General features: G+C 46.3%; 5 protein-coding genes, 3 long non-coding RNA genes and 2 pseudogenes across 8 annotated transcripts; 7 read left to right on the forward strand and 3 right to left on the reverse strand.

The window, feature by feature from the left end:
• The first annotated feature begins 5,514 nt into the window (after positions 1-5,514).
• LOC149370329 (uncharacterized) lies at positions 5,515-6,871 on the forward strand (annotated as a pseudogene).
• A 625-nt stretch (positions 6,872-7,496) lies between these two features.
• On the forward strand, positions 7,497-7,985 carry LOC149370330 (uncharacterized). Its single transcript, XR_016285709.1, has 3 exons — positions 7,497-7,626; positions 7,818-7,871; positions 7,939-7,985. It is a non-coding gene; the product is annotated as an uncharacterized LOC149370330 (long non-coding RNA).
• A 3,918-nt stretch (positions 7,986-11,903) lies between these two features.
• LOC149370331 (uncharacterized) lies at positions 11,904-23,715 on the forward strand. The gene is made up of 3 exons (XR_016285706.1): positions 11,904-13,043; positions 14,126-14,199; positions 23,568-23,715. It is a non-coding gene; the product is annotated as an uncharacterized LOC149370331 (long non-coding RNA).
• Positions 23,716-24,037: 322 nt separating this feature from the next.
• On the reverse strand, positions 24,038-37,921 carry LOC149370332 (uncharacterized; the record flags this gene model as incomplete). Its single annotated transcript, XM_089577568.1, has 7 exons — positions 37,801-37,921; positions 36,561-36,769; positions 33,047-33,121; positions 29,333-29,383; positions 28,829-28,921; positions 25,284-25,525; positions 24,038-24,238 (listed from the first exon to the last, which is right to left on the reverse strand). Coding segments are annotated over exons 2-7 (870 nt in total), but the record flags the coding sequence as incomplete, so codon positions are not given.
• Positions 37,922-38,806: 885 nt separating this feature from the next.
• Positions 38,807-41,947, forward strand: LOC149370333 (uncharacterized). Its single transcript, XM_089561264.1, has one exon. It carries the CDS (start codon positions 39,527-39,529, stop codon positions 41,861-41,863), a length of 2,337 nt encoding a protein of 778 aa, XP_089417390.1. The 5' UTR covers positions 38,807-39,526; the 3' UTR covers positions 41,864-41,947.
• An 11,670-nt stretch (positions 41,948-53,617) lies between these two features.
• Positions 53,618-54,048, forward strand: LOC149370334 (uncharacterized). Its single transcript, XR_016285710.1, has 3 exons — positions 53,618-53,676; positions 53,748-53,792; positions 53,882-54,048. It is a non-coding gene; the product is annotated as an uncharacterized LOC149370334 (long non-coding RNA).
• Positions 54,049-54,098: 50 nt separating this feature from the next.
• Positions 54,099-55,032, forward strand: LOC149370335 (uncharacterized). The gene is made up of 2 exons (XM_089577571.1): positions 54,099-54,746; positions 55,025-55,032. The coding sequence occupies exons 1-2, from the start codon at positions 54,182-54,184 to the stop codon at positions 55,030-55,032; spliced, it is 573 nt and encodes a 190-aa protein (XP_089433697.1). The 5' UTR covers positions 54,099-54,181.
• A 189-nt stretch (positions 55,033-55,221) lies between these two features.
• Positions 55,222-56,549, reverse strand: LOC149370336 (uncharacterized; annotated as a pseudogene).
• Positions 56,550-56,582: 33 nt separating this feature from the next.
• LOC149370337 (uncharacterized) lies at positions 56,583-59,289 on the reverse strand. Its single transcript, XM_089577581.1, has 5 exons — positions 59,245-59,289; positions 58,707-58,734; positions 57,132-57,562; positions 56,927-57,023; positions 56,583-56,710 (listed from the first exon to the last, which is right to left on the reverse strand). The coding sequence occupies exons 1-5, from the start codon at positions 59,287-59,289 to the stop codon at positions 56,583-56,585; spliced, it is 729 nt and encodes a 242-aa protein (XP_089433707.1).
• A 972-nt stretch (positions 59,290-60,261) lies between these two features.
• Positions 60,262-62,163, forward strand: LOC149370338 (uncharacterized). The gene is made up of 5 exons (XM_089583094.1): positions 60,262-60,385; positions 60,903-61,140; positions 61,380-61,553; positions 61,769-61,858; positions 61,932-62,163. Exons 1-5 carry the CDS (start codon positions 60,262-60,264, stop codon positions 62,161-62,163), a joined length of 858 nt encoding a protein of 285 aa, XP_089439220.1.
• Positions 62,164-70,522: the final 8,359 nt, after the last annotated feature.

The raw sequence follows: 70,522 nt of genomic DNA on the forward strand, positions 1-70,522 counted from the left end.
TGATCGGACCATGTTAGATGGCAGCATCAATGGCTGGGTATCGTAACAAGTGTGCAAGTATCCCTCTTTTGGCAAGGCTTTATTGGTAGACAAAATGTAGTTACGCTGACAGTAGAAAGTATTAGTACACTCCTATTAACTTTAGCAAAAACGCCATTCTCGAGCATGCAGACGGTTGTTCTGGAGGGTTGGAATGCTGGTATTAATTGTAGGATGGCAAAGCCCTTAGTAATCAATGAAGAGTAATCAAATGACGAAAGAAAGGTCATTAATGAACGTACAAAGAAATAAATGTCCATTTGCGTAGATAGGCCAACTACGAATAAGGTGTGCTAGGATTTTTAGTCTTCGGTCCCGGTGTTTAGATGGCAGTTCTTCGGATAGCGATAATGGGTAAGCGCAGATCTCTGGGAGTCTTCCTACCACGCCTGGCGCAGAGGTGCACGGTCAAGCAACGCGCCACTGCACTTCTCATCCGCCCACCTAACTTTCTGCTACCCCCTGCTACGCTTCCCTTCTCTTGGAATCAACTCTGTTACCCTTGAGGACCGGCGGTTGTCTTGCCTTGGCATGACATGCCCTGCCCAAGCCAATTTCTTCGTCGTGATTTCGACTAGGATGTCAGTAACCCGCGTTTGTTCTCTCACCCACTCTGCCCACTTTTGCTCTCCTAACGTTTCACCTGTCATTACACCTTAATGTTACACCTATGCATAGGTGTAGTCAGGCTGATGTTGTGTGCTATCGGCGGAGTGATACTTATACTCCGTCTCACAAGATGTTTGCAGCACTACGAAAGGTAGAGCTCTCCCGCCCAATCAGGATGGCGCGCACTACATTAGTGTGTTCCTACGCGCCTGTGGCTCGATCCACCTGATGTCCAGGTGGCTTCTTTCTACCTCTAGCAGGTGGCGCTTGATGTCTTTTTATTCTTTCTTTGGTTTGTTTTTGGACAGCCGGACGCCCGTTCCAAAGGGACTAGCCCCACTTTTTTTTTTGTCGCAACCTGTTCTGATCTATTCCTCTGTTGTCGCGAAGCCACCTGCTTCGCCTGCTTGGGGAAACAGCGCACTGTCGGTGTAGAGCACACAGGAGACACAACAGACTCGACCGACCCCATGTTGGAAAGTGGCGACGTATCACTACCTTGCAGCAGGCCTCCGCAGAGCTGTGTCCGTACGGGCTTTGTCTGGTAATATCACCAGTGATTGAAACACTCCCTGCCATTTAAATATACCTGTCCAAAGCATGTTTTTAGTTGCAATGCTTATTGTTTTGATTAATAGTCATACACTCCTCAAATATTCGAGGAACTATTTTTTGTGTTTCTGCAGTCCTGATTGGACGAGAGAGCTCTACCTTCCGTAGTGCTGCAAACACCTTGTGAGACGAACTATACATATCCGCGAAAGCAAAGAGTCCACTATTTATTCCTGTGGGCTTAATTTGGGGCTATGGTGTCTGCGGCTGCAGCTATTTATTCACGGAAACCTAAAAAAGAAAATAAAAGCGAAAGCGAAGCCACCAAGCGACTGGCGGAAAAGATCTCTACACGTTGGCTGACTCCTCCTCTTTTCGAAGGTGAGTAAAAAATAAAAAAGGCGGGAGCCAGGACGTTTAATTCGATTTAATATGGAAATCAGCCGCGTGGGATACTGATTCGACGTTTCTAAGAATGCTCGGAGAGTGTAGATCGAGTTCCCGCGGTAAAAAGATGATTTCAGTCTCCTGCTTAGTGCAGCTTTATGTGCTTGATGCTTTAAGTTTTAATGCCATTAGGGAGGTTCCACACGGATATATTTAATGACGTTAGCCTTACTGCCATTCGCGACCTACTGAAATCACCACAGCTCATTCACCGAGCAATGCATACTCTCGTTCACATTCCATACGCCGAAAAACATGCACCTTTTTTCGGTTGCAACTTCGTAACCAGTAGCATATGGTCAATGCGTTACTCTAGGTGAGATGAGGCATCTATACCGCATTTCCGATGTGAAGGGCGCCATTTTTACCAGCATTTCGGACAGATACTCTAGACTTGTGTGCCGACATGCGAGTTTGTGGCTGCTTTTAGGACTTCACGAGCATGAACAGCCACACTTGGTAAATCGTTTTAATGCGAACGCATTACTTGGCTATCTCGACGGGGTCGTTTCATAGAAACGTGTTGGCAGCGCTTGTGGCGTTCTGATAATAGGTAATATCAAACGAATGATTGCCATCGGTAGAGAATGATGTGAGGATGGGGCGCAAGAAATTTGATGTCGATAGCATGCTTAGCTATTAGAGCCAAAAATGTCAAAAAACCGTCGAAATAGCGTGGACATCGGTGCAGAGGACGGGAAAACGACCGTGGATGGAAAAATAGTGTGAAATTGGTAAATGATTGACAATAAAGTCTCCAATGGATTGAAATGTGTTTGAAGAGTGATAATTAATCGAACATTGAAGTTTGATTCACATAGATTATTTAGTTAATTAATCAGGAGCAAGAGTCGTTGGACGGTCGGTCGAATAGGCTGGACGGAGATATAGTAGGTTGACTGGAAAGCAGCAATAGCACCAAACTTGGAAAATGAAAATGCGTGATTCAGATGAAAATGGGTGTAACCAGAGTGAATGTGATTGATTACGGTGATGAAGAAAAGTGTAAAACAAAGTGATTGCAATTGATAACCGCAATCAATGAGGATGACCAATCGATTATAATTAGTATCAACTAAATAGCTAATTAATGTGCTAATGAAGGTCAATGCGATTCTAATCAAGAGCAGAGAGTATAAACGCGAGAAAGAGGGCCGTAGAGGCGTCAGTGCTTTTGCATTCTCCAAATGCAGGTTGCCGCAATTAGCTTGAAAGTCTTTTATATCAGATTTGAACAACATTGCAAAAATATTTGCTCATTTGCACTGTTTATATTCGGGAGAAACTTCTGACCGCCACGCAAGGATTATAGTCTTCGTTGCTTTGTATAATGGGCGTGTGGCACCAACTCCGAAAATAATGGCATTAACAAACTTAGGCCTTAAACATTTACTGCCATTTCTTGTGCGTCTGTGGCACGGCATAGGCCGCAGCTTCCGAAAAAAAAGCACCTCGTTTTTCAAAGGTTGCAAGGCATAGACAGAATTTAGTGCTTAGTGGCATTCCGCGATTATGCACTGCAGCATCTTCAGGCATTTGTCCGGTAACTAAAGCGAAAATCTCTGCTTGTCGCAGACACACGACGCGTGCACGCAGTATTCTGTCTCATTCGGAAAGGCAAACATCGTCGGAGGCACTGTCTCTCAAAAAAGAGCGCTCTAAAAAAAATGGGCAGTGGTTGTACTCTTCTCAATCTAGTTAGTCGCAGCGAAAGCTCCCTTACACTTGGCTAGGCTTCGTTAGACGCTTGAACCGCCTCGCAGGCGTTTCAGGCGCTGTCAGCGCTGTCAGCCGCGCTGACAGCGCCTGTCAGCAACAGCTTGACCTTTCGCAGCACCACTCCGTCCGGCGGCCCGAGTGAAGACTCGACCACTTGACGCCGCTGCCGTCGCCAGTCCTCGCCCCATCTCTGCTTCACGATGACTCATGTCTGCTGGGAATTCATCCCAGGCCCGTTTGTACACACCAGTCAGCTTGTATCAAGAGGGTACCGCATTTCAATCACTGACACCGAACGCGGAGCTTTTGTAAGCGAGAGAAAAAGAAAGTTTTTCAGAGGAATTCGGGCCTCCCAGGACCCCTGGGTCCGCGCACGACCCCACCACGCTCAAACGTTCATGCCTAAAGCCCCAACTCCAACGACACTTCTTGGGCGTACGCGATCAGCGTCGGCGCTCTTGGCGTACGCTGGAGCCCGTCTGCGCATGCGCACTAGCTCTACTGTCTTGCCGGATCCGTGGAGCTTAGTGAGGTCTCCCAGTCCTCCGATGTTTGTAGTGGCGCCGGCCCGCTTTTTGCGCATTGTACTCGCTTCGGCGAGCGCGGCTTCGGCCGCTTATCTGTTTTTTGAGCAGCGTCTACTCCGGCGGATGCAGTTGTTGCTGCGACGAGCGTCTTTTCATTCCTTTTTCTCTTTCCTCTGATCTTTTAACTCTCCTCTGTCTGCACGTGGCAGCGGTGGTGGCTCGGATCGAGCCAGTAGGCAGGCCCGTGCAATTTCCTTTCCATCCTTCTCTCAGTCACAACAGCAACACAACAGCATTGTACAGCGGTTCAGGAATGTGTGATAGGTCGGTAGTGAGAGAGCAGAGAGGGGGTAGCTATGGTCCGCGTTTGCAGACGGTGCCATAAGTGTTGTTCCCTGGTAATGAAGGAAGTCGGAGGCTGGGTATATTTGCCTTTCGGCAAAAGACCAATGGTTCGCTTGCACAAAACTTTTTAGTCCATTCTTACTGAAAATTGGTTTTGAGGAAAGGAAGTGACGCCGCTGACTCACATATCAGGGTGGACACCAGAGCCGCCCCGTAAAGGAGAGAGATAAAGGATGGAGTGAAAGAAGAAATTAAGAAGGGGGTGCCGTAGTGAACGTCTCCGGATTAATTTCGGCCACCTGCGGTTCTTTGACGTGCACTGGCATCGCGCAGCACTCGGGTGCCTTTTGCATCGAAACGCAGCCGACGCAGTCGGACTCGAACCCGGGTACTCTGGCTCAGTCGAATATTATTGGAGTATTAAGCCTGGCCCGCATGGAGCGTTTTTTACCCGCGAAATCGCGTCGCGCGCCCAACGCCCGCGCCGGCGTCGGCGAACTCACTCCCGCATTGTCAGCAGCCAAGCGGCGCGCGCTACGTGCACGTTACGGGATACGTTGACAAGATGGCGGCGCCCTGCTCGCCCGCTTCGGAATAAATACATGTCACCGCTGGATTCTTCGACGCGATAGCTCGCTCAAATGGTAGCGGGTCGCTTTTATTTAGGACACTCTCGCCCACGCGTAGAGGTATGAGCGATAACTAGCCCATGTTTTTCAGATAATTTGGCAATTTTCAACCTCTTAGGCCTAACTAAATTCAGTGTGTTTACCTCGCAAGAACGACATCTGGCGGAGCAGTTGCCTAGCTTTTAGTCAGTTGTTACATTTTCATCTATTTGCAGTTTTTCTTCTTGGAACGAAAAAAGGCTCGCAATGCACCCATCGTAGTTATCAGTAATTATGGATAAAAAATTTCTTCAACAAAGCGTTGTTGTACTTTGGTGTCTTGTCACTAGATGGCGCTACCGTTTACGCGTGCCCCTGATACCCTGAGGGACGGCGCGGCCAGCTAAAAGCGACTCCTCCGAAAGACAACACGCTGCTCGGCCGTTTCGGCCGAGAAACCCGAAGCCCAAGCCTCGGTACTATACACCATTTTACGGGGAGCAGACGGGAAAGAGAGGAACACTCTCGAACACCTACGTACGCGCGACGCCCCACTGTTGCCATCCTCCCCTGGGCTGATAATCCGGCGCGCGGAACAACGTTCTCCCGGTCGTCCGTTTGTTTACTGTGGTGAAATACGTGTTTGCTGTCTTGTGGTGAATGATGAAATGTCGTACGCAACACCAACTTCATCTGGCCAGCACTGCGCGGTCGTGGGCTGCGGCAATACGCAGCATAAACGAAGAAAAATTGCCACCAGCGTCTGCGCACAGCATGCCACGCCGAAATCTCAGTGCGGCTGCGATATGTTTATGTTACACCGTCTTCCTGCCGACCCGGACTTGAATCGACAGTGGACAGCACTGGTAAACAGGAAAAGCTTTGTGCCAACAACGAGCTCACCCGTATGCTCGGCTCACTTCGTGGATGGGAAGCGGACGGAAAGGAACCCGCTGCCTATGCTCAGCCTAGGATACGAACGAAAGGTACGCGCTAGGTTTCCACAATTGCTTTGCTATTTTCCGCGGTAAATCGACGTTGTCGGTGCTTAGACTAATGCACAAATGAGAGAGATAGTAGCATGTTAAATGTTAACCATTTCTACAACATCAAGAAGTGTCTGAGCGTGGGACTGATCGTTCACATTATCACATTACCAGCAGTTTATTTATCCTGGCGCCAACTTTGCAGAGCCTTCGTCTCGTCATCTGGCAGTATCTGCCTGACCGGCTGCAAACAGATGGCTAGGCGCGGTTCCTGCGACTCTGGCACACGCACTTCTGTGTTGTGAGGGAGGGTAGGCTCGAGATGCCGCTCGTGCTAGGCCCCTCCCGCAAATTTATCTTGGAGTGAAGTGTGTGAGACCGTGCCCTAGTTTTCAAACGGGTTCAGAGAAAACCCATCTCGCCTGTCATACCCCCGCCCCTTCATTTTGCCCCCCCCCCCCCCCCCCCAGGATTTATTTAAAGGGCCCAGAAGGATGCCTTTACTTGGTGCTAATGTTGCAGGGGAAGCACAAGTAGCCCCCCCCCCCCCCCTTGCACTGCTGTACCATTGTTGTAGATGGCTCAGCATTGTTTGGTTCTGTTTGTGTGATCCCTTAGGGGATATGTATTTTGATGGTACACAGTAAATTTTTATTTGGTTGTTATTGCGAGGGCTTTTGCACTAATGCATGCCCGTGACTGCTTGACTTTGCCAATGCCTGTTGACTGAAAGCTTGCCTTTTATGGATCGCTTATGACAATGTTTTCTTGTGTTTTTAGGTGATCCACGGACGCAGGCGTCTAATGCGCGATGATGCGCGATGATCCGCCAGCAGCGAAACGGAAGGTCAGCATATGAAGCATGTAGATGAAAACTTTGTGACTCAAATGAGTTTATTTCCATTTCAGAAACAACACATGACCAGTGATGCTCAAAATAAAGCATGCGACACAGCGCAGCAAACGCCTCCACATAATGTAAGAATTGTTTGGTTTTATGGTGTTTAGTGTTGCAAAACGGCTCAGGCTATGAGGGACGCTATAGCGGAGTTCTCTGGATAACTTCGACCACCTGTGGTTCTTTAATGTACGCCAGCATCGCACTGTACACACACCTCCAGCATTTCGCCTCCATCGAAATGCGACCTCCGAGGCCAGGATTGAACCCATCCCTTTCGGGTCAGTATCCGAGCACCATAACTACTCAGCCACTGCAACGGCCGTGTAAAGAATTGTATCTAGAGTGCAAAACATGGAGAAAAAGATAGGACAGATATCCTTGTTGCAGATTAGGCTGTGTTACCTAGATAAACATCTTGAGTTAATAAAGCTTGGTCACATAAATCACACCAAAGCCTCCCGCTCTTTGCACGCAAGCATTAACATTCTAATTTTGGTGATTTTTACATACGTGTACTGCATTCTAGCTTGCTGCCATGCTACATGCTCATAAAGCAAGCTCATTGTTCTTGCCTTTTGTAAGTTAGCAAGCTGTTCCTCTCTCCCTTCTTTCACTCCTTTCTCAGCACGGTCCAGGTGCCAACCAAGATTAAGGTAGTTACTGTGCCTATCTTTCCCTCATACCCAATTTTTATTTTCAGGAAGCTGCTGGCACTGAGCACCCGACATCTGGCGTGGCCTCCAGTAGTAATGTATGTGCAAGTGCAGGGTGTGCTTGTTGTATTCACATGCAACCATATTATGCTATCTCACTCTTGTTGCATTGCCCTTTTACAGATGTCCTCCAACAGCGAGGACACTGCAGCACATTTGCACTCAATATCTGAACAAAACGTAAGCATGCATGCTGCTCATTATCCTTGATACACTACAGTGTCTAGTCAAGCTCAAAACTGCGCTGTACGTGTTTCGGCAGGCTGAATTTTGCATGGAAGATTCTTGCAGTCCTGCTTTTATCTGCAATGGAAATGTGTGTGATCATACGCCTTTAAAAGTTTGTCAAGTTGTGTGCTATTTCTTCCCAGGTGACTGAAACACTAAGTGCCTCGAGTACTATCTGTACGAACAGTGAGCCACACGTAAGTATGCACTGATGAAAGCCTTAAGCTAAGTCCACTGTCAAGTTTTGTTTATCTTGGCTGACAGGTTGCTGCGTTATGCACTGAAAATGCCAGCCTTGGCCTGCCTGTTAGAAATGCATTGGATGTGAGTGTCCTTACAAACACTGGGCCTGCCAGCATCCCAGGCAGCACAACAACATTGGTCAAACGTCGGGCAACTGTTGGCAAAAATTGGCACGAACATCGGTCCTACACTGGCATTTGGGCCGAGCGCTACCACATCACACATTGGCCCTACTTTCATGCCAGTTTTGGGCCAACGTTCAGCCAATCAAGCGGCCAACGCAAGACCAATGTTCGTTCTGCAGCATGGGCCAGCAAAGGTCTCATACTGGTATCCAACTTTCAAACATTGGTAGCCAGCTTTCAAACATTGGTAGCCAGCTTTCGAATAATGGTTTCCAGCTTTCGAATAATGGCATCCAGCTTTCGAATGATGGTTTCCAGCTTTCGAATAATGGTTTCCAGCTTTCGAATAATGGCATCCAGCTTTCGAATAATGGTTTCCAGCTTTCGAATAATGGCATCCAGCTTTCGAATAATGGTTTCCAGCTTTCGAATAATGGCATCCAGCTTTTGAACGCTGGCGCATGCAAACCCAGCCGCTGGCTACTGACCAGCATTTTCGATCGTCTTCGAAAGTAACCAGGCTGCGTGGCTGGCTTCTTGCATGGATTAACAAACATATGTAGGGTAAGAACCCTAGGATCTCCTCACCGTCCAGAACTCATCGTTAGGGAATTAAGGATTCCCTTATACAACTGTGATGCAAACTATGCACCCTGGTTACTTTTCGAAAATATGGTACAATTCCACCTACCAACCCACAGGAAGGTAAGCAAGAAATGAGGCAACCAAAAGTATTCACAAAATAAGATCTTTATTTTTTCAACACGAAAGCTAGGCGGGCGAGTTGGTGATACATTTCAAAAATAGCAGCGCGAGAAACGGGGACGAGGGGTAGAAAAACATAGGACAAGCACTGATCAGGACAGTGCTTGCCCTGTGTTTTTCTACCCTTCATCCCCGTTTTTCGCGCTGTTATTTTTGAAAATCTTTTTGAAACGTGAGGTGCGCTAGGCAGGGAGGGCTAGGGGTTCGGAAGGGGACAGGACTTTGGATGGAGTGCCGGGCTCGTGGTGAAGTGGGGTGCCAGGCTTGCGGTAGGGTGCTGTGCAGGGTTCATGGTGGGGTGCTGGGCAGGGCTAGTGGTGGGGTACTGTGCTTGGGTGCGAGGCAGGGGTGGGGTACGTGGCAGGGCAAGGGTGCGGGGCAGGACTGGTGTGCGGGGCAGGACTGGTGTGCGGGGCAGGGCTTGGGTGGGGGCAAGGACTGGGTGGGAGGCAGGACTTTGGGTGGGATGCTCGATTTGGGGTAGGGTGCCAGGCAGGGCCTGGGGTGGGGTGCAGGGCAGGGCGAGCGAGCAGGGGGAAGAGCCAGCGCTGGGCTGGGTGGCTGCCGAGACGGCAGGTTGGAGGGGTTGCCTAAACTCCTCGGCATACCTCCTCTTCCTGCCGCCTCCTCGGTCAACTGACCCCGGCAGCCACCTTCGAATAAATCCCAGTGCTTCAGCCTGGTCAACCCCCTGCTTCTCAGTAATCGCACCTGTGTAAAACAAGTTTACATTAAATACAACATTTAGGGGCATGCAACAGTATTTTCTCAACATCAAATACAAATAGTTTAGCTAAAAACCAAACTGAAGAGGAATCAAACTAATATTCACTACTTGTTCTAATATTCGTACAAAATGAGAATCGTGCCAAATATAGCATCAGTGACGGTGCTGTGTTACAATACTAAAGGCTAACCTCCCAGCAGATAAAAGATGCAACCCTAATCTCCTCTAAGTGGCTGTAACATGAAGTCGGCATATTACATCTATAAGCATAACGTTATATGTACGGGCTATTTTTGACTAATGAGAATAAAATAGAGGCTGCACCTGTGAACAAAACATGGGTGCCTGCTACATATGAGCCATAGCCTCAGAGATCTGCCATCAAAGCATGGTTTTCCGAGCTTGCTTGAGCCCCTATGTGCCGTCCAGATTTCAAGGCCATGTACGAGTCCTGTGTATACTGCTACACAAATGGACCATGCTGTGGCACTGAACTCTTCGTCCCATGCATATGAATTGCGTCAGAATGGCTCATGGCATTGGTGTAGGCGCCGTTTTTGAAACAGCTGAAGAAAAATGCAGCAGGTCTTATTTGAACATTGTGCCAATTATTTGAAAGCATTCCAGCAGTTAACATTATGAACAATTTTGAACAAACAGATTTGATTCATTTGAATAATCCCACACATAGGAGGGTGCTCATTTCACTATTCAAACTGCTGGAATATTTGCATACTCTTGAAATATGTGGCAGCACGTAGTACTGTCTACCCTGTTGAAAATTCCAGCAAAAGTCAAGTTGGAGAAAACGGTGGGCCGAATGGAAGTGTTGGTTTCCATGTTGGAGAAAACGGTGGGCTGATTGGAAGTGTTGGTTTCCACGCTGGGTGCTGTTGGAGCGAATGGGAGAGATGTTGGATGCACTAATGGCGACTTTGGGCCACCCTGGATTGAGTGGAAATTGTGGTGGCTGCACTGGCACTTCCAGTAAACAATATTGGGCTGAATGGAAACCACGCTGGACACTTCAGTGAACACGGTGGGACGGGATAGGCTTGGTGGTATCCATCGTGATTATCTCGGTGGGCCTGGCAGGCAACACTGGACTATGTGGAAACCACGGTGGGAGCCTATGGATGTGTACAGTCGCGAGCAAAAAATATTAGCACAGATCACTGGCGATCAGAATTCGTATATCTCACCACGCGGCGCTGCGGTAGGCAGAACTGCCTAACGGGCCGTTTCCATGTTTGCAGCCTAGGGGGGGGGGGGGGGGGGGGGGGCGGCAGGAAGTAAGCTTTATCAAGCGTGCACCGCCCGAGCGTTGAAGTGCCGACCCTACGTGACTGTGCTTGCGGAATTTATTTTGGCTCGGTTATCATGAGCACAGATGGCTTCTTTTTATTACTGTTTTTTTATGTCCGCGATGGTTTGTCAAAAGGAACTCGCGGGAACAATAGATGATAGCGCTGCTTTTAGTCAGCAGTTTTGCTGTCCGTGGCAGTCCGCTAATTTGCTGTCCGTGGCAGTCCGCAGTAATTTTACTGTCCGTGGCAGACTCCCTTAATACTGTAGAATGGGAACGGCCCGGCACTCCCGTTATCAGCCTCTCCGCCACCCGCAGTGCCAGGCGTTGTCATTCCGGCGCTCTGGTGTTCCGTCATGTGTGCTAATCTTTTTTACCCACGACTGTACCTACTTGTTTGGCATGGCACAAACCATGGCTGTATTTGAATGGCCGATGCTGGGCAGCAGATACTGCATGCATGTGCCTATATGGTTGACAAAATGAAACTCATCAATGCACTAACAATCTCAGTGGGTCAAATCCATCAAACGTACAGTCTTTGTCAAAAGTAACCAGGCTGCATGGTTGTATAGTGGAGCCCTTGTGTTATTCCTAAGGATCAAAACGTGTTGGAAGGTAATAAGACCCTCAGTCCTTACCTTTAGCTACCATTCCAGCTTTAGGGAAGCTGTGAGGGATCCACTGTACGAGCTAGAAGCAAACCATGCAGCCTGGTTACTTTTGACAAAGACTGTACACTTGGCACTTTATGCTGTTAGAATAAAAACTGCAAGACAAATTTCTCTTTTTTACACGTGCATTTGTTGACTTGACAGTTTCAGAAAAATTTTTTAAAAAGTAACGACTTATATACTTGGGCTTAGATTATCATTAGCAAAATATTGGAGAAAAAGTTTAACTTCATTGTTCACAAAATAATAAATTGCAGGTTTGCAGAGCCCTGCATGCCTGAATCCGAACACTCAATTTCATTCAGAAAATTTTTTTGAGCGTGCATTTCAAGACATATACTAATTCAATTAACAACACATAGCTGGCCACAGCTTCTTTGTAGAAGGGTTACGAATACAAATATATACACAGAATATTTCGACAAGGCTGCACTCTTATACATGCACCTCGGTACACAATTACCAGTACAACACTGTTTTTCAAAATAGAAATGCAGATATATATAAACTCAATATGAGGATATAAATTACACAGCATATTTCATACTAAGAATTGATTTGGTTTTCACGTTGGATGAGAGAACTCCACTATAAAAAATGCACACCTTCACTGTAGTCTCAAGAAAGCATATACCGTGGAGGTTGTTCTCTCGACGCGCGTTTCAACGCTGCCGCCTCTCACGTCGTGCTGCCGATCAAACAGCGTCACCATGTTTTTACGACAACCTACTCTCTACGACTGCTACGTTGGGTATTTTGTTAGCCTTGCTGATCTCCCATCAATATAAAAAAAAACTTCCCCATACAAACAGAAATCGGCATGTAATTTCGTGAATGAGCAAAGCAGCAAGCCATACTGCCGTGAGAACTCAGGCATTTTTCAACCGCAGCGCAAGCAACAGGTCGTTAATTCGCGCGTTTCTACCAGTGGTAATTGCTCGCAATCGCTGCAATTTCTGTGGATGCCGATACGGCTGAATACCCAATAAAAATACCAAAAATAAAATAAAAAGTAGGATACAAGCTTTTTCACAACGAAACCGAAACAAAAACTGGTTGTCACCGCCAGGTGGCTGCCGGTAGCTGTTTTTCTGTATAACCCTCATGGCGGTTCGGGTGCTGCGTCGCGTGCATCGCGCTTCGGCGCTTGCTACAATTCGCTACTTGGATTGTGAGCCGTCGTGAACTGTGTTGTGGTTTGCGTGTGTTTCTTCTTGCTCAAGGGTGCACAATCGCGTAGTGCTGTCGACGTAGCCTATTCGAGGCAAAGTGTCATTTTTCTGGTCTCTCTAACTTTTCAGTCTGTGCGCTTCTTTGTGTAGTCCAGGATGGGTGTCCAGGCACAAAGACGCGCGGGCAGTGTCGCGGTGGAAATGTTCCAAATAAGGCCCGGAATATTTTATTCTGTGTGACTACGTGGTAGAGAGTGCCGGCTACGTAGCACTCGTGCTGAAATCTCACTGGTTGGTGTAGTGCCCGTGACACGAAGGCAAACAGCGTTCTGCACGACTACGCAATCATCTGAAAAGGTAAGCAGTACTCGTGCATTATCCGAAGCATATAATGCTGGAACGGTGACCTGTCGTACTGCTGCAGTATTCGTGTTCAATGCTATAAAAAGCGTTTAAGGCGCTTTTGTTGTCGCCGCGGTGAGTTACTCTGCCAAGAATTGTCGCTGTCGGTACTTGTTTTGGCGAAGGGGATGCGACCGTGCGTGCGCTAGCTTTGCATGATTTTGGTATGCGCATGTTTGCGCGTTTTGTTTCTTGTTGAGCACAGATTTGTCCTCGTATATGCCTCGTTCTACGCGTTTCTGCCCATGCTTGTTCACACCACCGCGCACGTTTCAAGGACGGGCACTTTGGCTGTGCATAAAATGTATGATTGTCTTTCAAGATAGCGTTAGCACTTTGAGGGGGATTGAAACACTTTTTATTCGCCGCGGTTTTTGCTTGGCCCTAGACTGTTGAACCTTAGGTCGTGGGGTCGATCCTGATGGCAGTAGCCGCATTTCGATTTAGGTGAAATGAAAAAAAGAATGCCCCTGTGCTGTGCGATGTCAGCTCACGTTAAGAAATTCTAGGTGGTCTAAATTAATCCGGAACCCTCCAATACGATCAGTGCCCATTTTCCGCATCTGAATTCAAACCCCACTATAAAGAAAGCACTGTCTCAGGTTGCAGTTACCAACGAAAGTTAATTTCCGGCCGTCAGGATCTAATTTTTAAATGAGTATGTAAAGATTTTTTTTTTATGATACCGATAGCGTTTCTGGCTACCCAGAGTATAGGATCTTGCATTTTGATCACTCTGCTGTTTGAAAATTGGTTTCTGAGGAAAACAAGTGACGCAATAATTGTCTCAGTTATTACGATGTTTATCTACGCTTTCGAACGCAGATTTGTTTTGCTCATAGCAAGATTCCTTTACTAGTGCTAGGGGAACTGATGCATTTTAAACAGGGTAGTTTTCCTTTGTATTGAGGCGTATACTTGGGCAAGTATATTTTTCCTGATCTTTTTACATTCATGTGATATTCACTGTTGGACCGAGTTCGCATGCTTGTTTTTGTACTCCTGTCATAGTGATAATGGGAAATTGGTATCCGCAGGTGGCGCATCTGTCTTCCAGTCCGAGTCAATGGCATGGATTTTGTGGCCACCAGATGAAGTCAAAAGCTGTGTTGTAAGTTGTTACTGCATTGTGCTTTGTTCTTGTGGTTGCCATGAAATGTTCTCTTACTTTCATTGCTCTTTTCCTTAATGCTACTGCTTGGAGCAGTTTGGATAGCTCTGGCCTGATATGTTTACATGTTTATATGAGTAATATTAGTTGGCTGTCAGAATGGGCCGGTTGCAGGCCATTTGAAGTTTTACATTCAATATTGCTCGTCTTTTAACCGTTGCATTCTATGCATGAAGTGCGAAATGTCTGCATGTTTTTGGCTGCATTATGTGATACTATTTGACTACGAATATTAACATTATGATGCATGTGTGTTAACTTAAATATGTGTTTTTATGCCACTCATCGCAGGTCACAGATGTAAAAGAAAAAGTGCACACATGAGAACTGGTTTCATTACTGCTGCCTTGTTTTTGCTAAGCATGGAGAGCTGAGCTAATTGGTTCTGGGTAGAATTATGAGACATCATTCCAGTGTACAAAAACACATGAACGAAGAGAGTAGACTCCATAGACCCCATACTTCAACTGAGGTTGATTCCACAACATGAGCTTTTTACATGCAAAGTGGTACTAGTGACCCCTGTGGCTGAAAAGTGTTTCCTCGACCAGGTAACAATTATTCAATGTTGCAAAAACAAAAACATAGGCGTAAGGTTAGCTTGTCACTCAAGTTGAATGCATTGGCGTGACTAAACATTGCCTACCTGGCTGACCCAACACACATTTGCGTTGAGATAATCTATTTCTTTTTCTGCCTGCCTGCTCCAGTCGCCTTACTTCGGCATTGACGCTGTCACGACTCTGTGACAGCATCAATGCGCAAGTAAGGAGACTGGAGCAGGCAGTTTTCACAGGAGAAATTGTAGCCTTAGTGGTAGAAAGCCAGGTTCGAGAGATGAAGTGTGCTGGGCAGCGCAAGCAGGAAGACAACGCACATTCGCAACAGTGACCTGTCATTGTGCCGTATTGCCATCAGGTGTCACACCGCCTCAAGAAGGCCAGTGACAAACACGATGTACATGTCGTATTTTCAGCTTGGGAAAGCTGGGATGCATATGCCACCTGATAAATGACGTTATGAAAAAGCCTGCCTACAAAACTAAGCACACCAAACCCCTCGTTAAACATGAGGTTGACATGGTGTACAGCATCCTCCTTGCCTGTGGCAAACATTACATTAGACAGACGAGGCTTGCATCAATGAACGCTTGCTTGAACATTGCAGGACAGCTGATTCATTAAGTGGCAGAGGTCATTTAGCTGAGCACATTCGCCTTTGCTCGCACAAGCGAGCATGCAAGGCGTTTTTGAAAGAAACACATGCCTTGTGCAAGTTAAGCACTTGAAAGGGCTGGGAAATTTTTTAAGCCTTTTGTATCTCTGTTGAAAAAGAGAATTACGTCAGCAGCCCTTCTGCAGCGCTCCAGAAAAAGAAATAGATTATCTGGAGGCAAATATGTTTGTTGGGTCAGCCAGGTAGGTGATGCATAGGCGTGCCGATGTGTTAATGTGAGTGGCAAGATACCTTTACCCCTATGTTTTTTTGTGTTTTGGTTTTTGCCGTCCTGAATAATTGTTATCTGGTGGCGGAAATACTTTTCAGCCCCAGGGATCACTAGTACCCCTTTGCACATAAAAAGCCTGTGTTGTGGAATAAACCTCAGTTGAAATATGGTGTCCATGGAGTCTACTCTCTTCATCCGTGTGATTTTATGTGCCGGAATGATGTCTCATAATTCTCCCTTGTTTTCAGTGAATAAGGAGGGCTTCTGGTGTCTCTTTTTTTGTATGTGATGGTTATAACAAAGTGGCTACCCATAAACTGTCGTTTTGGGCTTAATTGAAGGATCCTTGGGAATTTGTTTGACAGCATATTCCATGGGCACTTTCTTGAGAAAAATCAGTTATTTGTTACCCATTTCACTGCATTAACCATTGCTTCTCATCATGTCTCGAAAGTCATTGATAAGCACAAGCTTTCGAGTACCTGAGGGCTGTGTGAGAAGCCTTCTGACATACTTTAAACTACTGAGGATATCTGAAGACAGATTTTACCAATAATTGTTAGCCAGTCCAAACCTCTTGGTTCTATCTCTGACAACCTGAAGCTGACCTGTCAATAATTAAGGCTGGAAACCGTTCTGATCCCCAAACTGTTCTCCTATTTTATTGATGTGCATTTTGCATGAACTGTTAGAGCACGAAATGAGTCCGCATATTACTTGCCACCATAATTCAAACTAATATTTCTATACCAGTCATCACGGCTCCCATTCTCTTTACTAATGTGCAATCCAACTTTTTGAATTCACAACAGCTTTTCACCCAAATTTAGATTCTTTATTTTAGGCAAGTGTCATCGACTTGAATTTCTCCAAAGCTTTTCATGTTTGTCATTATAACCTTTTAGCTACACTCTCATGCTTGAGCCTTCATTCTTTGATATTAGTGTAGATTCATTGCTTCCTGTTCTACGGCTGGCCTTAAAAAACTATTGTACTTCTTCTCTTATGAAGCCCAGCATATCAATATGCAAAATCATAAGGCGTCCCTCATCCTGAGTCACTTTGGGATGTTAAACCCCCATAAACCAAACCAAGCACATTACTAAAGTACATTAATATTAGCCATTCAATAACAGTCTGTCTTTATGTCTCAACCTTGTCTTTATGACTGCATTATTCAGAAGGATGCCCCAACTATCTCAGCTACTCTGACTGTATTGACTTTTGCAAGACGGATGAATGGGCTTGTTTGTAATTCATCGTGTCAAAACAGCGCAAAGAAGAGAAAGATGAGGAAGGAATGCGACGGTGCGAGTGCTGACTTTCAAGAAGGTTTATTGGAAAGCACATCAAAATATATACACTGTGGCCTAAAAAAAGAGTGAAGAAAGGGCGCCTTGTAACATTCACTTTGGATCTGTCAAAAACAAAACGAAAGTTGAATATGAAGCATTTAAGAGCATGAACTCTTTCTTAGGGAGCGATAAAGAAGGTGTGTTAACACATTGATTGCGTTTTTTCTACAATTTCAGTGGCCTCGATCATCTCATGCACAAACTTTTCTGTGTCTGTCTAGCACAATGCAGCACAAGAAATTACGCCTCACAGCATAAAGGATGTGGCAAACGATCGCAGTCGCGACAATGAAACATCAGATTCCCCCTGCTAGCTTTGTTCACATCGTAACGGTGGTCTTTTGACCTCTCATTGGCACCTCTGCTAGTTTCTTGCTGAAGTTGATACATTAGCCAGATGGTTCAACTTTAGATTATTACATAGTTTCTTGGCTCTGGACATTGCTATTAACAAATCAGCTGTTGTGTGACACTTGAACTCAGAATTAACTGCCTCCGTTGCCTTGGACAGAAAGACGCCTTTAGACATGACCACAAAACCACCTTCTTTATCAGCAGTTGAATGCGATAGGGCCCACCGTCTTAAACCCGTTACAGTTCAGCCTGCGGGCAAGTTCCTGGCATGGTTCAAACCACGACACCCCATCAACCAACGCCCCCTGAAACACACCTGTCACGCTCAGGTCCAGGCACAGGAAGGCAAGACGTCAAAGTATGGCAAACAGCTCCAGAATAGTCCTCTTCGAAGGAACAATGGCAAATTTTGGCCCGTATATGCTTCAAGCAGCAGACGAGGCAGCAACTCAGTGTCGACATTGTGCACCTTGTTTTCAGACACTCGTGCCTTGGCTTCTCTGCTCCGGGCTAGTGAGCGCAAAGTGGCTGCAAAGTGGCATTCCAGATGGCTTTCACCTGGTCAACGGTGCGTGACACCGTCAACCAGCCACTCCCTGGCTTGTTTTCAGGCACAAGAGTTTGACAACAAGGTGCACACCTTCAGCTTGGAGTCGCTGCCTCGTCTGGTCCTTGAAGTGCTTATGGACCAAAATTTTCCGTTCCTCCGAAGAGAACTATTGTGGAGATGCTTGCCATGGTTTGACGAGTTGCCTTTTCCACGCACAGACCTGAGTGTGACAGGTGTGTTTCGGGATGTTTTGATGCAGTGTCACGGTTTGAACCCTCTTTAGGAACTTGCCCACAGGCCGAACTGTGTCGTATTTAAGAGGGTGGGCCCTCTTGCTTTCAACTGCTGATAAACGGTGGTTTTGTGGTCGTATCGAAAGGCGCCTTTCAGTCCAAGGCCACAGATGCAGTGTATTCTGAATTTGAGTGCCACTTACTATCTGATTTGTTAAAAGCAAAGTCCAGTGCCAAGAAACATTAACAATCTAGAGTTTAACCATCAGGCTAATGCCATCAACTTCAGTAAGAAAAATTGTCCAGCTATTTTCTTTACCGCAAAGACCCATAAAGGTGACTGCTCCTTGAGGGTTGTAGTTTAAGAGAATGGAACCTGTCAGAAACAAATCGCCTTCTCTTTGCGACATAAAATTAAGTTGCTGAGCATTGATGACTCCTCTCGTGTAAGATCTGCAGAGAAAGTAACGCAGTTTATACACAATAACTCTCGCACCAGTTTCATGGGGTGCTATGTTGACATCAAGGATTTATATTACGCCATCCCTCAATCAGGATCAATAATGTGTTGAAGAATTCATTAACCTAAATGGAGCAGTGGCATTCCAAACGTCTCAGGCGTTTTGGTGAATAATTTTGTCGCACTTTTAAGCTCATACTTTCAGTCCACCTTTATTACATTTCAGAATAGCTTGTTTTTGCAAAAAAAACTATTAGCGCCGCTGTTACGTGGCTTATTGCAGGATCTCCAATCCTGACGAAGCATTGTCTAAGGTGAGAGAGGAGTTCAGTCAAAGCCTCAGTCCACTTTGAATCACCACTGAAATTATAGAGGATAATATGTCATCACATTTATTGGATCTCAATCTTGGGTGGTTACACTTGTTGGGCTTACGAGCCAAGGGAAAACAAGCTAATTTTACCATTTTCTTCGGTTCAGTCTAAGCTGGTCAAGAGGTGTCACTAACCTTTGCTTCAAAAATTCCTTAATGAAATCCTGTTTGATTGCCATGACATCCAGTTTTGCCGAGCTCATATGCCGTTTGTCCTTTACTGGATATTCAGAACCTTTGTCAGTGTCTTTAGCCGATTGCTTTAAGCAGAAGTTGAAACATTCTTTTTGTGCCCCCGTCGAGACTGTAACTCCCAAAAGGAAGTTTGTACGTACCTTTCCTTACATCCACAATTGGTCGCACCGGTTAAATAGGCAGTCGAGTTGGCGTCGATATTGTTTTTCTAACCCTATGAAGTTTCAGTACCTGTAGTCAACCGAGATTATCCATCAGAGTCTCTTCGTGCACTGCACAGAAGACATAGTGTGTTCGAACGCCTTGAAATGCGGCTATGTTTACATTGGGAAAACAGGCAAGTGTGTCACTGAGAGGTTTAAAAGACCACCACGACGATGTGAACAAAGCTTGCGGGAGAACTTTGATGATTCACTGTCGCAATTGCAATTGTTTGCTAGATCCTAAACGCTGTGAACCGGAATTCATGTTCTGCATTTTGCCTGACAGACACAGAAAAGTTTGTGCGTGAGATAATCAAGGCCACTGAAATTTAAAAAAAAACCGCAATCACTGTGTTAGCACACCTTCTTTACCGCTTCCTAAGGAAGAGTTCATGCTCTTAAATGCTTCTTTGTCAGTTTTTGTTTTGTTTTACACTCATGCAATGTGGTTGACACAAGGTGCCCTTTGTTCGTTGTTTTTTTAGGCCACAGTGTATATATTTTGACGTGGTTTCCAATACACATTGGCGATAGTCAGCACTCATGCCATCATATTTATTCCTTCGTTGTCCTTGTCTTGTCTGCATTGTTTTGTCACAACGTATTGACCTCCTTTCCCACCTCTAGGGTTAATGGTATGGTGAAACCTTAACCAGATGCAGCCCCACATACTTGGAGCATGTCACGATACATGCTGCTGGCACCACAAGGGCACTCGGGTTTATCAGGAGATGTCATGATCTGTGTGCTCTTGCCATGCTGCGCAGTTTATGCATAAAAATTTTATTGATTCCAAACTGAAGTATTCCCTAGCTCTTTCAATTTTGCACCAAACTGTTTGATGCTACGCCACCAACTCCCTTTAATCCAACAGCGACACTTGGTACAGCATATGTGTAATCAGTCATCTCATTTGACCACCAGACATCACTGCATAAAAGGGGAAACGCTCGTTTAGGTGTGTTCCATATACTCTACAATACTTTTCCACAACTTAATGTTAAATGTTGCTGCCCCGCTTCAGACCAGGATGCCATCACAACTAAATCAAGAAATTTTTCCTGTTCCCATTGAAGAATAAATCAAATCAAAGCTTATTTCCCATCTAGCACTACAGATGGAGGAATCGTAGAAAAAAGCTGCCCTTGGGCAGCTTGACGAGTCTACAATCCTTATTATTGACAGGGAGGCAACACAAGAGTTTATACAATTTTAAAAAACAAGCACATCAAGGAAGCACCGGAGAATACACGAAACAGCAATATGTATACATAATGAAACTTAAACAATGTTATGCAAAAACAAATTATGTAGTTCATGACGTGAAAAAGAAAACAAATCGAGGTTAATGTGGGTATACCTATTTAGAAGAAATGGAAGTGTGTACTGAAGGCATTCCCTACCAAGATTTAGTCGAGGTGTTGGCACTGTCCATTCTTCGCCACGTCTTGTTGGATAGACTGATTCTTTTTTCCTTAGTTCTGCAAAATTTTTAAGATTTGTTACATTCTTCTTGATTTCTGTTTTAAAAGTGACACTGAGGCGATATTTATAAAGGTTATGTGCTTTAATAGCTCTGGAATGACAAAAGAAAGCTGCACTGGGATGTCGGAACGGTAAATTATATGCATTTCGGAGATATCTTTTTTTCATTAAATGAATACGTTCAAGGTTAGTGAATGTTGTAGTGCCCCACACCAACTGGCAATAGTTTAAATGCGAGTTGAATATTGAATTGTATACCAGCATCTTAGTTTTTGTGGGAAGTATGTATTTTAGACGGCCTATAACACCAGTGATTTGAGCTATTTTTTTCAAGATATAATTGACATGATAATCCCATGACATACTGGCAGAAAATATGACCCCAAGGCATTTAAACTGCTCAACAATTTCTACAGCCCGCGAGTTTAATATAATATTCTCGTGCAGTGGGATAACTTTATTTTTCGGCCTAAATATGACAGCTTTGGTCTTACTCTCATTTATTTGCATCAGGTTAACTGCAGACCAGACCTCAAGAGGCATTGTGGCATTACATTGTTTGATAAGTTCATGAACATTTTCACCCGAAAAAAATACGCTCGTATCGTCTGCATAGATGGAAAACTTTGTATTATCGCTAATGTTGACAATATCGTTTCGGTAAATATTCAAGAGTAGAGGCCCTAGCGTACTGCCTTGGGGGACACCGTAGAAGAGCGGCTTCGGTTCAGACTGTATACCATTTATGTACACCACTTGCTGTCTAAACGACAAATAAGAACTTAACAATGAGAGCGCTTTTCCTCGGATACCATAGTAGTGTAATTTATTTAGTAAGATTTTATGATTTACCAGGTCAAAAGCCTTTGAGAAGTCCACAAATACACCAATGACAATAGATTTGTTTTCAAGTTGCTTTATTATATATTCCTTTTGTTGGAGTAATGCAAGTTCAGTGGATTTGCTTTTGCAGAAGCCAAACTGAAATGGTATTAGCAAGTTAAATTTATGGATGAAATTTGACATTCTTAGATGCAGCATTTTCTCAAATGCTTTCGAAAACACTGGCAAAATAGAGATTGGTCTGTAGTTGGCGAGGGCGTTGCGATCTCCTTTTTTGTAAAGAACAACAACTTTTGCTAATTGCATTTTTTCCATAAAAACTGCAGTTTCTAAACAGATGTTAAAGATGTGAGCAAGTATGGGAGCAATTATGTCAACTACATGCTTGACTGGCCATATTTGGATATCATCAATGTCACAGCTACTGCTATTGTTAAGATTTGTTATCACCGACACTACTTCGTCTACCGTGACTGGGTGCAGAAAAATTGTTTCATCATTCTGAATTCGAACATATTTGCAAGCGTCAGATCCGGCAGCACGTGTTATAGCACGGGTAGCCAAGCTCGTTAAAAAAGTATTGAATACATTAGCCAGTTCGACGCCAGAAACTTCCTTTCCATCAATATTTAATTTTGTTAATGCAGTGCGTGAACTGTCCCACTGCAGAAGTGTATTTAATCTCGACCATAGTACACCATTTCGAGCATTCTTAACATCTAGAAGTGACACGTGATAGGCTGTTCGTGCAGACCGCAGTTTTTTAGTCAATTTGTTCCTATATTTCTTAAATACCGCAAGGTCCTCAACCTTCCGGCTGCTCAAAAATTTTCTGTACAGCTTGTCTTTCATTTGTATTTCTCCGCAAAGCTCTGGCGTTACCCATGGCTTGCGGATTCTGCGACTTTTCACGCGTGTTACAAGAGGAAAGAAGTCGTGATATATCTGTTTAAAGCAATCGACAAACGTATTATAGGCAACATTTGCATCATGAAGTTCAGCTATCTTACTCCAATATACTTTCATGAGCGCATCCCTAAAGGATTTCAATGATGATTCTGTAATAGCTTGGTATGTGATTGATGTGGACTTACTTCCTATTGTACTAGCGTTCTCAATGCAAGCAAACACTGGAAGATGGTGACTAACACAACAAGATAAAATACCAGAAAAAGCATTCAGCTGCATAGAGTTAGTAATAATTAAATCGAGAACAGAATGGCCTTCGCTTGTGACTCTACCTCACCACATTTTCATTGCATGTGGTCCCTCAAAATTATGGAAATAAGTGATATCGCTTGGAGCATTGACACTGGTTTGTTTTACCTTTTCTTTGCTGCTGTTTTTATTTTTTGCAACTGATGTATCAATGGATTGTATGCCTCTTTTCGTAGTGTATCGTCTGCGACATCTCAGCTGTGCTACTGCAGTCACCCTTCTGATGTTACCTTTATATTGTCCCTCTTATTAATACCCCACTAAAAGCCTTCAGAGGACAAAAAACGATGGCTTTTTTATTTTGCTCATTATGGCACACGTCAGGCTTATGTTTAGGGATATAGGAGAGGCCTTTGTCTTGCAGCGGTGCTAGTTATGCTGCTGATGATGGTACTTAATGACGAGCATATGATATATTGAATAAGAACCTCAAATTATTTTTCTTTTTGAGTGCGAATAGCTTCAGTGGTTCTTGATTTAGGCTCACTTTATTCCTGTGGCCACAATACGGAGTTTACTTTTTTAGCACTCTAATACTGGCAAGAATAAAAACTTGTGGATCCTAATTCTTTCATTTCAATCTTTTCTGCAGAGTGCATCGCCCAGTTTTCCCAAGCCCTCATGCACCGGTGGTACATCAACAAGGCTGTTTCATGGGGCCCAGCTGCATTGACAAGTGGCTAAAGAAGAGCAAGAGGAGCATGAACACAAAATAAAACTGGCTGTAGGAGCTTCATCTATTTTGAAATTTGCTGTCTCATTGCGACAGACATAACATTGCTGCATGGCCCCTGCCCCAACATCTCCCAGTCATTCCAACATGCCCAGTCATTCCAACATGCCCAGTCATTCCAACCTGCCCAGTCATTCCAACATGCCCCGTCATTCCAACATGCCCAGTCATTCCAATGTGCCCAGTCATTCCAACATGCCCAGTCATTCCAACATGCCCAGTTATTCCAACATGCCCAGTTATTCCAACGCATTTTCCATTACCATAATCCACCAAGGTTTCCAGTGTTGGTTTCCAATATTTACATCATTGCCTTTTTTTCCAATAGGGTACAGGCAGCAGAAGAATAGAAAATAAAAATGAAATATACCTGTCGCCACCTTGCACAGCGTCATGTTGATGAATGCCTTCTTTCCCTTCCGTCCGTGAAGGCTAAACTGCTCCTGCACCCTCACACCCATGATGTTTGTCATAATATTCGACCCCACCTCCCGCAAGGACCGTCCACCCAAGCGGACCAGGTTCCTCTGCTACAAAAATATAAGAAATGCGACACGACCTCTTTTTGGTCATAACACTGTATCTTCAACCGTAGTAGCTACCTGTCAGCACCAAACAGAAAACAAAACAGAAAGGAGACGCAGTTCCGCTGAAGCCCCAGCGAAGCTGAAAAAAAAAATGCTTCATAACCAAGTAAGTGTTTATAACCAAATCATGACATGCCACTCCCTTTCTTTGCGAGAGGCTAAAGACCTAAACGAACACTGACTCGTGAAGCAGTCAGTGGGGAAAGAACAGTATTGCACACCTTTATTGCGAAGACTTTAAAAAATTTTCTCGCCCCAACCGCTGGCTCGTTTATACTGAAAATGTGCACTGAACTTGGGTATTGCAGGTAACTTTTGACTCGTAGTAAGTTTGTCAACAGTACTTGCCTGGTTCAGCCGCACATGATGCAAACCCGTAATCGTTCGGTTCGAAACTGATGAACTGAAAGCCGGCAACCCTAGGTTTTTGACAAAATGGTGTTCGTGGCGCCATCTGTTGTTTACGGAGGAATGCGCCACGACACAAAGTGTGTCGAGATCAACATCACAAGCTGCGCAGGTCCCTCGACGGCACCACTGCCGCCCTTCGTGGCAATCTGGCGTTGGCGGCGGCTTTCAGTTCGTGGATCTCGGTGCAAACGATTACAGAGTTGCATTATTTGCGGCTGATTCAAGTAAGTATCATTGCAAAGCATGCTATGGGACAAAAGTTACCACAGCACACAAGCTCTGTGCCCAGTTTTACCCCAAACGAGCCAGCGGTTGAGGCGAAAAAATGTTTTGAAGCCTTCACGATAAACATGAACAATACCGTATACCTGACCAGAAAAGGTTAATATGTATATTCACATGCCACATTAAGTAGGGATTATGGGTAAGAAAAGCATCATTACTAACCACTGCATCCAACTAATCTTGGCGGGTGACTTATTTGTTAATAGAACTAGGAAAAACAAGCACAAAACCGACATACATTTGTTACTGGTCACTGCAATCACTGCAAAAAACTAAACAAACAGGAGATTACCACAGCAGCGGCCACGCCCGAATCCCGAACTGCTGCTTCCGCTACCTCCAATTCTTCCAGGGTATAGGCAGGTAGGGTGGGCAGCTCCACACTTGGGGCTGAAGGGGCTGAAGCGGGAGCCTGAGCCCCGTTCGCTGCCTCCAGCGCCGCCAGCTTCTCCAAAATCTTCTCATTCTGCTGAGAATTGTGACGCAGCTGCTGGCGCACCTCCAGGAGAAGGTGCAACACCCGCAGAGTGATCGCTGAAACAAACATTTAAGTCAGAGGAGGCTTCTGCACATCAGACAGTGACACATCCACATACAGGATAACCTCAATAATTCGAACTCTGTTGGTTCGAAATCACGGATAATTTGAAGAATTTCTGCAATCCCATTATTTATACTGCAAATTTGATCATATAATTCAAAGCAGCGGCATGCACTAGCCCGGTTATTTGGTGATCTGAGATGCCATGCGAGGATGTCCGATCCTGATTTTGCCACAAACTGATGAAGTGACAGCCACTTCCAGCCGCGAGGCAGCGCTGCAAAGCATTGCCGATTAGTAATGCCGATGCTCAATATGCAAAGCACCCCAGTCCCAGTACTCTCAGCAAAAAACGAATCAGCTACGACTTGTGGACCGCTGAAGCATGCGCCTTCAGAGGAAAAGACATGTTATACTGCAACGCAGGCGAGAATACCAGCTTCCACGTGACAGGCTCCCCAACGCTTCGTCAAGACATGGCCAAACTAGAGGCAGTGGTGCGCATGCTTGTTGCTCATCTCCAGCCTGGTCGTGGTCAAGACAGCACCTAGAAGAGGTGCTGGCATCAAAGCACCTCCTGCACCTAACATCGTCAGTGTGTGCTTCACAATGCGACCATTCTGATGTGCCCGCGACAGGTTGACTCGCACGCAATGCCACCCTGCGCCGTTTCTTTGAGTAGTGTGCCATGATAGGAGGGTTAGGTCAACCTTCAAATTAGGATCATTCTGAAATTCGGGATCGACCTGCACACAGAGTTAATCTATCTAATGGTGTCTAAGGTTGTTTGGACGAGCAGCAGGTAGTACTCACCCCGTGCTGGTGCCTGTTCACCGGCAGGATGCATGGGGCTCCTTACATAAAAAAAGCTGCTAATTCGCATGCTAATCAGTTCCTCTGACGAAAATTCAAATTGTGCGCTGTTTACCCAGCTCATGTGCGCTGGCGATCACTTCCTTGGACAAGTGGTAGGTAGTACAGGGACACATTTACAACCGTTAATATCCAGGGTGTGCATCGCACCGCAGTATGAAACTACAGAATCGTAGTTTAGTTTGTTGCTTGTCATAGAGGCCACATGAGAGTGTGGAACACCGCTTTTCTGCTTGTTATTTCCAGTGGCTTCAGACTGCTGTCCTTATAATTGCGTAGTTACACATTTGTCGCTTTCAGTTTCGCGTGCGCCGCGATGCCATCCAGTGGGAAACTACAAAACAAAATGCAGCGGTGGGACAAAGCATGCAGGGCTAGGATGTGCAATGACCTTTTTTGGGGGGAGGGCCAGCAAGGGCTACGAGCTGGAGAGTCAACCTTTCGTAGGTAATTATAATGTAATCACAAAGGTAGCATATTCTTGCAACAAAATTTTTGTCTGCGTCCATTTTTTTTTTGCTGCGGTCTGTTAATTCGAAAACCCGGTTAATTAGAATATTTTTTGCAGTCCTGATGACTTCCAATTAAATTAGGTTTCACTGTTTATGCCAGTGATGCTGCGATCATTGTATATGTTGTGCCCTCAAAGTGCTGATATCTAACGCTAATGCTAAGTGCTAATAATTGCCACGTGTATATATGCACGCCTCAACCAGTGCGACCCTCTGATTGCTAGCTTGCCTCGCATTCGACCAGCGTCAGTGTTGCGCTAATGATGATTATGATGGGATTGTCACGCCCTTTGTAGCGAGCAGGCATTTCACAATGCGCTGATCACTGCCTTGACATGGCAGAACCAGCAAGGACAACGCTGCCACTAAGAAGCTTTGTCTGAGCCAGCTGTAGGCATATTTGTGCCGGAAACAACCTGCGTGTTTCGAATTTTTGTTGTTTGGGCACTCAATTGCGCCAAACACACTTGAAGCACTCTATTTACCGCCACAGTTTCGAATTCATTTACTATAGTCACACTGATGATTTGCCTTGCTCCTGCGGGGTGCCGAAGCAGCAATAATGCATACGTCCTGTCTCTCCTGCACTGAAACCTGCTCTTATCGCCTTACCTTAACGCCACCGAGACAGTGGGCTGCATATCATGCTCTCATGTGCGGAGTAAAGCTCGGGTGCGTCACTGGTGTGTGCCACCCGAGCACGATTTGGCCCACGTACCCATGTGCACCCACTAATCATGAAATGAACCACGAGAGATTCCAGCCAGCAGTTGTAGCTGCTCTGTCCGAGCTAGAGAGCTTAACTGCGATGGGTTATATACAGACATCAGTCTGTTTTACAGTACACATATTGCAACCAAGCACTATCCTGGCGACGCTGGAATGCACTACAACCGGCGCCAGGAGCAGGAGTTTCACCTTATTTTAAGGTCAGCAACTACAGCACGCTCCAGTGCAGTAGCAATGTGCTGCAGGAGAGATGTACAGGGAGCATGCATTGCTGGCTGCATTGGCGCCACGCAAAAACAAGGCAGAAAATAAATGGTAACTATATCAAACCAACCGAAAACTATGGTGACATGTTGAGTGTTTCGAGCATATTTGGTCGACAGAGACACGCGGTCGAGTTCCAGCGGCAACAAAACTTCGAAACACACTGGATATTTGCTGCAGAAACATGCCTACAGCTGTCCCAGATAAAGCAAGGCAGCAGTCTGCACATTCCAAAATGCTCACTCACTACAAAGGGCCCAACCATCAGATCATACTATCAATAGTGCAACACTGACACCGGCCGAAAGCAAGGCAAGCAAAGCAATGGGAGGGTCGCACCGGTTAGGGATGTGCACATGCACCTGGCGATTTTAAGCTTTCGTCTGGCTCAGTGAGGCAGTGCTAATACAGTTTTTTCTTGTGCAGCACGCTCCGTTTACTTCTGTCTGCACCAGTACCGAAGTGGAGAGACCACGCAAACAGACAGAACTACGTGCCAGCACTTTCTCACTGTGCAGCACCTGTTTTCAAGATATGGATATGGTACCCGACCAAATATGTTTGTCTGCCCACACACTCCCTCCAGGCACGCTCTTATACGTAGAAAAATCACAGTCATCGTCACTGGCGTGGTCTCTCCTCTTTTGCTCACAACTGTGAATGCTGTAGGAAAGCCAAGCATGCCAGTGCTGTCAGTTCCCCTCCCAGCTCCCGCCCTCGTTGCAGTACAGAACTGTGTGTGATCGGCTCTATGTGTTCCAAACTCTAAGTCCAAAAAAAAGGGAAAAAAATGCTGCAGCGAGTGTTTGCACCAGCAGCAACTATTCATAATGCACAAATTTTGAAACCTGGCAAATCAAGCTTTAGTACTACAAAAGGTGACACAGATATATGAGTAATGAAAGTTAAGAGCCTCACGATCAGCGGCGGCCTGGTGGCTGGTGGCCTCAGCTTCTGCAATGTCCCCGTGCTCCTCTCCCTCCTTATCCCTTTGGGCATTGCAGAATGAGGCTGAAGGCAAACAAGAAATGCAGCATTAGTGGCAATGCAAACAATGTGAAAAACTGCAATTAACAACAGTGCTACTGGTAAATGGCAGGTGAACTTTCTAAGCTTCCTTTGGCAGAACTGACCAGGAATAAGTGCAAACTTAAACGGGAGGAAAGCGTCAGCACACTGACCACTGTTTTTGAGATGGAAAACTTGTCCTCATCTGCAATTTGATGAAGGCGCTTAACTACCTCTTGCTAAAGCAGTCAGCACATGGAGTCCTTCCTCCCTCCCTTAGTTCAAATTCACATTTCTCTCCAACACTTGCCAACATAATACATGAGCACACTTCTGACAAGAAAGTGAGTGCCAAAAGGCTGTGTGAAAAGAATTGAACTCTACAATTGAACACAAAAATTAGTGATGGCTTACGGGGCGATGGCAGTTGAACCGGAGGCTCCAAACGGGCAGCCAATTCATCCCCTAAAGAAGACAGAAGGCGGGTAAGCATACACGTTGCACATTACAAGAAAGAGGATCTCGACCAAAATTTGTGAATGAATTCACTTATGAAATCTTAAGGAATACATATGTTTATTGCAGATTCCAAAAATGCCATTTGATTACATGCAAAAATAAGCCTGCCTCCTTATGTAATACAGTAAAAGCTCGTTGTTTCGACCCCCCTGAACTCAGAAACCCGGAAAATTGAAACTGCCAACTTAGACTACCCGCCGCGGTGGCTCAGTGGTAAGGTCTACCGAGCCGGAGTACCCAGGTTCGAATCCGACTGCAGCGGCCACGTTTTGATGGAGCTGAAACGCAAGAGGCGCCCGTGTGCTGTGCGATGTCAGTGCATGTCGAAAATCCCCAGATGGTCGAAGTTATTCCAGAGACCTCCACTACGGCATCTCTTTCTCTCTCTGTTCTTTCACTCCTACCTTCCTCCCTATCCTTACCACACGGTTCAGGTGTGAGATATATAAGGCAGATACTACGCCATTTCCTTTCCTCAAAAACCTATTTACTACTTAGTCCTGGCCAAAGGTGCTTTACCGTATTTACTGAAATGTATCGAGTTTTTTAACCAGAAGTGAAAATACAAAGTCCGCCCTTGCATTATAATCGAGTATAATTAAAAGAAAAATTTACACTATGCCTAATTTATGCAAATGTTTGTTGAAGGTGCAGGACAAGTTAGTCCCAAAGTTCAGGAAACGAAAAAAAAAAAGAACAAGAATGAAGTTAGACTACCGCATTGGCTTACCAACAGAAAGTCTGAGCCACAAGTACTTAGCTGAGGCGGCGGCACGGCACCTCACATATCAGAGTAGCAGCAAAGCAGCGAGAACCTATTCACCAGAGATGGCTCCCTAGCACACTGAGCGCAAATTCCATGCACCTTCCACAGGAAACACAGTACAACACACAAGGTTGTAAAGGCCATTGTTTTGCTCTCTTAAAGTTCAGTGAACACTATAACACCTGCAGCACCACTGATGTCACAAGCTAACGCTAGTGATCAGATTCCGGAGCACGGAAAGCTTAATGCTGCTGTTGCGCCCGAAAAGGTGCCCTCGCTGCTCTTCTCCGTTCCTGACAGACTTTTCGCTAGCATCAAATTCACGAAATTTTACAGCGGCTCGAAGCGTTGGATGATAGCTCTTTTAAATGCTGCCAAGGACGACCACTGGCATTCGGAAGGCTCACCCTCGTGGTTGAGACTGCGAGAAGTTTCAGTTTTGAAAAGAAGTTGACATAGCGACAGCATGGCGGGAATCCTTGATTATCATATTGGTCTTATCTGATCTTTTTCACTACTCTCATGACAAAAGGGGCACGCAAAACTTTCCCGTGGTAACGCTGGTAGTAACTCCTGTACAGGCACGTCCTTAATTTTCTATGAAAATGAGCCACAGGAAAGCCATTTCTTTTTTTTATACTTGCTAGTAAATCTCTGTCGAACTTCAGCCTCGTTTCTCACATCACCATCACACACTCTTTTTTTCCTGTTTTGTGTACACAAAGTCGACCACTGTGTTACTATCGTGGTCGCGTTACATTTGAGTAAATACAGTATGTCTATGGCGCCATACCGATGATTAATTCAGATGCTATGGGTATTGCCCCGGTTTATTTGAACGGGCCCCTGACTGAAGGCAACATACAGGGGTGGTATAATATAATGATTCCCAAACCAATCCCAATCCATTTTTGAATTTCCCCATTTGCTCATTGGTTGTAGAGACGCCACGCCCCTCATTCACTCTTGGTTATTTGTTGAAGTCTAGGGCATGGTGTCACTCCAGTGAATGGCAAAGGATGGGAAAGTCAAAAGTGGAACCAATTCAGGAAGGAATTGTTATATTATATCGAACCGGTATGACTGGCATGGCAAGATGAATTCCATGCTGCAGAGTAGCTTTCGAGAGTAGCTGAAACTGTGCGCTTGTCATGTGCCATTTGCTGTTTGTGCAGTGAAGTCTTCTCACCGCTGACGGTGCCACTTGTGAGGGGTTTGACACAGCAGCAGTGCAGCGCACCGTGTTGAACCGCGCAGTATGCCAGGAAGGCCCTTGTGATCTTGAGCAATTCTACTTAAACACTCTCAACAGTTTGCCCAAAATAAATCATTAATGGAAACATGAAAAACTAGTCAGTGCCAAGCTGTTATCTGAAAAGCTGGGAACCCATCACCCAGTCTTACAAAATAAGTTTATTGTCATGGAAGAACTTCTGAAGTTTTTTCAAGGTCATTAGACATTTAAACTATTTATGTTCTTGGTCCATTGAGGTTCAAATTAACAAGCTTTTACAGTATATGCAATGCAATGTTGTTCTCATTGGCTTTAAAGAAATCTTCACTGCAGGCAACTTACAAAATGCATACCACTGCCTTGTAAACAATGCAATACGAGTAATACGTCACGCTGGCTATCATAAAATTTCTGTCAAGGTTTTCAAGTGGTCAGTTTAGAAATGAGAAAGGAAGTTCTTGGTTCCATTTCCACAAGTTATGCGATTAGCAAGGTGATAAATTTGCCCTTATTACATTCCTTGCTGTCACGACAAATTAATGACATCCATTTAAGCAAGTTTGGAGCAGTAAAATAATCTTAAAAGCTTCAGACAAAAAACTTGCAACATAGTAATCATATGCACAAGGGCTTCTTTTACATAGCATTAAATGGCATAACTGGAATCGGCACACAGAACCACATGTTCCATGAAGATCTCGTAACTGAGACTTCATAAATACCGTATTTACTCGCATAATAGGCGCACCCAGAACTTTGCACTTGATCAATACTGTATTTACACGACTGCAAGCCGACGCCCTCCCGCCTCCCCCATCTCAGGTGAAGAAAAAAGAAGACACTCGTGCACATTCCACAACCCGAGCTTATTTTAACAGCTGGACTGACTACTAGTCCTCACTGGAGCTACTGCCGTCGCAGCTGCTGCGGACCCACAGCACGTACAACGACATCGCATGGAACAGCCACACGCAGTTTACAGGGATGCTCACTTTAAATGTCTGTTTGGAAAGCTTCATCTCCAGCTGGAAACCTTCCCGACTTCAGCCCACGAAAACCACGGCACTTGGAGTCACATACGAAAATTTAGGCACGCCCAGTCGCAACTGCTGCATTTCTCAGCCACGTCGATTTCAGGACCGCTGCACACTTCCTGTGTTTGAGAGCAAACTCCCAGCCGTGTACCTATTAAGGTGCTTGCCCATTGTGGAAAAATTGCACCGCTCTGCAGTGGCACACGAAAGCTACAATTACAATAAACTAACACGCTACCACAGATCCCGTGCTACAGTGCCTAGAATTCTAGTTGTGTACCCGTACCTTCGACAGCCACAAAAAGCTTTTTTTTTAATTTAATCTTTCCTTCGGGAGACCATGGTAAGGCCCTTACACGTGTGCGTTTATATGGTACGTTCAGTTTTAAAGTGCGAGAATGCGAGACGAAAAATTTTCTGAAATTTTACCCCGAGTTAGGCGCACCCTGAACTTTGAGCCAGACCTTCTGAAAAAAAAAAAGTGCGCCTATTATGCGAGTAAATATGGTCATTCTTTTTCTCTGAGATACTCTTCCTCCATTAATTTATCTATAAATTTAGATCTTTTCAATTACCAGAAACTGCAGAGCTCTCTACTGCAGAGTTGTATTGGTATCGCTTGACTTTTCTCTCTGCGTTCAAGTAGGTGCCTGAAAAAAAGGGAAAATCTCAGGTATGCTGAAAGCGGCATTTTCCACAAAATCAAAGGACATGGCAGTGACACACCGACAGACATGAGGCAGTACTCACATGAGGCAGTACTCGTACAGAACACAAAAGCAAAAGCCTGGGCTCTTGCTAGGTCAACCCCTGATTAAGACACATCTGAGTGCAAGCAAAAGTCAGACTACACTTGGACGTCAAAAAGCATCCAAACGCCTCACAAACACTGATAAAACAAGAAATTACAACATTTTATAAAATTCTAGACATTAATGCACTGGCACAGATGGTATGCTCTTTCAGGTATCCAGTGCAAAGCCTGAGAGGAATGCATGTTTGTGATTTAAAAGAACAGTACAGCCCTGGGGAGAGTACACACACACACACGCACGCACACACATGGGCAATGAAGTGCCACATACAAAACAAAAATGAAAATTGTTTTTGAGGAAAGGAAACTGCACAGTAACTGTCTCACATATCTCAGTGGACACCCGACGTGCGTAAGGGAAGGGATAAAGGGGGTGAAAGAAGCGAAGAAAGATAATTGCCCGTATTCCAAACCACTCCCTAAGCTTAGAGTATTTCTTGTAATCATTGTTTCACAGAGATTTGAGCTGGTTGGGTCATATTTAAAACTTTTACCAGCGCTGCAACTGGGGACAGGGAACAAGGAGAGATGGAAGGAGAAGCGCTGCTAACTGCTAGTAGCGCCAGTTGTTAGTAGCGCTCGTCCTTCCGTCTCTCCTTGTTCCCTGTCCCCAGTTGCAGCGCTGGTAAAAGTTTCGAAAACAATCATTGCTTGCTCCAGCTACAATACACAAACCAGGAGCTACCAGGAACAGTTATGTGTGGCTTTATTGTCGTTCCCAAAGCTGCACATAAGATGTGAAAGACAGCGTAGTGGAAGGCTCTGAAATAATTTCCACCACCTTTAATGTGCACTGAAATCACATGGTACACACACGGCTTTTGAGTTTGCCCTAAACCAAAGCGTGAAAGAGAAACTTATTGCTGCATGATGCCTGTGACTAACCTCAAGTTCAAAAAAAAGAAAAAGTGCACTACATATTGATGAGTTAAACTATCCACAGGAATCCGGCACATCTATGATCAACTTTTCTAACATTGCTTTTCTAAAAGAGATCCATGATTGGGCTGGTGAACAATAACATCGCTGCAGATTATATGTAGTCCGCATGCTTTCCCCATTTTGCATTCAAGTATTACACAAATACTCCTCAAAGCGACAACTCTATCCAGTTTGTTTCCTATTTTAGAACTGATTTTTATTCGGGAGCAAAGAACTTCACTTATTTACAAGGACACCGGATTGAAAAATTTAACTTTTTTCCTCAACAGACCTCATTGGAACTCTTAATATGAAATGCCAAAAAAGGACTGATCACTGTTTGAAAACGAAACACAGTGCAGCCCAGCCCAAAGCATCTGCCACACACTGTTTTGGAATTCAGCTCATCTATTACGCTCAACTCCAACCACTTTTTGAAGAATAAAAACCCAAGAAGGAACTGGCAATGGCCTATACATCACTCGCACATGTTGACAGTTCAGGCTCGCAAAGCAAGCACTTGCTATATTTGAGAACGCCCTAGTCTGGATGCATAGCTGTTTACCACTGTGATGCAGCTTGATGTCTTAATTCAGTTTACTTTAAGCAGTATGACAAAATAAAAGGTGCATGTGCTTGGTCCTTTGTAGCTTGAAAAGCTCACGAGACCAAGTCTACTATGTTTCCAACTGCAAATTGAAATGTGTGATGGCACCGATCCTTACAAACTGCATCTGCCAGAATGCTGCGCTGAATGTGATGCACTCGCATCGCTAAATTGCTTTGTCTTCTCGAGAAATCACTTCACTTTGCAGATGACAAGTCCTTGTACAGCTATGTATAATTACTTTACCAGCAGATGGGTGAATGGCATAGCAACAAAGCAGCTTGCATCAAAGCGTGTCATCATTCTTAGTGAGTTAATTTACAGCCTTTTCATATGTTGCTACTGAAGTAAAACTTTGTATTCGTTCAAACTCACTGCATTCATGCTCATTTTGTTCCTGTAAGACAATGATTGCTTTGTTTTCTTTTGTGCTATGGTTTCACTGCTTACGACAGCTGTACGGGGCTTGCAAAAAGTGAGGTAGTGTTCAGAAAAAGAACTGCATAAATGAGGATATGATCAGCAAAATTTTGGCAACTTTCAAAACTATACAAATGAAAGCTCAAGCTGAATGTTTCCTGGGGCTGCTCTGAACTGCGTTGGAACCTATAGTGCAGCTCAAGCAATGTTCCAGGCTCTGTGGATGGAGCGTGCTCGCTGCAACAGCATCCCACTTGCTATACTGTCAGTAATAAGGGAGTAATTACTCACTGGCATCCACCCACACGCAGCCATACAGCTACAAAGGAAAGCTGTACAGCTTTCTCAGAAACTTCGTATTTAAAGTAGTTTTTCTTTAACTACGAAGTTTCTGAGAAAACTGTATAGCTTTCCTTTGTGGCCGTATGGCTGTGCTTTGGTGGATGCCAATGAGTAATTACTCCCTTATTACAAATTTACTCCACCTTGGGGTATTCCCCTAAACATTTGACCTATACTGTCAGTGTTTACAGCAATGGAAATATGAAGATGTCGAGGCAGTAGCCTACATAGTTGTCCATGACCCGGCATCAAACAGGGTACCCAGTCAAGGTTTGAGTTTATAATCTGCATGTCCCTCCTTGAGAGTGGACATGTGAACATTCACTGCACTGTTGAGCACACAGCTATCGAGAAAAGCTTGCCTGTACATTGCTGTGCAAAACAATCTCGACAGCAGAAGGAAGAAGAGGCTTAAGTGCCTCAGTAAATGTTGTAAACATAGGTATAACTAGAAAATATCCTTTCCTCCGATTATTCATTTTTCAAAGCATTTTTGTTGACGACCTGTATGCACAACAGCCTTATTCCTGTGCACTGGTTCATGATAACTGCAGGCAAACTAGCCTTTTTGCCGTATGGCTATTCCTTCTCTTTAGCAGCAGACCTTTGGATTCTTGCTCTGCAGCCCAAAACACCTCAAACAGCCATGGTAAAGCCAGAGACACATCCACAGACCAGATCTCGCCGTCTTAAACCCTTAAACTATGATCCTTGGGAGCAGCAAGTGTTCTCAAAAAGTGGCGGCTTCCCATCCCCTGGTTTCGAGATGCAACATTCATACTGCCCATGTAGAGTTAATGCAAATTAAGTAAAGACAACACTTTATACATGTAGTGGGTGAGAATGCATCCACCCTCTTGCTTTCGCAGATATGTGACAAAGCAGCAGCTGGGAATGAAACTTCTCGGCAGGCAGTGAGCTTTCCACAACAGCAGACTCATCATTTATGCCCTCATTGCATAATGTCTATAATGCAATTGCTCACGGCTCCTGGCGACAACAGACACAGGAAACTGTTGCCACTCGCCGTCAGCAGAGGCTGGGTCAGCCTCCTCCTCTGCCAGGCGGAGGACGTCAACTCCTCTTGTGACAGGCCACTGGCATGAACAGTGGTCTTCTGACAGCCACGTCAGGGGGACAGCTGCCACACTGTTTTCCTCTGGAAACCTCACCACAGCAAAGCGCTTAGGCATGCTGCACAGAGAAGACAGGGTTCAAAAAGGACGGCTGGGAAGCATAAATTTCACACACACTCGCAATTCGACATGCCGTTCCATACATTGCGCATGCAACGCTTCAATGTCAGTAGCTGAACACATCCAACTACTCGCCTATCAATGGCGGTGCACGAGGTTCCCAAAGCGACATCGGCGCGGGACGCCGTAATGGAGGGCGCCGGTAATTTCCGATATCTGGGGGCCTTACACGTGCACTGGCATCGGATAATACACGGGAGCATTGCGTTCGCCTCCATCAAAGCGCGGCCGCCACGGCCGGGATCGAATCCGCGTTCTCCGGCTCAGCAGTCGAGCGCCCTAACCACAGAGCCACCGCGGCAAGGCTCGCCTATCAATTAGCAAAGGAAACGTGAACTGCCGCGGAATTATGCCTTAATGCAGCACTGAACATAGGAACTCGGCGACACATCAAGAAAATACTAGAGAGAAGCTACGCTACATCTTACGCAATTACTGTCGCGTATAGGAAATCGTGTTAAGAGGTAGGGGAAAAAAACATGCCTAATCGCATTTTAGATCGCTAAATCACACAACTGAAGCAAGAATTCAGCGCCAATGAGAGCAAATACGACCGTGACAAGCTACGCCATTGCACGTGGCAACCAAGTCGCGTGCAAAAATTCGCGTTTGGTGCTAGTGGAGAAAATTAAGCACAAATCGCATTTTTCGGCCGTCTCTAGAAAACGCTCACAGCAGTTCAGTAGAAAGGGCTTGGCATGCATTCACTGTTATCGCTCCAGCGCGCACGGCTGCGCTGAGCGCGTAGCACCTTCTCTTTTTCTTATTAATTCGCCTCTCATTAATTGATCTGCACGGGGAAGCGATAGGGACCCTGTCAGGACCTATTCAACAATCCCGCGCAATTTTCTTCCGAATTTTCTCAGTGAAACTTTGAGCAACTAACCACAGGTATTCGACAGAACACAATCACGGCATTAACCTAACCAAAGCAGGCGACGTAACAGAACAGCAGGTATACATACTTACGCGAATCGACTTTACGGCTCGCACGATGATTTCAAATGGGGATCTTCCGCTTGAAAAACACGTGCGGGACAATCGAACTCGCACGTGTGCAGCGCGGACAGCACGTTGAGATCGAGGAAGAACACGCGTCATGGAGGTCTTTTTTGAAAAAAAAAAAACACATTGAAGCGTACCGTTGACTAGCGCCACTACCCTCAATTTTTGGCGTATTGAAACTGATGCGTAGGTAAAAAGCCTTACAATTTTTTCCCTCCCAACGAAGCGGCCACAGGCGACAAACAGAAAAATTTTTAATTTTTTGTTTTGCAAGTTCTTTATGAGAAGTTTTAGCGCCACGGTGGTTCAGGTACACTGTGGGCTCAGGTGTATGGTCACAAGTAAAACTCGTTGGAGGGTACACTTCTGAAAAAGATCGTCATGATAGGACAAAAAGGTCACTGGAAGTAAGGTAGCAGATGCATATTTAGTTTCCGCATTTCCCCCGTACCGAGGAGTATGCACCCGGAGTATACTGAATGTTACGAGACACCAAATGAAATGCGAATAAATGTATAACGTACGGCGGAATACGGTGACAGGGACGCGATGACAGCAGTAATCGTGGACAATAAGCTAGGAGTAAGAGCGTGCGCGTCAATTCGAACGAGGCTTCCAAAGGAAGCTGAAGAAACAGCAATGACTCAGCAACTACACGCAGTCAAATATCGAAAGTCGTTGTTCGAATCTTGCAGCAGATTCCCCGAGCCCATAAGGCATATGTAGTAGCTCACGATAAAAACGGTGGGCACGGCACTGCCCGAGGACTTACAGCGCTTTCATCCAAAGTCCCGCAGGAGGGACAGCGAGAAAAGCTAAAAAGTAAATAAGAGGCACCTACCACACTAGCTGTTTCTTCCACCGTGACCTACCATAAGAAAATTGATTAAATCTTTTTATTGCTATCACGATTCCTTGATCTGTGACCTATTGGGAGGGGGAGTAGAGCATAAAAGTTCACATGTGGTGGTCCACGCTGGTGGCGCGCGCAAATGAAGCCCAGAAGGACTGAACACTGAACAGAACAGACGTGTCCTTGGAGCGAGCGGAGTTTCGGAGAATCTTGCACAAGATACACCGCAGTAGATATCAGAATAAATGTCCATTATGTGTTGCATGCATGGGCGTCTCAAGAAATAAACCTACCACTGCTACACAAAAGGTTTGGTTCATGGTTTATGGGGGTTTAAAATCCCAAAGCGACTCAGGCTATGAGGGCCGCCGTAGTCAAGGGCCCCGGAAATTTCGTCCACCTGGGGTTCTTTAACATCGCAAGTACACTATACAAAAGGACGCGAAAACATGCAGGCCTGCACGATGACGCGCCTTTGCCAGTGCCATGACTGTTGCCCTAATTCATGACAGCAGCCTTTGACGGTTATTGCAACATTCGTCCCCACGTTCACACTTGGCTATTCGGTGCACAGGAAGCGCGGAACGACAGGACGTACCAACGGCGCATGCAACGGGATTATGTCCAGCGTCACCATATACCGGCGTATATGAGCTGCTAAAACATATTTTCGCCGTAACAACCTAGCACTTGAACATTGGGAGAAAGTGCTGTCCAGCAGACCGAGAGAGCAAGAGATAACTGGCCTGAAGAGCAATTAAAGGAGGTGGCAGAATCAAATGGGGTCTTTTTTAAGCACTCCACCCACGGTCAAAAAACCTCTACAGAGTTTTGATCATGAATTCATTTATTAATCATTTATTGATGAATTCCACCTTCCTCTACGCTGCTAACGTCGCTGACGCTGCTGGCTTTGGCTACTGCTGGCTGCCTCGCTGCTTTGGCTATTGCTGGCGCTCTCCTCTTTTCCTCTTTTGTCGTTTGTCCGTGCACGCGGTCGGTCCTCGTTCGTGGTCATCGTTTGTTCGACATTTGGGACTGCTTGGAACTGCGCAGCTTTATTTCAGCTTCGCGATGCCATCGAAGTGGCAAAAGTACCGCACCGTGAGGAAGCAGTATCAACAAATCTTGGAGGAACTCGGCATCCCTGAAGTCGCAGCCAAGCCTTCCCCTGCACTCCCTCCGATGCGACGAGGTTGCGAAGAAGCCCCCTCGGAAGACTTGTGCGGCATTCCAGGCCCGTCACCCTCAGGATCAGGGGCAAGCAAGCGGCTGAAAATGCAAGTCGGCGCCGACGGTGCTTGCGCCAGCGGCAGCGGACTAGCCGACGAAGTAGACTCTCAAGGAGGACGCTTGCCCACATCACGTTTAGAAGGCGGCGCAGATGAGGGTGATCGTTCAGCGCAGAACAGCCAGTGCAGCGACTCTAGCGAGAGTGACTCAAATGACAGTGAGTCAGATGACAGCGATAGCAGTGAAGTAATGCCTGCTGATGCTGCATCCCCAGTCAACCCAGCGGGCAGCCAGCAAAGTGAAGCTTTCTTTCAAATGCCTGTGGAAGCAGAGCTTTCTCCAGCACAAGAATTAGCCCACATTGCAAGCAAGCATAATATGACTCACACATGCCTTAATGACGTCCTCAAGTTTTGCCGCCGGCAAGGGATCGCAGGCCTTCCCAAAGACGCAAGGACCTTGATGAAAACCGAAAGAAAAGCCAACCTGGAGCACGATGGGTCTTTTGTGCATTTTGGCCTTGCGGACGGAATTGCACAGGCAGTTGGGCATGGACCTGTGCCACAAAATGTCCAGCTTCATGTGAACATTGATGGATTGCCATTGCATAAAAGCACCCAGACTGCGCTGTGGCCTATTTTGTGCCGTGTTACCAACATTACCGCTTCTGCACCTTTCATGGTCAGCGCATACTGTGGTGCAGGGAAACCGCCGTGCCTTGCAGACTACCTGGCCCCATTCCTCAAGGAAGTTGACCACCTGACCTGTCATGGACTGGTCATCAAAGGAAGTCATGCGAATGTTACTCTCGCTGCTGTAATCTGCGATGCCCCTGCTAGGAGCTTCGTGAAAGCCATTACTGGCCATAGTGGCTATCACGCATGTGAACGCTGCAGTCAGAAAGGGTGCTACCTTGAAGGCAGGCTCACGTTTCCTGAGCTGCATGCACCGCAGCGCACAAATGAATCATTTCGTTCCCAGGCAGACGAGCGGCACCACACTGGCGTTTCGCCATTTACATCTCTAAATATCGACATGGTGGCATGTTTCCCAACGGAATACATGCACCTCGTCTGCCTGGGCGTGATGCGGCGCCTTCTCAGAAACTGGGTCTGCAAAGGACACGCAGCAAGGCTGGGCAGAGTTCAAAGGGCTGAGCTCAATAACAGGTTACGAGAAGCAGCCACAGACTTCCCCAGCTTCTTTCAGCGGAAGCCGAGGGGAACTGAAGAACTGGACAGATGGAAGGCAACGGAATTTCGTTCATTTCTCCTTTACCTGGGGCCAGTTGTGCTGAATTCTATTTTAACAAAAGAGCAGTACGAGCACTTTGTGATTTTTCATGTGGCTGTACGCATACTCGTGTCGCCAGAACATCATGCAGCACTGAACGAGTTTGCTCGGGACTTGCTCATGTATTTTGTGCAGGAGTTCGGCAAGCTGTATGGACCCAAGCAACTTGTCTACAACGTTCATTCGCTTATTCATCTGCCACAGCAATGCCTGGACCATGGGCCTCTGGACAGCTTCAGTGCTTTCCCATTCGAAAGCCATCTTGGGAGAATGAAGAAGCTGCTACGGACGTCCAGCAAGCCTCTAGCGCAGCTAAGCAGAAGAATGTCGGAGCAAAGACTGCTGCCACACCATAGCACGCAGCAAATGGAGAGGAGTGTGAAGGTAGGGGAGTGCTACCTTGTAGAAGATCGCCCTGTTGTCATCATCGATGTGTATGAAAATACTGTCAAGGCTGGCATTTTGCCCAATGCCAAGGATTTTTACAAGACCCCACTCCCCTCATCAAGGCTGAACATTTGGCGCTGCCGTGCTCTTGGCGATGAGATAATGACCTGGCCCCTGTCAGACATCAAAGAGAAGGTCCAATGCCTGAAGTTGAGATATAAGCGAGGGCATGTCATTTTGCCACTGCTTCACCTGCACTGAAAGCCAGAATTGGTATTGGCAGAACCTTTGTCATAAGTTCGGTTTGGTTTATTGGGGTTTAACGTCCCAAAGCAACTCAGGCTATGAGGGACGGCGTAGTGAATGGCTCTGGAAATTTCCACCACCTGGGGTTCTTTAACGTGCACTGACATCGCACAGCACACGGGCCTCTAGAATTTTGCCTCCAAAGAAATTCAACCGCCGCGGCCAGGATCGAACCCGTGTCTTTCGGGTCAGCAGCCAAGCGCCGTAACCACTGAGCCACCGCGGCAAGCCTTTGCCATAAGTAATATGTTCCGTATGAAGGGAACAGCTCAAAGTATGCATCATTCATCTTGACTACCTGGGTTTGGTTTATGTGCACTGACATCGCACGGCACACAAGCATTTTTGCATTTCACCTCCATCGAACTATGGCTGCTGCTGTTAGGATCAAACTTGTGTCATTGAGATCAGCACAGGGATGCCAAAGCCACACTGCTTCTGTATTTTGCATCTATCGAAATGCAGCACAGCTTGCATGTGACTTGTAGCTTTGTGCTTAGTAGCAGGATGCCACTGTAGCGCCCGGCGACGCTATAAAGCGCAGGCGCTGAGATCGGCGTTCCCGCGACAAAAGAAAATAAAGAACAACAGCGCGTGCTCGGAGCGCACGCCCGGCACGCGCAGTCCGGAACTAGAAGCCTGCCACGCTGGTCGTCTCTGTCTGGTGCTCCGCTGCGACCCCGCTAATACCTCAACAGTGGTGACCCGGCGAACCGTGCCTTCTATCTCAGCGGCGTTCCAGCATGGCGTACTGGCAGCACCCAAGTTTCGACCCGCCGCTCCCGGCGTTCCGGCCTGCAGGCGTCGGCGGGTGGTTCGCCCAACTGGAGGCTGCGATGTACCTGAACGGCATCACCATCCAGCCGTTCAAACACGAAGTCCTTTGTGACATCCTCCCGGCCGACCTCCTGCGTCGGCTCACCTACTCTGCTTTCGGCGGCCGGCCATACGATGAGCTGCGTGCGGCCGTCTTGGCGTACTTCGGCGCCTACTACGTTCCGCCGCCGCTCTACGACGCAGCGGACCCGTTTTCGCCGCCGCCAGCCTCTGGCCCTGCACCGGCCTCGCTCGCGCCCACGCAGCCTTCATCAGAACCCGGCCCGCCTCAGCAGCCCCTCGCCGCATCGCCGCCACTCCCGTCCAGCGTCTCCAGCCCGGCTGTCTCTTTCGACGCCACACCAGGTGGGATCCGCACGAGCTCCGCCTCGCGTCCTGCTCCCACTACTATCCGACCCGCGTCTCTGGCTCTGCCTCTTTGCGCTTCAGTGGCGTTGTCGCCAGAGCCTCCTGCAGCCAAAGACGACTCTGCGGCAGCAGCCGTGCCGAGGTTTCCGGCATCCCCATCTACCTCGTCACTACCGCCAACAGCTCTGCAGACCTCTGCTGTGAGGGTGCCGCCGCCACCGCAGCATATGCCACATACCAGCCCCACTACCCTGGCGACCACACCGCCTGCCCAAGAGGCCCCACCCCAAGCCCTCAGTACGATCAACTGCTTCTCGGATTCTGACCCTGGCAGCTCGACACCGCTGCAGCAAGCGTCTGCTTTGGTGCCTGACTTGAGCCACCCTCGGCACCGAATGGTCGAGCTACCCACACCGAGTAGTGCAGCAACTGTCCAACTACCAGCTGTGCCTGTTGCTGTCAGCCAGCCGTCTGATGTAGCAGTCTCAGCTCCACGGCATGTCACTGCCACAACCTCCTGGCAGCCACCTACAGCCAACCGTGCCCACACGCGCATCAGCACTGGCCAGTCGCTCCGGACTGTCACTCCCGCTTCGCCCAAGCACCTGGCATTGAGCCCAGCAACTTGCTCCGGCATCGTCACAGCTGTCGCCGCTATGTCGATGGTCAAAACACAGCTGCTGTCAGGCCACGGAGGCGTTTCGCCCACTCCAGCGCTTGTGCCGACGTACTCGCCGCGCCGGATTCCCACCGACACCAGCTCCAACGTCCCCACACCGACGACACTTGTGTCCGCGGGCAGCACTACAGTCGGTGACGGCCCGACCATGGCCTCCCCTGCTCCCATGTCCGTTGTCAGCTCGGCACCCTGCATCATTCGCCCCTTGCGCAGCAGCCAGGCTCGTCCACCTGAGCCGGCGCACTCCACCCGACTGCTCTTCCCGGCCTCTGACCTGAACTTACCGGACCTTGTAGCGACCCCGTGGGGACACTGTTACTCTAGCTGCCTGCTTGCCTGCCGTGGCTACTCCATCTCTGCCCCGTCGGCACGTACATTCCGACGTTCCGTCTAGGCGGGGGGCCCTGTAGCGCCCGGCGACGCTATACAGCGCAGGCGCTGAGATCGGCGTTCCCGCGACAAAAGAAAATAAAGAACGACAGCGCGTGCTCGGAGCGCACGCCCGGCACGCGCAGTCCGGAACTAGAAGCCTGCCACGCTGGTCGTCTCTGTCTGGTGCTCCGCTGCGACTCCGCCAATTCCTCAACACCACTACCATTCAGACAGCTAGCAGTTGTGCTGGCATAAGCCACTGAAGATATATGACACAGCTTTGGAGTCATCCTTTCTGAGGTGCATGCACCAAAATGTGTGTGTATGTACCTTTCTACATCGACATCTCCAGCCCTGAAGCCTTTGAAGAAACCTTGCCTGGCGCTGCTTTCATCTCTGAAGATAACGGCCCTTTTCGGGGCCACCCAAAATCTGCTGGCAGGGCTGCAGCTGCGCCTCTGAAAACCACGTGCTCCTCTCGAAAATCATCTCAACTCAGTAGTGTACTACAGAAAGCAGACTAGTATGGGGTATAACTGCTTGAAAGCAATGTGTAAATGAACTTTATTGCAAAAAGTCACAACTGACTAATGTAGAGCTTGAACATGAGATAGAAGTAGTGTGCTATAAGTAAAGCCTCGGGATGTAATTTTCTAATGTCCTTTTACGTGAGGAACCCATCACTGTTCCCTGCACTCCCCACATGCAAAAATATATTTCTGCCAGCAGTGTGCAGGTCACTGCTGATGTAGAGCAAGGGCAGTTGTTTGTATGCCATGCAGCCCTGCCCTCATGTCGTTAGGCTATGGCTATTTCTTAAGAAGAGGCAACATCTAAAGTGTGCGCTTTTCTCACTGCACCTCTTTCAACAATTCTGTGCACTGTTGGTCTCGTATAAGGTCACTCCCATTCTTCTATGGTGACATGCTGACATTAATGCACTGGTAGCAAAGTGCGTCAAAGCTTGAGGAGGGACTATTTGAGCGAGTATAATTTTGGAAAAAGTGTTTGCTCCAGGCTCTCGTTATAATATGACATCTTTAAAATCATTCACCTAATCAAGCAAGATATAAAAGTCGGAACTCACTGCATACCTCTCATACTTCACAGCTTCAGGACTGATTGCCTCATAATCATAATCATTTAATGCTTCTGAAAGAAAATCATACCTTCAGGGCTGGTTGCCTCCTTGCCATAATCATTGAATGCTGTTGAGAGAAATTGAGGCCTGTAAATAGTGCGGTTTATTGAAGTCCCTGCTTATGACATAAAACAGACTATTTACCTGATTAAAACTGTTTGACTGCAACGTACAACGACAGCTTTCAGTCGAGAAATATGAAAGTGCTGGTACTTTGTGAACACTATGCTTCAAAGCAGAGGTGCTTGTGCCATCCCATTTTCTAGAAAGAAAATATTACATGATTTTGAATGAATAGAGGAACCCGCTTGATATGCCTGTAAGGGCTAGCGAGTGGTTCGATTCTAGCTTGTAAACTGAATTTTCTGTAGCAGCTGTCAGACTACATGGTGACTGGCCAGCAATGGTTGGTCAGTCTAGCATGGCACATGGCCAGAGCCTCATGACTTAAGACCCCTACTGAAAGAGTGATAACTTGAAAACTTCTTGATAACTCAGCTGTTGTTATGCCCCGTAGTCACCATGCCCCGTACCATGCCCCGTAGTCACGTATTTTGCATGCCCCCTGACAAAGCATATGACAAAATGTGTCTTGGAGCTGGCGTAGTGATGTATATTGCTTCAGTCTTGAACAGCAGGCTGGAGACCAGGCGGTAGGTGACTATGGCATAGGTTCTAGGAATAGCAGGGGAGAGCTATTAGTAGAGTTCGCAGATAGAAACATTTTACGGATCATGAATACCTTCTTCCGCACGAGAGAACAGGAAGCGGACGTGGAAGAGCCCCGATGGTGAGACTAAAAATGAAATAGACTTCATACTGTGCACTCACTCTGGCATCGTAGAGGATGTGGAGGTCCTTGGAAAGGTCCGTTGTAGCGACCACAGAATGGTGAGGTCTCATATTAGCTTTGATTGGAAGAGGGAACGGAGGAAACTAGTGAATCAGAAGGCTGTTAACGAGTTAGCATTAAGAGGGAAGGTAGAGGAATTCAGAATATCACTGCAGAACAGACTTTCAGCTTTAAATGAAGAAGACAACCGTAATGTTGAAACAATGAACGGTAGTCTCACAGCTATCGTTATGGAGTGCGCCGCAGAAGTAGGTGGTAGGATGCTTCGACAGGATACCAGAAAGCTACCTCGGGAGACTAAAGATCTGATTAAGAAACGGCAAAGTATGAGGACATCTAACTCCACAGACAACTAGCAGAGCTATCGAAGTTAATAAATAAGCAAGGTAGTCGACATAAGGAAGTTCAACGTGGAGAAAATCGAGCATGCTCTAAAGAATGGAGGTAGCCTAAAAGCAGAGAAGACAAAACTAGGTATAGGTAAAAACCAGATGTATGCGCTAAAAGACTAAGAGGGCAATGCCATTAGCAATATGGATAAGACAGTTAAAGTAGCTGAACAGTTTTACACAAATCTATACAGTAGCGAATGCAATCGGAACATTACTGAGAGAGGCATTTGAGCACAGCAATGGGACATCCCGCCAGTAATGAAGGAGGAAGTAAAGAAAGCCTTAGGAGCAATGCAAAGGGGGAAATTTAAGCAGCTGTTGAGGATCAGGTAACAGCAGATTTGTTGAAGGACGGAGGAGAGATTGTGCTAGAAAAACTAGCCACCCCGTATACGCAATGCCTTGTGACCTCGAGCGTACCGGAAGCTTGGAAGAACGCTAACATTATCTTAATTCATAAGAAAGGAGACGTCAAGGACTTGAAGAATTACAGACCGATCAGCTTACTGTCCGTTGCCTACAAGGTATTTACTAAGGTAATCACTAATAGAGTGGGGACAACCTTAGACTTCAGTCAACCAAATGATCAGGCAGGCTTTCGTAAAGGATACTCGACAATAGATCACATTCACACTATCAGTCAGGTGATAGAGAAATGCACAGAATTTAACCAAACCCTATATATAGTCTTCATTGATTACGAGCGCAGAATATAACCAAACCCTATATATAGCCTTCATTGATTACGAGAAAGCATTCGACTCAGTGGAAACCTCTGCTGTCATGCAGGCATTGCGGAATCAGGGTGTAGAAGAGTGTTATGTGAAAATGTTGGAAGATATAGCAATTGCACAGCCACCATAGTCCTTCATAAAGTCAGCAATAAAATTGCAATAAGAAAAGGTCCCGGGCAAGGAGACACAATCTCACCAATGCTCTTCACCGCCTGTTTACAGGAGGTATTTTGGGGCCTTAAATGGAGAGAGTTGGGGATAAGAGTAATCCACGATTTGCTGATGACATTGCCTTGCTAAGTAACTCAGGACACGAGTTGCAAATCATGATCAGAGTTAGACAAGCAGAGCAGAATGGTGGGGCTAAAAATCAAAATACAGAAAACCAAAGTCATATTCAAATGTCTCACAAGGGAACAACAGTTCACAATTGGCAGTGAGATGCTGAAAATGGTAATTAAGGCAGGTAGGGGCCAATGATCCGGATCATGAGAGAAAAATAACTAGGAAAATAAGAATGGGATGGAGCATATATGACAGGCTCTCTCAGATCATGAATGGCAATTTAAGAATATATCTCAAGAGAAAACTATATAACAGACAAACGTAATAGGGGACGGCAGTAGGTTAGGTGGGCGGATGAGATTAAGAAGTTTGCGGGGATACAGTGGCGGCAACTGACAAAGGACAGGGTTAATTGGAGAGACACGGGAGAGGCTTTTTCCCTGCAGCGGGTGTAGTCAGGCTGATGATGATGATTGTTAGTGCATGGCAATAGTTGATGTTTTATTTGTGCTTACTATATTTAGGCACACAATTCATGCACTTGTTCTTCAGAAGTTAATGAACATTTAAGCACTATGATTTCTTGCATGGTCTATTAGCAGAAATGTATATTTTGACGAACACAGTAATGGGTTCGTTTATGATGTGAATAAATACAGTATTTTATAGTAAGACTAAAGGTAACCAAGAAAGTTTAGTTCAGTCAGCCTGTTCATCGATACATTGTCCTGCTACAATATAGCTGACCAGGCAAGATTCAATTCTCGGAGCTCAAATGAGTGAATGCATTTCCATCAAATCTTCTTTCATCCTCCTGCAGTGGTTGCAGAGAAATCAGTTACTGTTCTGTGTATGTAACATTGTGTGCTATTTTCATTATTGCTGTGATATCACACTTAAACTAGGTAGATCTGTAAGAGTATTTGCCCTTGGCCATTGATGAGGCAGTAAATTCAACACAAATTAAATCAAAGGTTCGTGGCTATTCAGTCAATAAATTTAGGTGCTGCATAATGGATACTGAAGTGCGAAAAGACTAGTGCACGGAAGAAACGCCATATACTCCAAATTTAGGCCCCTCTACAAGATAGCACCACAGCACCAAGGTCTCTATGGCACAATTTCATGATGATATATTACTGAGCAGTAAATTAGACTGTAGGAAGAGGTGCCTTATAACAGCACTGTTCGTGAATGTCAGTGGTTGTTAAACATATCACATTTTTCACATGCAGGCTTTGGTTATTGCTGACACTTAAAATGATGTATTGCAGAGTGAAAAGGGTTAAAAATTAAAAATGCTGCTGAATAGGTTGTTTTGTTACCCTTCACACTTCGCTATGCTTCACTCCAGCAGCAACAGCTGTTCTGATCTGGATAATCACATATGCAAGCAAGCCTGGCCGTGTCAGTTAGGTATGAACATATAGGGTGTTTCACTTAAGACTTTACACAATTTTTAAAATAGGCTTTTTGTGTTAGAAGAGTGCTATTTTGGCATACCATCGTCAGAGGTGTAGGACATCAGAATGCAGGTAAGACGTGCTAACTAGCAGGCTGGTTAACTAATATAGTTATCTTTTTAACTATTAATGTTAGGATCCTTAATTAACAAATTCTGTCTACATTATGCCAAAATATACGTGCTTTCGAGAAGCTTGCAGGCAAAGCAACCTCTCCATTGTATGCAATTGGTTGAAATGGCCAAAATTTGTGACGAGAGTAACTGCGTTTTCAAAATTCTAAAAACTTATATGGATATTAATTATGGTGGGCTACACGCCTCTTAAGTATTAATGTGCCTAAGAATTAAGAAGCCTCTCTTCTGATTAGTTGTGAATTGTTGGTATAGGTGTGGTTGTGAATTTTGAACCACGGAGGTTGGTGGTTCGCGTAAACTGGAACAAAATGCCACAGTTTGTGGCAAGGTACGCTTTGATCTGAATATATGTTGCAACTGTGCACCATTATCCCACTACCTCACTGAGGAACTCACTAGGAATGCATGTGCAAAATGTATTTTAGTGATTTTGTACGCATCTCAGTTAAGCATGCAGTCTTAAAGTTCACCATTTCGCGCCGAGTTTACAGGTTGCTATTCTGCACAGTGAGCCATAGTGCACCTGTAATACAGAATGCTGTGCAATGGGTCAAGTACGTGCTGTAAAAGACCATACACGATAAATTTTGTGGTGCTGCACAAGGCGACTCGTATGCTACCTATACTTGGATGCCTTCTGAATCCCGTCAGAAGTGTGCTGTTGAAATCTTAAAGGTGCTCTGAAATACCTTCTGAGGAGAGCACATCAACTCTCTCAATTGCTGCACTTTGTTGTCATGAACACTGGAGCCAAATAATACACTTCTGCACACACTCGAGAACCCATAAACACGCTCGAAAGTTGGCGAGCCCTTCCCAGCTACTTTTTCATACTCGCAGCCTCCTCCGTCACTCGCACCTGTGTATACATGTTGACAGGTGGCTATTGGTTAGATTCTTTCGGACAACAGGCAGCCACCATGAGTGCAGCCAATAAGCGGCGTAGCTTCAGCAGGTCTGGAAGCTCTGGCCCCGGAGGTGAGGCCGGAGGAGGTGCATCGACCTTCCAGCACGCATATAGTGATGAGAGAACAAGGAAAGGCACGAAGACACTGAAATTAAAATTTTGACTGTAGATAACTCGGCTTCTACAAAGTGCGTTGAGAAAAATTCTTGCTGGACAATATTCACGAAGTGGCATGCTTTAACAGCCTAGGCATACTGCAACTTTATCAGAGCCCCTTTCAGAGCTCCCTTATGGCACACTGGTGATACATCACACTATATTTTTCATATTCAAATGCGACATGTCTCATGCAATTAGGCAAGGAGAGAAGGTACATTTGCTTACGTCTAACAAAACCTCAAGATCACAAAGGTACAATAGAAATGAAGCACTTGTTTCTTAACAGTGGTTGGATGGACAAATATAGTAATGAGGTATCAGTTTCAATATTGTTTCAAACGACCATCAATATCCATTATCAATATAACTCAAACATCTATGCCTGGATTACCTAGGTGATGTTACAAAAACTGTGCCACCCTCCAAGACAGGTTGCAGATACAAAATGTGCTTTCTATCAAAATACTGAATCACAGGTTAGCAAACAGGCCACAAGGGCAGCTGATAGTGCATTAATGATGTATCCGAGGAAGCTGCAAGAGAACAACAATTACGTGCATCATCTTGAAGAGTGTTGGGATGCGAAGACCAAAAAAAGCGCACTCTATTCCTCCTATGGTACACCTCAGCCTTTGGCACAGTATGTGTGGTCCGCTGTCTGAGATGATCCTATTCCGTGGAATCGCATATATCTGGCGTGTACTCCCGCTGACTTGGCGTAGCACTGTATATATATGCGCTCAACATTAGAGGTGAGTGTAGAGTCACCCCAACTGCCCTCAGCGACATTTAATGCTTTGTAGATACTGCAAATTTTTCCATGACGGCGCATACTGTTGGTGGCTGAGTGAATTAAGGAAGCCAGGCGTGTCTGTGCAGCGATGTGCAAGTGTATAAGCAGTAAACTTGAGGCATACGTAGAAATTTTAAGCACAATTTTATTAGCAGCATGTTTGTATAATACGTGTCGTGTGGCACGCCCATTGCCACGTTCAACGCACCTGTACCTTATATCGCGGCTTATTGCAGCATGCAAGGCGATGGTTTCCACTCTACCAGTGAATGTGTCATTCTCATGCGCTCGCAAGGTCACTTGGGCCTGGAAGCCATCACATCACGTTCATAACACCCAACTGCAAGCTGTGAGATGGAGTAAGTGCAAGCTATCTGATGCACTGAAGGGCTGCAGGCATGTGTTTGAAACTTGTCATTCCAAATTAAAACATTCATATATGCTTATTCTCTTCTGGCTATTTATTACAGATATGCAACATGCATGCTTAGTGAAACAGTTGTCTTTTCCAAATTACATTAAATTCAAATGGATCAATGAAATGAATGGTACCTGCTTTCAGTAACAGCCAGAAATAGCCTAAGCAAGGAGTCATGCATGGCAGACATTGTCAGTGATGAACAAGAGTGAATGACACCAGCTTAGGAGATGGGTAGTCATTATGGCCTTTTACGCTAAATGGTATTTCGTGTGCTTGCCGTGTTCTCCTAGAAACGCGTCCCATGTGTGGAATTAGATGTTTTCATATAGCGCTGCTCGGTCGGCAGGTTGTTAAAGTTTCCCGCCAGCACTGATGATCAGAGCTCTATATATCCTTCAAGTTACTTTGCACAAGAAATGAAGGCTTGTTAATGCAAAACATCGCTGCGCGCAGCGACCGGCAGCGAAATTTCTGCAGCCTTTCACTACGGCGTCCCTCATAGCCTGAGCCGATTCGGGACGTTAAACCCCACAAACCAAACCAAATCGAACACCTTGAGTGAGGCTGAACTCCACGTAGCCGTACGTGCACAATATTTCGCGGGAATGCGCGAGAATGGCGAGCGACGGCGCCTTCGTGGGAGTGTTTTGCCGTGTCGCTTGCCTCGTCGCTCGGTTATATGTATTCCTTTTCTCGTGGCTCGGACGGAAGTAAAATTTTAAAGAAGAGAACGATATGTCTTTTGGTATCGGAGGGCTAATAACATTTTGAGCGGGCTACGGGCGGGCTGCGTGCGGGCGCACTGCAAGGCGAGATGCCTGTATACATACAGCTGCAGGTAAGGGCGAGCTGGTGTGCTTCAGCGGTCGATGCAGGATACTCGCGGCGCAGCTGTTTTACAGGCACATATACACACAGATTATGGGAATGTTTACCAAGCCGGAGATGCTCAGGAACCGAATCAAAGCCCATGGCAGTCGGATGCCGCAGCTAGCATGATCGAGGCTTGCGCGTTTGCAAACACAGCCGCGGAGGCCACGGCTTTCCTGAATATGCTGCCACGGCTAAAGCAGCCGCTTCACGCCTCGACGTCCTCGACACGTAATTACGTTCCTCGTGCACAAGAACTTCCTCTGGGCGACGCGATCTGCTGACTTCGGTTTGATAGAGCTTTTTTTTTTCGTAACTATATTCCTCTATCTCCGACTGTGCAATCGAAAAATACTGGTTGTTTAACCAACTCGTTGTGTGAACGATTGGCGTCAGAAGTGAGTTTTTGATTACGCGAAGGTACAGTGCCGGGCTTTAATTATTAAAAAAAAAAGGCGCACTGGGAATCGAACCTCCTATACCTGTCCTTCGATTAAGGTTCAAATGTCAACAGCAGCGCACAGCGCGTTGCATACACGTAAACAACCACACCTGTATTTCCAGAAGTCACATTTCAACAGCTTAATTCTGATCAAATGCATATATATACGGGTAGCTATAGTGAAATACAGGACTTCGATCGCAATTCTCCTAAACGTATTATTGCTGCTCACAATGCGCAACCTGAGTGCAGCTTTTCCAACGGAATCATGGGTAGCAAATTTGCTCACAAACTGCAAAAGTGTTCGGTTAAAATATAATAATAGATAAAACCAAATCTTTGAACTAGAATGTTTCAGCGCGTTCGAAAATTATGAACTGCCGATATGGTACTCGACAATAAAATTAATTTTGAACCCATTTTAATGGATGACACAATGTTTACCAACGTTTGCCAGTATACTTTGAACACTGGATAAGCGGTGGCAATCCTAGGCCAATATAGCCAGCTCCCGGAAATGGCATAGCCAATTCTGGCAAAGAGTGGAACAACACTGGCTAACATGGCCAATGATAGCCAGGATTCGATGATGGCACAGCCAGCAATGGCAAACAGTGGGAAAATCCTGGCTAACCTGGCCCATGATAGCCAGGATCTAATGATCGCTCAGCCAATACTGGTAAAGCGACGGACAACCAGGGCCATTGTTGGATGTGCTAAGGAGTGGCACAACCAATATTGGAAACTCATTGGGAACTCTGGGCCTACTTAGGGCCATGCTTTGCCAACAGTATTCCAATATTGGCCCTCTGTCATGTGCTACCTGGGATACTGCAAATTAGAAGCCTGGATTCACTGTTTTGCTTTTTCTTTAGGAGGTTCTTCCTTTTCATCAAAATGTTTCGAGCGGCACACTTCTAAGCAGTGAACTGAATGTAAGCTCACATTTTTTTCTTAGCTGCTTGCAGATGAAAGAAAGCTGGCTGTTGCTTTTCTCCCATAAAAGGTTGATGATGCTTCTGCTGGCATGCTGCCTTCATATGAAGATGACGTGAGTGTGCATGCACGTATATTTATTGAACTTCCCCGCATTCAGGAGGCATCACACTGTATTTTATTATTTTGCTTCTCTGAAAACAGGTGGTTGACCAAGAAAATGATATGTTAATTCCCCATAGAAAGAAGGTACTGCTTTTTTGGAAAAATGGCTTTGAGAATGTGATTTTGACTTAATGTTTTTCATTGCAGGTCGAGACAAAGGAGAGCTACACACAGTGGGAGCAGACACCAACAGATCACACATACGCAGTCGCACATCACTCAAACACTTCTCCTGCATTGCGATTTACTCACTCCCAGTACCTCACGCCACAAGACATACTTTTTTACACAGGGATCCCTGTTCAAGTTTTTAGCAGCCTCGTTTCGAAGCTAAAAGAAATGGAAGCAGAAGTATCAAGGGTTTTAAGCCCCGAAGAACAACTGCTCCTGACTCTAATGAGGCTCAGACTCGGCCTCCTCTGCGCAGACCTTGCAAGAAGGTTCGAGGTATCAGTAGCAAGCGTATCTAAAATATTTGCAAATATGCTTTGCAACCTGGAAAAAATAATGGAGGACGTTGTCGTTTGGTTGCCACGGACAGCTGTGTATGACAGCATGCCGCAAAGCTTCGTGAAGAGTGGCCACGGTCGAACAACGTGCATCTTCGATTGCACTGAGGCTCAATTGCAAAGACCTAAAAAGCTTCTCGCAAGAGCACAATGCTACAGTCCTTACAAGGGGTCAAATACTGTAAAATTTCTTACAGTGATAGCTCCCAACGGCCTAATAATGTACGCGTCCGATGTGTATGGTGGCAGGGCCTCGGACAAGTACATCGTTAGAACATGCGGCATAGAGGACTACCTTCTTCCAGGTGATAACATTCTGGCAGACAGAGGCTTCAAGCTAGAACCTCACCTGGCAGCACAAGGCATAAATATGAATACACCAGCCTTCACCAGGGGTGAGCGTTTTTCACTACAGTACAGCATCGCTGTTCTTGTTCTAGAGTACTCAAAAACATTCTTTTCACTTTTAGGAAAGACTCAACTGTCAGAAGAAGATGTCACAATGACTAGGAGAATCGCATCAGTCCGAATACATGTTGAAAGGGCCATAAATCGTATAAAGACTTATAGGATCTGCAAGCACGCACTGGCGATTAAGTCCAAAAAACATATAAACAGAATTGTTTTTGTATGTGCTGAGCTATGCAACTTGAAATGTCCTCTAATCAAAAAGAAGTGTGAAGAATAAACGCTTAACTACAGCCGATATATTGCAGTTGTCTGACTTGTATTCAAAGCAAAACATTCAACTTTGAGGTGTGAGAATACATGACCAAGCACATCATATGCAAGATACCTTAAATTGTTTACTTGTAGACTGGCAATTCCCTACTGCCATCACCATGTGCTGCATAACTAGCCAAGCTCCAATCACAGCCTAGGCAGCACTATTTTTGTAAAGAAACTTTCTAGGGCAATTACGTGAGTGTCCATAAAGGCCTCTTCCTTCTCTACTGTAATCATCATCCCTCCCTTGTCTACGTGCAAGTACAGGTAGCACATAGTGCTGCCCACCAGGTTCAAGTGCAGTTGTGCTTGAACCTGGTAGTAGTACTTGTGCGTAACCTTCAATGAGCCTGTGGCATCCAAGCAAAAGTCTGGCTTTGCTTGCCCTGCTCTCACCAAATCATCTGGCTGCACATCACGGAGTGTGTACAGACACTTGACCTCGAGCAGCGCTGGAGGATGGCAGTCACAATGCAATGACCCATCTGGACTGCAGCCAAGATACGGATATTTCGGCAGTATCATCTAGCCTGCCATTTATGTGCTGTGTTTTAAAGGCAGCAAGTGCACGAGCCTTTGCCAGCTCTTCAAACTCTATGCCATACCGGATGGCCGGACTGTAAATTGTGGTAGTATTGAATATTTTAGCCAGCAATGATGAACAATTAAGCTGCTTTGAGCGGCACACCTCCTTGAATATAGAAGCAGTTATTCTGCCTTTACGATGAAGAGACCAGGCAGTGCATTCTCTTTGTTTTTTTGTAGCTGCTTCAATATTCAAGGAGGTGGCCATTGTGATTTTTTAGCTTTGAAAGCACTTCCGGCTGATTTTCTTTTCCGGCTTTGATCATGTCAGCCAGGCTGAGGTGACAAAGAGGTCTTCCCAGGGTTATTTCAAATTCTGAAACTGGCGCTCCGGCAAATCTTCTACAGTCCCAGCAGAGGCTGATGCTAGGGCAACCTAAACAGACAAACAAATCACCTTGAATAAACCTCAGTGTGAAAGGGATGAAAACAGTTTTAAACGTGCAAGAAATTACAGAAAGGAACACAAATACTGAGGTTGCTTGTCAATCACTTGTTCAAAATAAAGAGCGCCTGTGTGGCTTTGCTAAGAAGCAGCTAAGCTAAAGTCGGCTCAGAAGTGGTTGCTACATTTCGTGCTGCTGCTAACCACCTGTAGCATGTTTTGCAACTTTCCAGCAAGAAACACAGGCAATGTTCACAGAAGCTACAAATTTTCTGCAGCCACTGCAGTATTGGCAACTACTTTGCAGCTAGTCATTTAGCATGACTGAGTCAACTTGTTAATCACCATACCGCAAAATATGAAGCAAGCTTACCTGTGCACTGTAACTCTCTCGAACTATTGGCAATAATGCACTTTACAACTCTTTTTTAGTATTGTTATGCCCCTACTTTTTTGACAGCTAAAACTAAACTGAATTTCCCTCACATCCTTTTTCCCACATGGGCCAGACACAGCTCAAGTAAAAGCCTGTAAATTACTGTTGTTTTACCTTTTCTGCTGGACGTTCAATTTCCTGAGACAGGGTGTCTCCATTTGTCTGGGTGGCCCGCTGGTCCTCCATCTTCCTCCTTGTAGCATGTAATGTAGATTCAAGGAGGGTGCCTGCATGAAACAATAAAACTATGTTACCTGAACATCTACATTGCTTGATTATGTATTCAAGATGTTATTATCACGTGTAATTCCGTACTGAACCATACTTCACATCAAGTTGCGTCAGTGGGTATCAGCATGCAATTCTATTAACATAAGCTAACATTTCAGTTTTTTGAGGCGACAATGGGCCAGCTCAGCAGAATGCTCCACCTGGGTACCTACCAGGTATGTTGAACACGTCCCGGAAAGGAGACTTGTTTACATACTCTAAGAGATCCTCTCTGCTGCCAAAATGTTTTATCTTGCGTGTTGGTCTTGGCTTTTTTGTGCTGTCAAGATGCTCGGCAGTGCATTGAAGCTTGAACACAATGCCATCAATGAGGGCAGGCTAAACATTCCTTTTGGTGCCTCTGTTCCAGGCTGCCGCCTCATCTGTGCATGAGCTCCCTGTCAGGCCGCGCTGTACAGCAATCTCCGCCTTCCATAGAAGTGCACCCACATGGCTGCATACACGTGCCTTGCCTGCCATGTAGTTGCAGCCGGCAGTCAGCACTTGTCCGCTTTTCCTGATGCAGGCCCAAGCTTTCCACGGTGTCTTGTTAATGGCCTGAGAGGGCCGCACCTCTGCCTTGAGACACACGATATCCTGGTTCATCTTGTGGCACAATACTTGGCCTACCGAGCCACTCTGCACATAATTGTAAGAGTCTAGGCTCTTGTATGCTTCAGCTTGCTCGAGGTCACAAGCTTTTGTCTTCAGTAAGTAACACACAATATGTGCACTTGACAAATCTGGCCAGAGCTTCATGTCGTCTATCCACTGAGTCATCAGCATGGGGTGCACGTAGGTGCCGCCATCTGAAAGAAAAATGAGTAATAGTAGGGTGACTTGTTAAAAATCCATTTCACCAAAGAGCGAGAAAAAAAACATCGAAGAAACGACGACACAGGCCAGCATTTGTCCACTCTGTGTCATCGTTTCTTTGGTCAATATATTTTTTCCCGCAGTTTGTTGCAATAAAAAGGGACATTCACAGAACATAAAACTAGGAAAATATGCACAGTACGGCATGCATGCAAGCTATGAGTCTTCTGGCTTGTTTCTTCAGGGCCCTTCACATCCAGCACATGCAACAACTAGCAACTAGCCCTGCTGTCTGCCATACATGGTATACATGATTTCGTTTTCGGCACATCAAATGCAACATAAACAGCTTGATCAGCTACAATGCTCACACTACACATAGCGAATGTTACGACGACTCCAGCAGTGCCTCTGCCTTAGATTCTAAAGCGCAACACTGACTCAGCAGCTTGGTTTCCTTTTTACGTTGTAATAACATACCTTTGGCTTATCAATCAACCTCTGATTTTAGTTAATTCAAACTCCATTGGTCTTCAAACGATTGGTGCTGGCAACGGCGCAGTAGCTGAGGAGGCAAGTAGTTTTCAATAAAATTAACGTCTCAAAACGACTCGGGCTATGAGCGACGCCGTAGTGAAGGGCTCCGGAAATTTCGACCACCTGGGGTTCTATAACGTGCACTGACATCACACAGTACACGAGCCTCTAGAATTTCGCATCCATCGAATTCGACCGCCGCGGCCGGGATCGAGTCCGAGTCTATCAGGTCTGCATACCATAGCGTTACACCGAGCCACCGCGGCGGCCTACTCTCAATAAATTGGCTCGTAGCGGGAGCACTCAAGACGCAAGCAGCAGAAGCGACTGAATTTCATCCGTTTCAACGCGCGTACAACAGCAAACGCCGACATAGCAATGAGTGGCAGCAGTTTCGGCTCGCTCACGTTGCTCGCTGTAGTCGCTCGAGCGTCAGTTTACGAACGAATTTAGTCCATTTTAAATGATGTTTTCGGTTTCTGAACCCTAGCTCTTGGATCGCATTTGCCACTTTCGTTCTCAGCGTACGGCGTGTCACTTTTACTATTAAGAAAACCGGCTACAAAAACTACACACGTGAACTGGGAGCACAACACTTACCGATGCTGATTGTTGGCTCCGTCGATGCCTAATCGTCGGCTCCTTGTCGATTGCTGCGGGCGCTTGCGGTCGCTAGCGCCATATCACCCACGCAGATGCAATCAATGAATTCTCCAAAGGCGTGCAGCGAGCGGATATCGATGAGTAAGCAATTCGTTGCTCCGCTAGTATCTCACACACCTGCAGCGACGGTAGAGCGACGGCAGCGTTTATCAGTCCAAAATGGCGTCGGCACTAGACGGCGCTAGGGTCGGGAAAAATGGCGGCGCCCATGTATCGAAACTAAAATCATGTATAGACCAGAATACGGCGGGTAAATTGAAATCTACCATTTTGAGAGAGCTGTGGCGCCACCTATGGGACGCGCGGCAAAACGGCGGCACTGGACTGCCACGCGAGGCGGCCGCGGGTATGGGTATCGCTCGCGCTCTTACGGTTCGTAGAAGATTTTGTGACCGGTTCCTATAACAATCATATAAGGTGAATTTCAGCCTCATGCCAAGGTCGCTCTGTACATCTGGCGATGGCGGAGGCAAACACTGCGTCCACAATTGCAGCGGACATGAATTGATGTCATGTCCATGGCTTGTGCAGAGTCACTGTTGATTTCCTCTTGTGGGCTGTGCTGAGCGGCCTTCTGGTGTCGCCTCTTAACAGGGTAGCTTGCCTGCCTCAACAGCTTCCGCCTTCCCTCGACAACCTGTATTCACAATATAAAAGGTTACACAATTTTCTTATCTCAAATCTTACTCAGAACAGCAGGACATAATTTGGATGTACACAGAAGACGGAAACAAACAATATTTAGATTTACACCAATAAGGATGCATTAATTTATCGGAATCATTCCCATATATAGTTTGGCTTTATTGTTTATTTCTTATGTAACAAATCAACTTAAAAGCATTAAAATACTGACACTTCTACCTGCAGTTACACTGAACACAATAACAGAAATGAGATAGTGACAACAGTGAGACACAACTTCCTTCTAGCACCCAGCGCTGCATCCAATGGTGGCTATGTTCCGTTTGTCTGTCCCTTGTCCCACTGGGGCAAACAAGGGAAGGGGATGAGGGGCTCGTTATAAATATTAAGGAAGCCAACAGCCACAGAAACCAAGGGGCACAGGGGATTTTTTAATTTATTTATTTATTTTGTGGTGTTGATCAATTTAGAATATTACTGAATATGTTATCGCTTAAAGCTAATTGATTAGAAAAGCAGAAGAAAAAACAACCACTGCCGCCGGTGGGATCCGAACCCACGACCTCCGAATTACGCGTCCGGTGCTCTACCTCTGAGCTACGGCGACGGCTGTCAAATCTTCTGCTTTCGGGGGTATTTATAGGTCTGTTCGATTTACCTGCACTGCTGGAACTAGTTCATGTGGTGCCGCACTCGGCCATTCGTTTTGGCAGTGCAGCGCGGCGCCCTCTGAACTAAGGCGTTCGTTTTAAACAAGTGCCGGCGTCGTGCACGCCTAGTTCAGACAGATCCTGCACTGCGTTTAGAGCTGGTGCCAGTCGTGCAGAGCTACTTTTCCGGAATAGCCATGGCAGCAGACGACGGCAGCATATGTGTCGCGATCAGCGGCATATTGACGAAATTAACGCCGATCGTTAATGAAGATGGCAGCCGAGTTCGTCAAGAGAATGGCTATGCTTGCAAGACATCAGGTATGTTTTGGCCGTTTGAACGGTAGATCTATGTTGCATGCAACACATGGGTGCATGAAGTGTTTCGTTCAGAAAGTCAAACCCGAAGGAAATGTTTCGCTGCGCATGTGTGCTTAACTGAGCGCGCTGATTGTATCCTTAGCCGTGATTCAATTTCTTCTTGACACCTTAGCTGCTTCCAGAAAATATGTGGCGCACGATGATTCCGAGTAGACAAAGGCAGTCTGTGCGTGTACAAGTGTTTAGTGGTTACATTTTCTACTTTTATTGATCCCACATTTGTAATTCTTTAGACATGCATTTAAATAATTGAGTGTCTTTGTGCGTTTTTCTTGATCCCGCATTTGTAATTGTTTAGGCATGCATCTAAACAGTTGAGCGTCTTTGTGTTTGCGCTGGTGGGATGCACTGCGTTTGACCAAAAGAAAAACTTCAATTTTGTACATCCAGTATTTTGGTGCAGCACCAGAGACTAAATTACGATGTTGCACTGAACAATTTTCTACTCGTCACGCAGGCGGGGAAGTTATGACGGTTGTATTCGCGGACGAGCAGCCAAATACTAGCACTGCCAGCACCCCTTCGCTGGCAGCAGCGTGCGGTGCGGCACAAGCTGAGCAGGATGTCCCGGGGGAAGTGCCCGATGTAGTACCCGAGGAGGAAGTTAGTGAACTGTGGCCCGTGAGGAGGAGACGGTTCCTAATCGCACACTACAAGGCGAAGAAGGTACTGCTTGGGAAAAAAGGTGGCTTCCGGTAAGCTTTATTTCTTGTAAGCAAACAGTAGTGTTGGGGTTCGATCATGTGAGAAACTGTTGAGAAAGACAGTTTTTCATGTGGCATGCAAGTTCTTACTGGAGGCCATCAAATCAGTGCAGGAGCCCCTAAATACCCTCAGTGGTCCTTCACATGTCAGACATTTTGAGAACCCTTCACACAGAGCAATTATTTTTTTCATGAAAATTGATCATTTTTTTTATGATCCCTATCTGTAGGACAAAGAGGGCAATGTGGCAAGCCATTGCTGAAGCACTGAACAAGGAGTTCAGTTGCAGTATAAGCCCTCTACAAGCTGAAAACAAGTGGAAGAGCCTCGAAAGGGCCTATAAAAGAGCACAGGCAAAAAATAACTCGTCTGGCCATTCACGAGTTTCTTGCGACCATGAAGAGTGCGTATTTTTTTGTACATATGTATCTAAACGATAGCATATTGTACAGTGGGTACAGGAGAATTAATCTACTTGCAAACATTTTGACAAACAGACTTGAGGCTTGCTTTAAACACTTTGTTCAGTTTATTTTTGAGCTGCATTATCCCATTTACTGATCTCGCTACTGTGGATTTACTTTATATGCCATTCATAAAGCTTCCCATTTTTTTTAGGGAGCTAGCTGAGGTGCTCGAACGTGAGCACCACATTAAGCCAACATTTCTGTTAGCCCCTGGACAGGTCTTGCAGAGCGAGAATGCAAGGTAAGATTGCTCAAGTTTCATTGTTGAGAAATTTCAGAAAACAATGCTTTCAACATTAGGGCGATTGTTTCAGCACACCTCCTGACTCGGAACCCAGCGGCCACCACGAGGCAGAAGAACCCGCACAAGAGCACCAGGAGGCCCCACCCCAAAAGAGGCGCCGCAGGAAGGACAATTCTGTGGACGCACTCCTGAATGTTTTTCAGGAGGCCAAAAAGGAGAGGGCTGAGCGGTTCAACAAAAAGATGGCTTTGCTGGAGCGTCTTGTTGCAGCAGTGGAAGGAAAGTCAGCGCAGGCAGAATAAAGCATTTAAAACACTGAATGTCGTGTTGCTGGCAAGCCATCAAAATTACATGGTCACAGCATGCTTACAATAGCGTAGGTGTTTGCAGTGGTGCTCAAGCCTCTGACCACACCTAACATGCACTTAACAAAGGCACAATCATGATCAATATGACTTGTAACATTTTTTGCACTTTGTTCATTGCATCGCTGGCTAATTGCATAGAATTTCAGCAACACTCTGTCTACGTTTAGAACCTACCTCCTTCCACATAATGTAGCTGTTCATATCAAGCATAGGCACACGGACTAATGCTGAGAGCAGTTGAAAAAGTCTTAAAAGAAAACTTCATTCAAGTGATGTGACAGCATTGTATAAGCTCTGCTGATATCAAAAACAGATGTGTTGTTTAAAGGGAAACTGCATAGGTTTTAGAATTCAACAAGCTTAAGAGGGTTGAATGTGTGAAACTTGCAGGTAAAGCATGCGAACTCTTTTTGGGCTAGCACTTGAAATAGTGAAGTAATCGCCGATTAAAATCGGGACGCTCTTCAAACTTCCCCGCAGCGCAGAACGCCAAGTGGGGGGCGCATAATGACACCATGGAAGGTATCGGTACATTTCCAAAGCACAAACACCTGCTTTGAAGGAAAAAACGAACGCCACCAAAGGCAAACCCTGCCGAGAGTTGCTTGGCAGTCTGAAGAGTGAGGGCAGGGTGTGGCTGACGACAGCGGCAATTTGAAATCATACCTTCCGTGACGGCACGCCGAGTTTCTCTGCACTCCTCTGGTGCATTGATGAAAAGCGCAAAATTCAATCGTCGATTACGTCACTATTTTAAATGCTAGCGCAAAAATACTAGGTACGCTTTACCTACAGCCTATATGAAACCTTGAATATCGCTAAATTCTAAAAAAGTGTTGCAGTTGCCCTTTAAGCAGCACACTGTTTATCCACACTGCTTGCACACGTCCACAACAAAAAGTGCTTAATGTGAGCACTCAAAAGGGTTCACAACGTCAGCACTGCTTCTGAGCAATATCTTTTCGCAGGCTCTCGCTGAAACCTGCCACATGACGGTCAATGAAGGTGTCAGTGTCCTCATCATTGCCAACTTCTTCTTGCTGAGGCAGGTGCTGCAGTTCATCAAAGAAGTCTCGCTCTTCATTGCACAGATTGTGCAGCACGCACGCACCCATGATGATTAGGACGCACTGCTTTATGCTGGCAGCATCGACAAGATACAGCCGCCTGAAGCGCTGCTTCAACAATCCAAAAGCATTTTCAATTGCAACTCTTTGCTGCGAGTGCACTTGGTTGTACTTCTTCTTCCACGACGGGAAAGTTTGTTCATTGTCCCGGTATGGTGTCATAAGCCACGGCAGCAGAGGATAAGCTGAATCTCCAAGGAGATAACCACTGCTGCACTTGATCATGGCCTCTTCAAAAAATGTGCTTTCACGCAGAATTCTCGCATCGTGCGCCGAGCCAGGGAAACCAATGAACACGTCTAAAAACTTGTTCCTGTCATTGGCAATAGCCTGTAGTACAATGGACGGCCATTTCTTTCGATTGTAGTAAGAGTGGGGCGATTTCGTGGGCTTGTTGATCTCAACATGGCAGCCATCAATACAACCTACGGTGTTTCGAGGTCCTCTGCCGGCGCTTTTTGCCAGGAAGCCGGCCTTGCTGCGCTCCTGCTCCTGTCTATCTGGCCAGGCAATCACTTCCTAATCACGCTGTTGAGAAAATCCAACATTCGTTCCACACAACTGTGTACGGTCGACACGGCAAGGTCGAAGCGGTCGGCCAGTGAGTACATGCTGCACTGCCCACCCAAGTAGCACAGAACTACCAAGCATGTCTTTTCTGCACTGACTCTTGGACGCCCTCTTGTCGCGTTCGGGAAAAATGGTGACGACATGTACTCTACGACAAGTCTTTCAAACGTCTCGCGCGATAGGCGGAAAAGCCGTTTGAACTCAAAATCGAAGTACCGACTCACGACTTCTTCACAGTACATGGGAATTCTGTTGCGTCGCAACCTAGTTAGTTTTAGTGCTAGAATTATCACCACATCATCAAACTCTTCGTCTTCGCTGTCGGAGTCCATCATTTCGACGACTGTTTGAACGATGGCTGCAGTTGACGCCGCGCAATCCATAGCTCTCTGCACCAGATTAGCCAGCTTGTGCACCACAGACAGACACCACTCTCGATGAAACGCAGGCAGGCAGGCAGGCAGGCAGGCAGGCAGGCAGGCAGTGAACAACGAGCAAAATGGCGAGGCAGCGAGGCGAAGAGACATGCGGAGAGAGGCGACGCGCCGGACTAGCAGAAGGCCTGCACCGCCTGCACTTCGGCATTCGTTTCAGTTTGGCGCTAGTGTCGCGCTACGCCTGCACTGGTGAACTAGCGCTGCATGAGTGCAGCACTTTTTCTAAACTGCCTGGAACTAGTTCACGCAGTGCAAGGTAAATCGAACAGACCTTATGTTTACAAGTAACCTAACCTTGAGAGTGTTCATCAACGCCACCCACGTTCATAAGCGGCGGACGTAGAACGTCCTGAGTTACCGCAGGTGTGACGTAGAACGTTATCGAACGGAGAGGGTGGAAGCTGCGTGAGAACCCTCTTATGCTGGGCATTTAAGCAATTTCCAGATCAAAGGTATAATTTGCTTATGAAGCCTTATTTAGAATACATTTTAATCAAATGGCAGCCTCCCCACATTAAGGCAACTTTACTGTTGAAACAAATAACTCCAATTTGAAAATGACAAAAAAAAATCTGAGACTCTTCCTTTGAAACAGAAATATCCGTTCACATTAGCTCATATCTATTATGGTTAGAGCATTAAGCCAATTTTGTTCTCTAATTAGCAATATCGATTTCCACACTTCTGCATCGGCTGTCTTCTATACAACATAATTAGCTCCCTTTCAGAATTACCACACTGGCGATTCTTTCATGCAGCATAACCATTTGAAAGTTCTCGACGTTTTGTAAAGCACTTCTCTGATGTAACATTATTAGGTGACTCCTCTGTACAGTGCACCAACGAATCAACTTTCACTGCATAGCAAAACCTCGCTATGCCTTTCACAACCACTTATTATCAACGTGTGTACGTGTCATTTTTTGTACAGCGATTAATGTAAATGGAGCTCTGGCAAGCTCTACATTTGTAGGCTATCTGAGTATTGTAGCAACTAGCAAAAGAACTAACCTTATAGAAATAACTTAGCCTGAGTCATCACTCCGACCATTAATATGTTAAACGATAGAAAAACCCTGTTGCGCAGCAGGATTCTTTATCCCACAAATCAAATTTGTTCAAGCGAGCATCGCCGCGCCGCGCTACGTACAGTGCAGGCCGGCGCTGCTCAGTGCGCACGCAGCAAGCTGGTGTAAACTGAACGCAGCGTTTACCTTCTTAGCGTAGCCGAGGTGAAGCATAGGCACAGGGTTCAGCTCCGTTGGCCGCTTGTCGATAAAATAGTCCGAGCAGACCTGCATATGCCATTACGCAGTTACCAGGTGCCGCGACTTCGTAAGCAAAACGCGGTGGCTGCGGCAACGAGGCAATCGCACCGGCATTTTAACGAAAATCAACTTACTCTTGCATTTGCGCTGGGAACATATTCCTTTCTATGAACCGCAGTAATCCACTTGTGGCGGAGCTCGGCGTTTTTTGTGCCCGGCGGAAAGCGATGCAGGCTGAATAAGCCACAGCGGCACAACTCGCGACGTACGCCGTGCTCGTCGCAAACGGTGGTCAGCAGCCTGCTTCTTTTCCGTTGGTTATTTGCACATCCATAAATGGCGCAGTGAAGCCCTGATGAAGTTTTGTACTTCGTTGAGGCAGGAATAGACATATTGGCTCATCGAAAAGCACCGCAGACACACACACCCACGTACACGCGAACGCTGCGCGAACGCGTTTTGGCAGTCCAGCAAAGATGGCGGCCGGTCGCTGGGTTCCGGAGTATGCGCATAGCTCGTCCGGTTCGAGAGTATCGTATCAGTTTCGATACCTGGGCGCCGCCATGTTTGTTTTACTCGAGCGCCACCTACCACCGACGCCATTGTGGGCTGATAATTTGCAGCCGGTGGGCTGCAGCCGAAGCAGCGTGCGATCTCTGAAAGTGTCATTCGCCCGTTTTATTCCTGCCAAGCCTAGACATTTTTGGTGGGGGTTCGCCTCGTGTCCATCCTCGTGTGTGCTATGCCATTAGCTCCTGCAATAACAAACTGGGAGCAAGCGACCATTCCTCGACGCAGCGAACGATCAGCATCGGTGAGTGCCATGCTCGCAGTTCACGCGTGCTTTATTGTCGCCGGTTGCCTGTAGAGCAAATGCGGCACGGTGTTGCATGCTAGAAAAACGAAAGCAAAATTTGTTGAAACACAAGATCGCGGAGAGCAATGAATATCTAGTTTTTCGTGGAGCGCAGTTTTTCTTGAACGTTTTCGCTGCCTGCTTGGACATGGCGAGTGTGACGGTTTAGATGCTGAGCTTGCGACAGAGTACCCCGTTTACAAACTAAACATTTTGGAAACAGCGGGTACATGACCGAAATGAATTCACTTCTGATGATTAGAATGTTTGTTTGCGGTGATACGCGCGATGAAATTGAAATTCGGCCCCTCCTGCCGCTTGTGTAGGGCTATTCGTACTACGAACGATACAAGCCAGTGGACTGAAATCAACTCGCATTCTCGCCTTCTCCGCTCCCGTCAGTACTCACTGGTGCACAAATACCAGAAAATGTGCAATTACACGATCTAATAGGTTGGTACGCTAATGAAACGCTATTACCATTACTGACAGGCCGAATCGCCGCACCTGTGTTGAGAATTCCAATCTCAATCGGGTCGGGGCACTGCTCAAGTCGCTGCGTTGTTGTATCTCTGGCACGGTTATGCACAGTGTGGATTTTTTTTTTACAGTGCATTCGATGCGATTTCAGTCGAATAATTTATTACAATGCATGGCAGAGTTTACCGTCCTGTGCATGGCATGTATTTTTTCATCTTACGTTGCCACGGCTGCATTTTTCCTCAATTTGCAGTTGGGTAAAAGTTCATGTCGCCGCTTCTTTTCATGCCATGCTGTGTAAATTAAATTAGTATTGTTGCATTAACGACATGTTTATTTTTTTCAGGTGGCGGTCCCCACACCCTCCCGATATTGACGATCATGTCGGGCGGCGAAACGAAGTTGTGGCCAAATTTGTGAAGTCCTCACATAGTGTACTGCTGAATTAAAAGAACTCTGCCAAGGCCGTCCAAATACTTTATCTCTTAAAATTATGCACAGATTATAGTTCGGTAACCCAGGCGCTGCGCTTCGTTCCGAGCCCGACAGGCACAGGCAGTGGGTTTGTTTCTGTCTGCATTTCGTTCACAAAGTGCACTAACGTTTAAGCTTTTTGTTGGCGCAGGTATTTTTTGTTCCACAACTACGCCCACTGCCAATGCAACTCGGGACCGGCGGAAAAGCGGTGAAGAAATGGACACCGCAGACGTGCTGAGACCTTCGCATAACATGGTGCGCGTACATACTGGCGGCGTTTGTTTTTTTCTACTTTCGTCGACTATTTCCTCATCCGACAATAAAACAATGATGTCTAGAAGACGTTGGTGTTCCGTACAACATTGCTGCTTTTGTTGTACAGACGCAAACACGCGCTTGACCGGTAGCTAAGCAGCCGCGGACGTTGCTCCCCGCGCCGGATTATCAGCCCAGGGGAGGACGGCAACAGTGGGGTGTCGCGCAGCGCGCCTGTTTGAGAGTATTTCTCCCTCTCCTGCCCGCTCCTCGTAAAATGGTGTATAGTGAACTAGAACTCGGTACCCTCGGAGTGCCAAACGCCCGTCTTTCCGGGAAGCACGACGCAGTTTTGGTGGTCAAGCTGCAGTACCAGTACCAGAGAGAGCTCGCGAGCGCGTCTCTCTCGGCCGGCGTGGCTCCGTCCAGAGTCACGTGACGCCCGCTCCGGCTCTCATTGGCCCTCTGCCGCTGCCCTCTCCCGGCGTCGACGTTTTTTTTCTGTTTCGACAGAACCCGACGATTTGGCAAAAACGTCCTCTCCGGCGGCAAAAAAATGCTCCGGTGCCGTCGACGCCGACGAATCGCCCGGGAAAACGCTCCATGCGGGCCACGCTTTAGAATCTTCCCTAGCCAATGAATCGCTTGCACAAGAAAAAAAAAACTAGAGTTAAACAAGGCAGAAAAAACACTTGAATAATGCTGGCACCAAGGTTACTATGGGTATTTTTACCCAAATCCTGTTCATTGTTGTCCAACACGGCTGCCCCGCCTGCGTTTGGATCAGGTCAATATGCTGGCCGAGCACCGGTTGCGCCGTGAACGCGTAATTCGCGACACGATGAATCCTTAATACAACATTTTGGGCGAGTTGGTTACCTACATTCATTATTACAGCGCAAAGACGGCACAGAACAAGAAAGGGACACAACAGCGCTGTTGTGTCCCCTTCTTGTTCTGTGCCGTCTTTGCGCTGTAATAATGAACGATGAATCCTCTCAACATGTTCAGTGAGGAGCAGCTGTAGCGGCCTTTGCACTCACTTAGGACAGGGCGGCATAGCTTATCTCGCCGAGCTACTTCGCACCGAGATCGAGCACCCGAGTCGCCAGATATGCGTTCGCAGCACCTGGCTGCTAGTCATGCTAGCTCTGCTATTTTTTTGCCTCGGGCTGTTCTACGGCGACAGCCGGAGATACGATCGGAGCACACGAATCGGCGATAAGCCGCACGCTGCTCCGTGTTGCTCTCGTCTGCGTACGTCGCAGCAGTGATTGGATCCGGTAAGCCACTTAACCTGCGTCTTTTCATCGCTGGTTTTATGGTTTTGTCGCCGCTTAATTCCCTTCGCTATACGCGCGTTCTAGCGCGCTTTGTTTGCACGTACTTGTTTTGCATGTACCGCACTGCAAGTGAATAGGTCGCATGTGGCCTGAAGGTATCGCTCGCCGTGAGTAGTGTTGCTAGGCTTGCGCGCAGTTTCCTATTTCGTTCTCCCTAATAGACGCCACTCGTTTCTTTCTGATGGTTAGCGTGAGATTAACACATGTACAAACTGTTTGAACACTTTGAGGAAAGCTGGAAGCGCGTGCCCGCTCCGCTCCGCGAAGCGCTGCCGCTGACAGCCAGATAGAGTTCCGCGACCTATATATAGGTGGCGCGACGATCCATTCAATATGGCTGCCTTAGTGGTGGTCAAGCTAGTCGAGACGGGATGCGTACATTCTTTTTCGACGTGGCTTGCCTTCGAGCAAAGGCGCCTGCGGAAAATGCCTTTGCCGTTCTCGCAGGCCGTAACGTTTGGGGATATACTGGAACATAAAGGATAGCGCGAAAAAAGAATTAGGTGCCTAATCGGAGGTGAAGAAGTGCTCAAGACATTTGGTGAAGACATTGTTCAATTGTGATACTATCGACATGTGTGAGTAGTTTGAAACTTCTCAAACACTCTCGCATAGTTGATTCTGTTAGGTTACACAAAATGTATCAAAAACTGTCGACTACCAAAAATAGCAGGAAAAGAAATAGCGAGCATTACTGGCAGCGCGCATTTTGCCGGCAGGCGATAAAGTGCCCGCTGTGGCATTCACTTCAGACTGGCTGCTGTTGGCGAAATGATGAGCCGTTTTGTTTTTCACTGCTTATGCTTCTCCTGAATCCCCTTAATACTAGGGAAGCTCGTAATTGGAAGCAGGATAGTAGCGCGGCTTTCCGATTAGAGACTGGACTTTCACACGGGCCGCTCCGGGTCTTCTTCGCAGTTAGAAAAAAATTACCTGTCACTACTTGCGCTTTCTGTTGCGCCGAAATGCGTGAGAGAACTCCGAATTGCCTCATAGCCGAGAAAAGTGACAGAAGTGACACAGGAGCCGCCGCGGTGGCTCAGCGGTTATGGTGCTCGGCTGCTGACCCAAAAGACGCGGGTTCGATCCCGGCCGCCGCGGCTAGAATTTCTTTGGAGGAGAAATTCTAGAGGCCCTTGTACTGTGCGATGTCAGTGCACGTTAAAGAACCCCACGTGGTCGAAATTTCCGGAGCCCTCCACTACGGCGTCTCTCATAGCCTTAGTCGCTTTGGGACGTTAAACACCATAAACCAAACCAAACCAAACCAAGTGACACAGGAATTATTCTCATGGCACACTGAACAGCTGATCAACTGCAACTCCCAAATAAAATCCAGGCGCTCTACACAGCACCCGAACTCGAACAATCACCACTTTCGAACTTGCCACTAGAGTAGTGTAGGGCAATTACAAGCCATGAAAGAAAACCAAATTGATAAATTGCCCTGAAGTAATAAGGAGCTAATAGGAGGCAACTG

Source organism: Amblyomma mixtum, chromosome 1, assembly GCF_055824585.1.
Source record: "Amblyomma mixtum isolate Tamu chromosome 1, ASM5582458v1, whole genome shotgun sequence".
Lineage (NCBI taxonomy): Eukaryota > Metazoa > Arthropoda > Arachnida > Ixodida > Ixodidae > Amblyomma > Amblyomma mixtum.

Excerpts from the sequence above, each read along its gene's own strand:
- LOC149370338 (XM_089583094.1), top strand. The coding sequence starts at position 60,262 with ATGGCAGCAGACGACGGCAGCATATGTGTCGCGATCAGCGGCATATTG. Across the intron at positions 61,141-61,379 it reads GGGAAAAAAGGTGGCTTCCG|GACAAAGAGGGCAATGTGGC; the intron begins GTAAGCTTTATT and ends CCCTATCTGTAG. Across the intron at positions 61,554-61,768 it reads GTTTCTTGCGACCATGAAGA|GGAGCTAGCTGAGGTGCTCG; the intron begins GTGCGTATTTTT and ends CATTTTTTTTAG.
- LOC149370333 (XM_089561264.1), top strand. The coding sequence starts at position 39,527 with ATGAATTCATTTATTAATCATTTATTGATGAATTCCACCTTCCTCTAC.
- LOC149370337 (XM_089577581.1), bottom strand. The coding sequence starts at position 59,289 with ATGGACATGACATCAATTCATGTCCGCTGCAATTGTGGACGCAGT. Across the intron at positions 58,735-59,244 it reads GCTGCAATTGTGGACGCAGT|GCATCGACGGAGCCAACAAT; the intron begins GTTTGCCTCCGC and ends GCCGACGATTAG. Across the intron at positions 56,711-56,926 it reads GGACGTGTTCAACATACCTG|GCACCCTCCTTGAATCTACA; the intron begins GTAGGTACCCAG and ends TGTTTCATGCAG.
- LOC149370335 (XM_089577571.1), top strand. The coding sequence starts at position 54,182 with ATGGAAGCAGAAGTATCAAGGGTTTTAAGCCCCGAAGAACAACTGCTC.